Source organism: Phocoena phocoena, chromosome 3, assembly GCF_963924675.1.
Source record: "Phocoena phocoena chromosome 3, mPhoPho1.1, whole genome shotgun sequence".
Lineage (NCBI taxonomy): Eukaryota > Metazoa > Chordata > Mammalia > Artiodactyla > Phocoenidae > Phocoena > Phocoena phocoena.
Window position 1 is genome coordinate 133,965,775 of NC_089221.1, and position 54,354 is coordinate 134,020,128.

A 54,354-nucleotide genomic window follows, 5' to 3' on the forward strand; every position below is an offset into this window, starting at 1 on the left:
AACATTAAACGCAACAACATTCGCATTATAGGGGTCCCAAAAGGAGAAGAGAGAGAGAAAGGACTTGAGAAAATATTTGAAGAGATTATAGTCGAAGACTTCCCTAACATGGGAAAGGAAATAGCCACCCAAGTCCAGGAAGCACAGAGAGTCCCAAACAGGATAAACCCAAGGAAAAACATGCTGAGACACATAGTAATCAAATTGGCAAAAATTAAAGACAGAGAAAAATTATTGAAAGTAGCAAGGGAAAAAAGACAAATATCATACAAGGGAACTCCCATAAGGATAACAGCTGATTTCTCAGCAGAAACTCTACAAGCCAGAAGGGAGTTGCATGATATACTTAAAGTGATGAAAGGGAAGAACCTACAACCATGATTACTCTACCCGGCAAGGATCTCATTCAGATTCAATGGAGAAATCAAAAGCTTTACAGACAAGCAAAAGCTAAAAGAATCCAGCACCACCAAACCAACTCTACAGCAAATGCTAAAGGAACTTCTGTAAGTGGGAAATACAAGAGAAAAAAAGGACTTACAAAAACAAACCCAAAACAATTAAGAAAATGGTCATAGGAACATACATATTGATAATTACCTTAAACGTGAATGGATTACATGCTCCAACCAAAATGGATTACATGCTCCAACCAAAAGACACAGGCTTGTTGAATGGATACAAAAACAAGACCCATATATATGCTGTCTACAAGAGACCCATTTCAGACCTAGGGAAACATACAGACTGAAAGTGAGGGGATACAAAAAGATATTCCATGCATGGAAGTCAAAAGAAAGCTGGAGTAGCAATACTCATATCATATAAAATAGACATTAAAATAAAGAATGTTATAAGAGACAAGGAAGGACACTACATAATGATCAAGGGATAAATCCAGGAAGAAGATATAACAATTATAAATATATATGCACCCAACTTAGGAGCACCTCAATACATAAGGCAACTGCTAACAGCTATACAGGAGGAAATCAACAGTAGCACAATAATAGTGGGGGACTTTGACACCTCACTTACACCAATGGACAGATCATCCAAAATGAAAATAAATAAGGAAACAGAAGCTTTAAATGACACAATAGACCATATAGATTTAATTGATATTTATAGGACATTCCATCCAAGAACAGATTACACTTTCTTCTCAAATGTGCACGGAACATTCTCCAGGATAGATCACATCTTGGGTCACAAATCACCTTGGTAAATTTAAGAAAATTGAAATCATATCAAGCATCTTTTCTGACCACAATGCTATGAGATTAGAAATGAATTACAGGGAAAAAAGCATAGAAACACAAACACATGGAGGCTAAACAATACGTTACTAAATAACCAAGAGATCACTGAAGAAATCAAAGGGAAATCAAAAAATACCTAGAGACAAATGACAATGAAAACACGATGATCCAAAACCTATGGGATGCAGCAAAAGCAGTTCTACGAGGGATGTTTATAGCTGTACAAGCCTACCTCAAGAAACACGAAAAATCTCAAATAAACAATCTAACCTTATGCTTAAAGGAACTGGAGAAAGAAGAACAAACAAAACCCAAAGTTAGCAGAAGGAAAGAAATCATAAAGATCAGAGCAGAAATAAATGAAATAGAAACAAAGAAAACAATAGCAAAGATCAATAAAACTAAAAGCTGGTTCTTTGAGAAGATAAACAAAATTGATAAACCATTAGCCAGACTCATCAAGAAAAAGAGGGAGAGGACTCAAATCAATAAACTTAGACATGAAAAAGGAGAAGTTACAACAGACACCGCAGAAATACAAAGCATCCTAAGAGACTACTACAAGCAATACTATGACAATAAAATGGACAACCTGGAAGAAATGGACAAATTCTTAGAAAGGTATAACCTTCCAAGACTGAACCAGGAAGAAATAGAAAATATGAACAGACCAAGCACAAGTAATGAAGTTGAAAATGTGATTAAAAATCTTCCAACAAACAAAAGTCCAGGACCAGATGGCTTCACAGGTGAACTCTATCAATTTAGAGAAGAGCTAACAGCCATCCTTCTCAAACTCTTCCAAAAAATTGCAGAGGAAGGAACACTCCCAAACTCATTCTATGAGGCCACCATCACCCTGATACCAACACCAGACAAAGATACTACAAAAAAAGAAAAATACAGACCAATATCACTGATGAATATAGATAAAAAATCCTCAACAAAATACTAGCAAACAGAATCCAACAGCACATTAAAAGGATCATACACCAGGATCAAGTGGGATTTATCCCAGGGATGCAAGGATTCTTCAATATATGCAAATCAATCAATGTGATACACCATATTAACAAATTGAAGGATAAAAACCATATGATCATCTCAATAGATGCAGGAAAAGCTTTTGACAAAATTCAACACCAATTTATGATAAAAACTCTCCAGAAAGTGGGCATAGAGGGAACCTACCTCAACATAATAAAGGCCATATACAACAAAACCCACAGCAAACATCATTCTCAATGGTGAAAAACTGAAAGCATTTCCTCTAAGATCAGGAACAAGACAAGGATGTCCACTCTCACCACTATTATTCAACATAGTTTTGGAAGTCCTAGCTATGGCAATCAGAGAAGAAAAGGAAATAAAAGGAATACAAATTGGAAAAGAAGAAGTAAAACTGTCACTGTTTGCAGATGACATGATACTATACATACAGAATCCTAAAGATGCCACCAGAAAACTACTAGAGCTAATCAATGAGTTTGGTAAAGTTGCAGGATACAAAATTAATGCACAGAAATCTCTTGCATTCCTATACACTAATGATAGAAAATCTGAAAGAGAAATTAAGGAAACACTCCCATTTACCATTGCAAGAAAAAGAATAAAATACCTAGGAATAAACCTACCTAGGGAGACAAAAGACCTGTATGCAGAAAACTATATGACACTGATGAAAGAAATTAAAGATGATACCAACAAATGGAGAGATATACCACGTTCTTGGATTGAAAGAATCAACACTGCGAAAATGACTATACTACCCAAAGCAATCTACAGATTCAATGCAATCCCTATCAAATTACCAATGGCATTTTTTACTGAACTAGAACAAAAAATTTAAAATTTGTATGGTGACACAAAAGACCCCGAATAGCCAAAGCAGGGAAAAAAAACGGAGCTGGAGGAATCAGACTCCCTGAATTCAGACTATACTATGAAGCTACAGTAATCAAGACAATATGGTACTGGCACAAAAACAGAAACATAGGGCTTCCCTGGTGGCGCAGTGGTTGAGAGTCTGCCTGTCAACACAGGGGACACGGGTTTGTGACCCGGTCCGGGAGGATCTCACGTGCCGTGGAGAGGCTGGGCCCGTGGGCCATGGCCACTGGGCCTGCGCGTCTGGAGCCTGTGCTCCACAACGGGAGAGGCCACAGCAGTGAGAGGCTGGCATACTGCAAAAAAAAAAAAAGAAAAACAGAAACATAGATCAATGGAACAAGATAGAAAGCCCAGAGATAAACCCACGCACCTATGGTCAACTAATCTATGATAAAGGAGGCAAGGATATACAATGGAGAAAAGACAGTCTCCTCAATAAGTGGTACAGGGAAAACTGGACAGCTACATATAAAACAATGAAATTAGAACACTCCCTAACACCATACACAAAAATAAACTCAAAATGGATTAGAGACCTAAATGTAAGACTGGACACTATAAAACTCGTAGAGGAAAACACAGGAAGAACACTCTTTGACATAAATCACAGCAAGATCTTTTTTCATCCACCTCCTAGAGTAATGGAAATAAAAACAAAGATAAACAAATGGGACCTAATGAAACTTAAAAGCTTTTGCATAGCAAAGGGAACCATAAACAAGACAAAAAGACAACCTTCAGAATGGGAGAAAATATTTGCCAATGAATCAACAGACAAAGGATTAATCTCCAAAATATATAAACAGCTCATGCAGGTCAATATTAGAAAACCAAACAACCCAATCCAAAAATGAGCAGAAGACCTAAATAGACATTTCTCCAAAGAAGACATACAGATGGCCAAGAAGCACATGAAAAGCTGCTCAACATCACTAATTATTAGAGAAATGCAAATCAAAACTACGATGAGGTATCACCTCACACCAGTTAGAATGGGCATCATCAGAAAATCTAGAAACAATAAATGCTGGAGAGGGTGTGGAGGAAAGGGAATCCTCTTGCACTGTTGGTGGGAATGTAAATTGATACAGCCACTATGGAGAACAGTATGGAGGTTCCTTAAAAAACTAAAAATAGAATTACCATATGATCCAGCAATCCCACTACTGGGCATATACCCAGAGAAAACCATAATTCAAAAAGACAGATGCACCCCAATGTTCATTGCAGCACTATTTACAATAGCCAGGTCATGGAAGCAACCTAAATGCCCATCAACAGATGAATGGATAAAGAAGATGTGGTACATATATACAATGGAATATTACTTAGCCTTAAAAAGGAATGAAATTGGGTCATTTGTTGAGATGTGGATGGATCTAGAGACTCTCATACACAGTGAAGTAAGTCAGAAAGAGAAAAACAAATATTGTATATTAACATATATATGTGGAACCTAGGAAAATGGTACAGATGAACCGGTTTGCAGGGCAGAACTTGAGACACAGATGTAGAGAACAAACGTATGGACACCAAGGTGGGTAAGCGGCGGGGTGGTGGTGGTGGAGGTGTGATGAATTGGGCGATTGGGATTGACATGTATACACTTATGTGTATAAAATTGATGACTAATAAGAAAAAAATGCAAACCATATATGGGTTTTATACAATTTAAATAAAAACTCTTATTTGTAAAGGAAGATTATACAGCTTTTGAGGACATGGGTTGGAATACTTTTTAAATGTAATTAATCTAAAATAAGCAAGGCAGAGGAAGACAAATACTGCATAGAATCACTTATATGTGAAATATTAAAAAAAAAAAAAAAGTCGAAGGCTAGAAACAGAGCAGAAAAGTGGTTGCCAGGGTGGGGGTTAGGGGAAATAAGGAGAGGTTGGTAATAGGGTACAAAGTTTCAGTTATAAGATGAATAAGGTCTGAGCATCTAATGAAAAACATGGCAACTAGTGAAAACACTGTATTGTATAATTGAAATTTGCTGAAAGAGTAGAACTTAAATGTTCTTACCTCCCCCCCAAAAGGATAAATACGTGAAGTGATGGATGTGTTAATTAACAAGATGGGTGGAATCCTTTCACAATGTTCACATACATCAAATCACCACGATGTACATTTTAAATGTCTTGTAATTTTATGTCAATTGTACCTCAGTAAAGCTGAAATAATAGGTCTAAAAAAAATGCAGAGTTGTTAGAATGCATTTGAACTTAAGAGATCATTAACTTAATATAACTATATTTGATAATAATAATAATATATGTATAGTAGTATGATCCTCACAGTAACCACAAACCAAAAACCTATAATAGCTACACACTCAAAAAGGAAAAAGGAATCCAAACATAACACTAAAGATAGTCATCAGGGGCTTCCCTGGTGGCGCAGTGGTTGAGAGCCCACCTGCCGATGCAGGGGACACGGGTTCGTGCCCCGGTCTGGGAAGATCCCACATGCCGCAGAGCAGCTGGGCCCGTGAACCATGGCCACTGGGCCTGCGTGTCCGAAGCCTGTGCTCCACAATGGGAGAGGCCACAACAGTGAGAGGCCTGCGTACCACAAAAAAAAAAAAAAGATAGTCATCAAATCACAAGGGAAGAGAGCAAAAGAAGAAAAAAGGAACAAAAAATAACTACAAAAACAACCGCAAAACAATTAACAAAATGGCAATAAGTACATACCTATCAACAATTACTGCAAATGTAAATATACTAAATGTTGCATTCAAAAATCATAGAGTGGCTGAATGGATAAAGAAAGAAAACAAACAAGACCCATCTCTATGTGGCCTATAAGAGACTCACTTCAGATCTAAAGGCACACACGGACTGAAAATGAGAGGATGGAAAAAGGTATCCTGTGCAGATGGAAACAGAAAGAAAGTTGGGGTAGCAATACCTATATATCAGACAAAATAGAGTTCAAAACAGAGTTTTGTGATGATATAATAATTGTAAATATATATGCATCCAACATACGAGCACCTAAATACATAAAGCAAATATGGAAAAACATAAAGGGAGAAATTGACAGCAACATAATACCAGCAGGAGATTTTAACACCACACTGTTATCAATGGACAAATCATTCAAAGAGAAAATCAATAAGGAATCACAGACCTTAAATGATACATTAAACCAGATGGAATTAATAGATGTACATACAGATCATTCCATCAAAAGCAGCAGAATACACATCTTTTCAAGTGCACATGCAACAGTCTTCGGGATAGATCACATGTTAGACCACAAAACAAGTCTCAGTTAGCTTAAGACTGAAATCATACCAAGCATCTTTTCCAACCACAATATTATGAAATTAGAAATGAGCTACAAGAAAAAAAAACAAAAAGTACAAACAAACGTATGGAGGCTAAACAAAATGCTGCTAAACAACAAATTTGTCACTGTAGAAATCAAAGAGGAAATCAAGAAATACCTAAAGACAAATGAAAATGGAAAAAACGATCCAAAAAATCTATGGGATGCAGCAAAAGCAGTTCTAAGACAGAAGTTTATTGTGATACAAGTCTAGCTCTGGGAATAAGAAAAATTACAAATAAATTAGCCTTAAATCTAAAGGACTAAAAAAAGAAGAGCAAACAAAACCCAAAGTTGGTAAAGGGAGAGAAATAATAAAGATCAGAGCAGAAATAAAGACCAAAAAAAGAAAAAAATAGAAAAGATCAATGAAACTAAGAGCTGGTTCCTTGAAAGGATAAACAAAATTGATAAACCTTTAGCCAGCCAGACTCATCAAGAAAAAAAAAAAGGAGCCCAAATAAATAAAATAAGAAATGAAAGAGAAATTACAACCAGCACCATAGAAATAGGATCATAAGAGATTATTATAAACAATTGTATGCCAATAAAATGGGCAATCTAGAAGAATGGATAAATTCCTAGAAACACACAATCTCCCAAGACTGAATCAGGAAGAAATACAAAATATGAACACACCTATACCAGTAATGACATTGAATCAATAATTTTAAAAACTCGCAACAAACAACAGTCCAAGATCAGATCACTTCACAAATGAATTCTATCAAATATTTAAAGAAGAGTTAACACCTATCCTTCTCAAACTATTCCAAAAAATGGAAGAAGAAATGTTTCCAAACTTATTCTACAAGGCCAGCATCACCCTGATACCAAAATCAGATCTGCTATATCAACCACCTCCCCATCCTGACTTGATGGAGGAATAGGGCAGAGAGGGAGAGCTGCCTACCCTCCAGGGGAGCACTGTGCTCTTGACCAGTATTTGAACACCAACACTAATACATTTTACTAACTGGGAAGGTATGGTTTTGGACAAGATTCTTTAAGGAAATTGCTAACCAACAACAAAGGAGAACAAGAGAGAGCAGTTATTAGGGGAAAAAATGAAGTTATTATTTATTTACATACCCCAATGAATTGAGACATCTAAAAACCCAATTTCATAAATAAAAAAGGAACTTATTGGCTTAATCTCTCAACAAATATTTATTGATTGCTTCCCTTGTGCCAGACACTGTTCTAGGTAAGGGCGATACAGCTTTGAAAAATATTAAACAAGGTCCCTGCTTTCCTGGAACTTATAAGAGTCTAGGAGTAGCACTGGCTCCAGGCATTGTGATCAGTGTCATCAGAAAATTTTTTCTCCATCTTTCAGATTTTTTCCTTTTGTGCAGGCTTAATTTGGAGCAGGGATGGGCTCTTCCTGCTTGAAGCTTTGTGGCTACCAGTGTAGCAACTCTAATAGGAAGAGAGTCTCATTTTCCCAGTCATTGTAGCACAATGCTAGACTGTCTCATTGACGTGGCTTGGGCTAGGTGCATATCTCTGAACCTGATTAGACAGATCTCAGTTATTAGCGAGGCCGCCACAAGTGTTTGTGCAGGTTATTCACTGCAAAGAGAACAAGCAGGAGCTGAGGTCCAGTGCAGGGTACACCATGTTTTTGCCTCGTGCAGAACTATATCTGCTGGAGAGGGTGCATTTTTCTAATTCACACTGTGACACTACAGTGGTTTTAGTCAAGTGCTCACCATGGAGCAAAGGTGGGATAGGGTTATCCCCACATAAACCAAATGGTCTGAGGGTGGGAAAAGGACAGTGGGGTGCCTTTGGCAAAAGACAGTAAAAGGGATGTTGAGTAGGCAAAAAAACAGCTATCCACTTCATTCCTTTAAAACATAGAAAGGCAAGGTCATAGAGTAGAGAAAACTTGGACTTGGCATCAGAAGGACTGGGTTCTAATTCTGGTTGTGGAAGCCATGGGATATTGGGCATATCACTTAACCAACTCCCACAGAGTTTGTTTCCTTTCTTGAAAATAGAATTATTTTTCTGCCTCCCCCACACACTCATTGAAAGGGAAAATGAGATAATAAATGAGAGTATGGTTTGAAAATTGTAAGTTTCTTACACCTGGAAGGTATTATGATTATTTATTACATTTTTCCAGTCAGTATCTTGCCCAGTGCCCTTACACATTGAAGGTTCCCATTAGGTATTTATTAATTGCCTGATCCATGATATGGAAACTCACGTCACTCTGGGTCCTTTTCCAAAACTTTGTACAAGCAAAATGTTTTGGTGAAATATTCATTCAACATTAAAATTCAATGACACTAGGAATATGCAGAGCAAGCTATCTTTTGACCTCATCATTCAGATCTCAATTTAAGTATTACTTCCTCAGGGGAAACGTCATGGTTCATCCCCAGTCCCCCAATCAGGGCAGGGCCTCCAACCTGTTTCACAACACTTAACACAATTCTAGTTTAATGGTTACTTGTGAAATTCTTGTTTAATGCCTGTCTCCATCATTGGCCATGAACTCCATTGTGCAGGCACCATGGCTGTATTGTTTGATGTTGCATCCTGTTGTGCATGGTACATAGTAGGAAATTAAGAAACATTTGTTCAATGAATGAGTAAATTCATGAGATTAAGTGGAACAAGGTCAAGTGGACTAGGAAACATACATCTAATTTCCCCTTTCTGTTCTCCTAATTTTTAAAAAAATATTTACTTATTTATTTATTTAGCTGTGTCGGATCTTAGTTGCATGCGGGCTCAGTAGTTGCAGTACATGGGCTTAGTTACCCCGCCTGTGGCATGTGGGATCTTAGTTCCCTGACCAGGGATCGAACCCACGTCCCCTGCATTGGAAGGCAGATTCTTAACCACTGGACCACCAGGGAAGCCCCTCTCCTAATATTTTTTTCCAAGCCCTCCAGGGACCACGTCCTCATGACTTACAGAACTGCTGCTAAGTAGAGAAAGAATGGGTAGTTGACTAAGCATGTCCCTTTAAGGACACACAATCAATGACTATTCAGAAATAAAATCCATTCACTCTGACCTATGCAAGCTACATCTCAAAAATTCAGAATAAATGTATTACGGCAATTACAAGATGTATAATCATTAATTTACTCTAGAATAATAGTTCTAAATTTTATACCTGTGTATGTCCTAGTATGTCCTAATGCTTCTCTCTGCCTCAAAACTGTGACAGAACTAGGCAGTTCATTCCTGGAAGCATATGCATTACTCCCGGCCACAAATTTGATTACAGTGGTTCAGAGCAGGGAAGGAGACTTCAGAGACAAATTATTCCTTCTTACCCGCCTCCACCCTAAATTTCATTTACATAATGCAGTTCTTAGTATAAATGAAATGAGTCAGCATTGGGGAAGACAAACTGAAACGTGACTTCCATACCAAAGGCAACTTTTCTTTCTGTCAGTCTTAGTGAGTAAATGATCTTCTAAGTAATAGAATTTTTGAAAAATAGAGGTCAGCACGCAGTTAGGTCATAAATATCTATGTGCAGAATTTTTTTTAACTTTTAATTTTGGTAAAATACACATAACAAAAAATTTACCATTTTAACCATTTTTAAGTACAGTTCAGTGGTGTTAAGTATATTCACATTATTCTGCACCCATTCCCCAGGCCTCTTTTCATCTTACAAAATAGAAATTTTATACTCATCAACAACTCCCCTTCCCCCACTGCCCCCATCCCCTAGCAACCATCATTCTACTTTCTGTCTGTATGAATTTGACTTCTCTAAGCACCTCATCAAGTTTCCAGAAACATACAGTATTTGTCTTTTTGTGAAAAGTGTCCCCTCCCTCAAAGCCCCAGGGCAGGCCAGGCCTTTTACTTGAAAGGGCTTGGAGTGGGAGGTCCAGGGTCTGCTCTTTCACTCTGCTCCCACTCCAACAACCTGGAAGGAGGTGGGAGGCACATTCTGGTTCTGAGATTCTCTGCATCACTCCCCTCTTTTCAAGGCTTAATTCCAATTGAGGGCTGAACTAGGCTGTAGACAAGGCAGTGGCCTTCTACGTAATTGGCTGGGTGGTGGGAAGTCCTCTCTTCTTGGGTTGGCATAGTGCCTGGGGCCATGTTTTTAGCACCAGCCTGATCCTCCAAGGATCCCTTGAAGAGAAGCAGCCATAGCTCCCTTTGGCCCTTCGAGCTCTGTCTGTCTCCATATCGTCTCCAGGAGGGGTGACTTTACTTGCCCAGTGGCCCCAGAGGCAACTCCCGGCTCCTGCCCCCCACCAACCTCTGAGATCCTTCTTATGAGACTGATAATGATAATGATCTTTTCTAGGCCCCAAAGGCTGAGGGGGACTGCAGTGAGGTATCCCCATCCTTTCCTCAGCTACTGCACATCACTGGTCCTTCTCATCTACTGGGCTAGGTTGCTCCAGAAACCTCCAAGTGGTTTGATATGATTTCAGATCCACTTGTTTATGACTAAAGTGAAGTTGTTTTAATCCACTTGTTTATGGCAAAGGCAAAAAAAAGCTGTTTTTAGAAATAAAGTTGTTTCGGGCTTCCCTGGTGGCGCAGTGGTTTAGAATCCACCTGCCAATGCAGGGGACACGGGTTTGAGCCCTGGTCCGGGAAGATCCCACATGCTGTGGAGCAGCTAAACCTGTGGGTCACAACTACTGAGCCTACGGTCTAGAGACCATGAGCCACAACTACAGAGCCTGCGTGCCTAGAGCCTGTGCTCCGGAACAAGAGAAGCCACTGGAGTGGGAAGCCTGTGCACCGCAACAAAGAGTAGCCCTGGCTCGCCGCAATTAAAGAAAGCTCACGCGCAGCAACAAAGACCCAACGCAGCCATAAATAAATAAATAAATTTAAGAATCTTTCTTTTAAAAAAAAAAGTAAAGAAATAAAGTTGTTTTGCTATAAGAATGAAGTAAGTTGTGTCAGGATGTCATTATCTCATCTGTTGTCATCGATAAGCACCCAGCAGCTCAACTGCTGAGGGGCCCCACTGGGGGCTTATCAATAAAAACAGACTAAGAAGCAACTGTGGTGAGGAGTTTGTGAGGACTATCCGAGAGTTTTGAACTGGGCAAGGTGACTCTTTGCTGACCTAACAGCTCTCTGAAGACCCCTGGAGCATAAGCTTCTGCTGGTAAAAGTGACTCTTTTACCAGCACTGGCGAAAGCTGTGCAGGGACCCAGCAAAGATCATATTGCACCTCAACACCAGGCTTCATTCCCTAACAACATACTCTAGCAACAGGGGACTTTCCACTTTCGTTTAGCTGGCAGCTGGACATCAACTTGTGGTTGGCTAAGCCAAGTCTCCTGAGAACCAACCGCATAGGAAAGATACACCTCAACTGAATTTGGACTTTCTCTTATCTCCCCTTGCCTGGAACAATAATGTAAGCAATCTATCATCTGGAGTATGTTATTTCTTTACTGGCTTATTAAGAGACATATCCAGTATGCTATTGGCTTGTGAAATTATAATTCCCACAGTGAACCTATAGTAGATAAAATATTAGCAAAGACAGTCTCAGTCTCTGAGCATAATTTGGCCCAAAAGAAAACACATCTCTATCTCTATGTTCATCTCTGTCTCTATTTGTATATCTCTCCCTGAATAGATATGCAAGAAACTGGTAACAGTGATTGCTTAAAGTAGGGAGTTAGGAGTCAGTGAGAGGTTTACTTTTCACCATATATACTTTTATATTGTTTGAATGATATTTTTTGAGGGATATATATATATGAAGGTAATGAATTCAAAAGAGCTTTATAAATCATACAGCATCGTACAAATATGAGGGTTTTACTGTTACTAGTATCTACCAGCAGCAAGATCTCAAGCATGAGTCTTTGTGAAAAAGTTGAATGACTTAATTTAGTACTACGTATGTTAGAATGAGTTCTTTAAATTAATTTATTTAAGTCACTCTTTGAAATATTTAATGACGTTGGCAAATACTCGAGGTGAGTGGAAAAAATACAAAAATTGCACAGGTGTCTGATTCCAATTTTGTGTATTCCCTGTGTAAACATACATATATTAAAACAGACCGTAAGGAACCATCCACAGTGCTTTGACGGGGAGAGGGGAGGCATGAAGTGTTAATTTTCTTAACTATATTTTTCGATATATCCCACATTTTCTACAACAAATTAACAAATACTATTTGGAAAGAAAAAAATCACAAACCTTCAAACTTGGCCAGAAATGAATTTTTAAAAATTTCGTGAGAATGATTTGTTGCAGGACGGAAGGAGACAGGCGAGCAGCCATGAGTAGTGCTAAGGGAAGCATGGAACCCTCCTTCCGGCTCCGGAAGTCCATTAAGAACTACAAGGAGAGGCGAGAGAGATGTTGGCCTCCACTACGGCTAGAGCGACCCTGAGAAGACACAGGAACTTCCGGGGCGGAGTTCTCTGGTGTTTTCATTTCCGTGGGGGAATGTGGGCTGCTGGCACCGTGAAAGTTAGTGGTTGCTTGGCTGCCTTTTCCGTCACTTTGAGACGGTGCTTGAAATTGGGAGCGGCAATGGCAAAGAGCAAGTTCGAGTACGTGCGGGACTTCGAGGCTGACGACACTTGCCTTGCCCACTGCTGGGTGGTGGTGCGGCTGGACGGCAGGAATTTCCATCGGTGAGCGAGCTGGGCTCAGGGCTGCGTGGTTCGCCAGTGCTTCCAGAGAATGCGACGCATTTGTCGCAGCCCCGAGCTCATGGTTACCGGGGTAACTCGGCAGCCAGTGAGCGCGCGGCACTGAGCATCACTCTGCGTGCTGGCTACAACCGGCTTGAACGCGAGCTGGGTGGGGTAAATGAGACACGGTGCTCCCCTAGTGAGGAGCTGGCTTGGGGTGTCCGTTAGCAAGACTGTGGTGGAAAAAGTCACTCTCGGGCCCATTATTTCAGCTCTTCAACAAATTGACAAGCTATTTTGGTAGGTATCTTTGAGGGCTGACTGTTTTGCGGCCCTTTCTGGCCTTGCTGTTGGCACCACTGTAGAGTATGTTGTTTCATTGTAAGTAGCAGAACACATGGACTGGATTCAGGAGGGAAAAAGTCAGAAAAAAAGAAAAGTGTAGCAGGAAGATGGGAATTTAAGTCTTAAAAGTGTTATTTTAGTAATGATTATTGTAGTTAACATTTATTGAGCACTTCCAAGGAGCCAGGCATAGTTATATTTATCTCCCTCTCATCTTCAGGAGAATCCTATGAAGTAACTTTATCCCCATTTCACTGAAAAGGGAATGGAGGCTTAGTATTTATGTTACTTTTTCTCAGTTGGTTAGAGCAAGAAAAACTAGAGTTCTTAACGAAATGGATCAGGTTGTGGCTACTGGAATGTCTGGACTCACAGCATACTCATAGCACTCTTTGAATAGCCTCTTTGATCTGTGGTATTAATGACAAGCTCTCTTCTACCCATACCCTTTTCCCTCTTCTTTTTCCCTTATGAAGGTTTGCTGAGAAGCACAACTTTGCAAAACCCAATGACAGCCGTGCTCTCCATCTAATGACTAAATGTGCCCAAACCGTAATGGAAGAACTGGAGGATATTGTGATTGCATATGGGCAGAGTGATGAGTACAGCTTTGTGTTCAAGCGGAAAAGTAATTGGTTTAAAAGAAGAGCCAGGTAATTTTGTGGCCTAGCTCCTTCAGAATATTTCCTACCAGCATTTGGCTTCTGCTTATCTTAATCACAAACTTACAGACTGTAGTATTTGCAACTGCAGAATGTATGTATATAACAGGTTAGACTGTTGTACTTCCATCTGATACCTGAGCATTCTGTATACCTCTTTAAGTTTTTCTCTGTATTCGCATCACCTTAGCTTCTAGACTGATCGGGCATTGAACGTTAAGACTAGAAAGAGAAACTAAAGTTTTAGTTAAGGAGGATCTCAGTACAAATTAGACAGATCTGATATTTGATTTGGCAGTATATTGAAACTCTCACAGGAAACAGATCATGTAGTGAATTGGGATGTTTTTAAAACAATGGTTCCCCTCCTTCCAAGACTTGAAAAAAAACCTCTTGAACCATAAGTTCACGTCACATGCTATGGAAGAACATTTGACATTAGTAAATTACTTATAGGACTAGAAGGAGAGACAGGCTGCATTTTAAATATATAACTGAAATACTAAAATAGTTTTTCTTGACCCATCACTCTTGGCTTGCTAGACAGTTTGTGTTATCTCTCTGTTACACCCACAGACCCTGTCATGGTGTTGAATTAATATCATGTATTTTCTCTTTTCTTGCTCCACCCACTGTGCCTTTTGCAAGTAAGTTTATGACTCACGTGGTCTCCCAGTTCGCCTCCAGCTATGTGTTTTACTGGCGGGATTACTTTGAGGACCAGCCCCTTCTGTATCCCCCAGGCTTTGATGGAAGAGTCGTGGTGTATCCTAGCAACCAGACCTTAAAGGACTATCTCAGCTGGCGGCAAGCAGATTGTAAGTGAAACCAAATAAACAGATGTAGTTAAACTACTGATTCCTTATATTAGAGGTGATGATCTGATACATTTTTGGCCCATGTATTTTGTTTGGAATGCAGTATTGCAAGTTTTTAAAATTAGTTGAAAATACTTGAAAAATTGGAAGGTTTTATGTAAATACTACCTATTTCCAACTTTTTTTTTTTTTGGAAAAATCAGATCTGGCAGTACTAGGTCTATATTCCCACTTAGTATTGGTCAGAACCTGCGTAGTGACTACTGCCTTTATACACACAGACACACACACACATAAACACACACGCAGGCACACATTCATGCACATAGGAGCCAGTGTGCCTCAGCCTCTACCATTCCCTGTTGTTCCCTTGGGAACTCTGCTTTACACGCCTATGTTTGTGCTGGCTTCAGTGGGTATTCAAGTTGTGACCCTTCCTTACATGACCATGGTGAAATGTTTGTTAGACTTTTATTCATTTGGTATGTCTTGATTTTGCCAGGAGAACTGGAAGAGAGGTGGGAATAATGTAAATCAAATAACTTGGAAAGTATTCCGTAGCTTAATGCACAAGTTAACAGATTTGTGTAAAGCACAACTGAAATGACAGGATAAAACTGTTAGGAAATAAGTTTCTTCTGCTTGACCACTTCCCCGTGTTCCCTGTGTATGGCTTTGCGCAAGTAATTATATGTCTCTGCGGGAGAGAGGTGGGGTTCCAGTACTCTTTGAAGGGTGAATATTGAATAAAGATTCTATGTGCATACACAGTGCCAACTATGTTTTCTTTACAGGTCACATCAATAATCTTTATAATACAGTTTTCTGGGCACTTGTACAGCAGTCTGGATTAACACCAATCCAAGCCCAAGAGAGATTACAGGTATAAAGATCTTACTGCATTAATACTTAAGGGGGGACAGTTTACGCTCTCTCATGACATTTGGCCTTCTTTTTAAGCTCTTAAATTTTTACGGTTTTGTTTTGAAAAGATAGAAAGATCATACTAGTAGCAGGTCTGCTGCTTGCTTGCTTTGTGACTGTACATCAGTTGTTACTACTCCCTGAGCCTCAGTGTCCTCGGCTGGAAAATGGAATTAATGGCTCTACACTCCCACATGGTAGTGCTTAGCTGGAGCTGTGTATAGGCTGCCGCCTATAAAGGGCACATGCTCTTCTTTTTTTGTCAGCCCCACCTGGCTGCTTCATGATTGTCAATCCCTGCTGGGGACCTGGAGTTTCTTGGGGTTAGGACTCCTGTGTATCATTAAGAGTTTAGGCTCTGGGGGTCAAATAATTGTACTCAGAGGCTTTTGTTTAATTTTATCATCTCTGCCTTAGTTTTTAATAGGTAAAATGTACAAGATAGTAGTTCCTACCTCATAGGTTTCTGGTGAGAATTAAATGGCATGATGCATGTAAAACACATAAAGGGTAGTACAGGGCACACTGTAAGTACTTAATAAATACTGGCTCGTATCATTAGATGACCATGCTACTTGTAGGAAAACTCACCATGAAATGAGATGATGTGTTGTATTAGCTCCTAATACAATGCCTGGGACGTTAAAATGACGCAGTAAATGGTGGTCATTATTAACAATCATGATAAAGTTGCATATGTAGCAGTAATAGGAAGACTGGTAGATCTAGCCAGAGTTTGGAAGTATTGAGATCAGATTTTGATTCTTATACGAATAAGAGCACTTTTGGCCTCGGAAAATTTATATAATCTTTCTAAGCTTCAGAGCTCTCATCTCTAAAATGGAGATGGTTATGAGGGTCAAATAATACAAAAGCTATCTAGTACAGAATTGGTACTCTTACTATTAGTTCCTCTCACCCCATCACAGTAGTGACTTGTAAAGGCAGTTATTTGCTACAAAAGAGATTTTATGAATTTTGATATTTAAATAAGATTTGAACTGCTTTTAAGATGAAAATTCATTAACGCCTATATGACGTTTGATGAAATGCTTCCACTTCTTGATTTGTTGTGGAAGTTTAGGTAGAGAGTGGAATGGATAGGTGGGGTTAGGGGAGAGAAAAGACCTACAAAGCTTTTTATATGTGTTTTTATTTCTTCAGGGAACTCTTACAGCAGACAAGAATGAGATTTTATTTTCTGAATTCAACATCAACTACAATAACGAGCCACTGATGTATAGGAAGGGAACTGTGTTGATATGGCAGAAGGTAATGCTGTTATGTCTGAGGAAAAACGGAGGTCAGAAGGAAAGCCTGTGCCCATCCCAGGCTTTGTCTTGCCTGCTGCCTGTATGCTGTTGTGACTCCAGTCACTAGCACAAATTAGACCCTTTCCAAAATGAGATGCTATAGATTATTATTATGGATGCTCGTTTTGTCAGTTTGTCAGTGAGCATTGTGATCTGGACTCCCCCGTTCTGTAAGTAGAATCACAGAATTTTAGAATTATTACACTTTTCCATGTCATAAGCTCTCCCCAAATCTAATCAAACCCCTTTAAACAGGTAAGTGCGGATATGAGAATTTTTGCATTCAGAGAACATTTAAAAAAATAATTTCTCCCACACTGGATAATTCCATTAAATGGTCCATCCATCCCATGAGAACTGTAATATAAGGAACTGATGTTGCACGTGAGGGTTCTGTCCCTTGCAGAATGTTTGAGGGCTTCCCTAGACATTCATACTTAACTTAATATTCTGTCTGTGCATTCACCTGTATCCTTAATTCTACCAATATTTTTGCTCTGTTCCAGCTCCTGGGCATAATGAAGTCTCTAAATTTATTTCCTTCTGTCTAAAGTATTTTTTTCTGAAATGAATGTTTTCAAGTATTAAGGGGTATTAGGTATCCCACTGGCAGCTTCAGCTCTTTTATTAGTATTTTTAAAACATTTGTTTGGCACAGACTCGGATCCTTCTTAATGCAGGTGGGAGAGCAGAAATGTCTTTAATTTTATGGTTATTGCTAACAAGGAACATAGAATCCCTTCTTTGTTCCTAAGGTCTCCTTTCAAAATATAGCAACATAACTTTTTTAAAAAGTATTTTAGTTGTAAAGAAATTCATGTATGGTGAGAGATATACATATATCTCTGAGATATATATATATATATATATATATGCCTGAAAATACGTATTTGTCAGAAGTATATAAAGTAAAAAAGTAAACTTCCCCCACTTCTCCCTCTTCTCTCCCAAACCGACTCTCTAGTTAATGTGTCAATATTTTAACTTTACCTATAGGTGGATGAAGTCACGACAAAAGAAGTTAGGCTGCCAGCAGAAATGGAAGGAAGAAAGATGGTGGTGACCCGGACCAGGACTAAGGCGGTGCCCTTACACTGCGATGTCATTGGGGATGCTTTCTGGAAGGAACATCCAGAAATCCTACATGAAGACAGCTGACCCTTTGCTTTTCATTACTAGTGTGCTTGACCATGCAGGGTCCCCCAAGTCTCCTGGCCTTAGGTGGCCCTAGCATCTGTGCCATGCAGAACAGTGTCCTGGGAGTGACATGACTCTGGTTGGGAGGGGAACAGAGAAAGAAGGGATGAATGTGGGTGGTGTATCTTGTTCTGCTTTAAGTGGAACACCTATTTTTTGGTGTTGAAACATGGTTCCTTTGGTAGAAGTACAGTTTTTTAAAAATCATGGTACTATTTTTATAAAGCAAGAAGTATTTTATGCCTTGCAAAATGAATCATTTTTAGATTGTGGCGTAAGCTTTATAAAAACTTGTCAAGCTCTTTTCACCTATGATAGAAGATGAGCCCAAACTTTACTCTCACCCACTTATTCTTTTTTTTTTTTTTTTTTTTTTTGGCGTTACGCAGGCCTCTCACTGTTGCGGCCTCTCCCGTTGCGGAGCGCAGGCTCAGCGGCCATGGCTCACGGGCCCAGCCGCTCCGTGGCATGTGGGATCTTCCCGGACCGGGGCACGAACCCGTGTCCCCTGCATCGGCAGGCAGACTCTCAACCACTGCGCCACCAGGGAAGCCCCCTCACCCACTTATTCTTAACCACAGAATCCAGTGACCTTGGTCACCTTGCCCACCTATCTACTTGCATTCATCTTTGGCAGACCTGGAGTTAATATGGGTTGATGCCTGCCTGATGCCTCTGAATTCAGGAATTCCAGGGCAAACTCAGGGCTTTGTGCCAATCTCCAGATTGGCAACTTGAGCTGAACAAATGAGTTGTAGTTCGGATGTCCTTGTGTAAACATTCCCTAGATTTTGTGGAGTTGGCAACCTGATCATCATGATCATCTTGCCAGGGGCAATGATTACAAGGCCACTTAACCTCTTTCTAAGAAGAAAGAGAATTACCTGTTTATGTGGGAGAAAGAAAACAGCGAGAATGAATGAACGAGGAGGAAGAAACATTTACTCTCTGTCCTCTAGACACTTCAGTTTTGAAAGTCACCTTCCTGTGGACTTCCTGAAAAAGATTCTCAGGTAGCCTCTGGATAATCGGAACAGTGACATTTGAGTTGGAGAACAGAGGGACCAACCCTCATCTTGGGGTCACAGGTAGCAGGTGGCAGAGGAGTCCTAATAGTTTTGCCTGCCGACGGGCCAGTGGAATTGGGTGAGGAGCAGCAGGAACTGCGTGTCGCCAAGCCGTTGGCCTCTGAAGGGGGGAGGCAGTGGGGGTAAGGTGGTCGAGAACTCATGTCTCCTCTTGTCCTCATTTCATGTTGTAGAGGAAGAAGATTAATTTGGCTCTATAAAGAATTAACTAAGAGACAGCCCACATCCCAGTGCCTGGTCTTGCATTGTAGAATTTACAGCCAAGAAGAAAATATTTTTGAAAGGGCAGCGGCTGGTCTCATCCCTCACCAATTGACACCCCATCTGTCAATGCCTTTTTTTCCCTTCCTGTTCTCTTCGCTTTGTGGGAATAGGAGACATGGCTCATGTTTGGTAATTGATAAGATTTCTTTGAGAGAAAAAAATAAAGCTTTCAATTCCCTTGGCCTAATTTTTCATTTGTTTTTTTTCATACAAACGCAGTATGAGTCCAACTTTCATGTGTGTGTGTCTTTCCATAAGCCAGGCTCACATCCCTTCATCACAGTGGTGGTTCACAGACTTCTGAATGCAACAAATTTACTTGAAATACTCATTTAAAATGCCAGTTCTAAGATTTCCCCATGAAGATTTTGGGGTTCAAAGGCTTTTGGTGGATAATGGTCAATGTACCACACTTTGTGTAACAAGGCCCGGATATGATATACCTAGGCTAGTACACTGTGATAGGCCAAGTAAGGCAATAAGAATGTAGCTCTTGATTGGCAAATTTAACTTAATTGTAAGTAAATTATAGCATTTTATATCAAAACAAATATAAGGTATTAGTACAAATTTTTAAGACAACTACCCACGGAAGTTTTGTGTTCTCTGTGGGTGCTATGTGATACCACAAAGGCTATCACTTGATTTTGTTACAAGACGGGGATGTGCACTTGCTCGTTTAATTGCCAGCAGTTTGCAGGTTTGACGTTTGTGTTGGGGCAGGGGTTTTGAGCAAAGGAATGACCCGGGTTTACCTATTGAGTTATGTAGTGCTATCAGAAGCATTGTTGGTAGTTTTTATGTTATCTTTTTTATTTTGCATCATGTATTCTAAAGTATACTTCACAGCTGTATATTTTCATCCTGCTCTCTAAGAGAATAGTATTCTCTGCGGCTTCCTTTCCAGGTCTTAAGGAAACTTTAAAATATGCACAAAAGCAACTAGTATAGAATTAATACCAATTGATAGCAGTTTGGGAGAGTGGTGACAGTTAGGAAAGTGTTTTGTGTGGCCTGTAGGTGACTGGAAACACCTCGGCTCTGCTGGATGAGGGGGTAATATCTGGGCCTTTGGTGTAGCGTAGACGATTATTTTAATATCAAAAAACAAAAAATATTCCGCTGAACAGAGGCTCCGAAGTACAACCAGGTTTTGAAAATCTTGTTATCTTGTCCTCCAATCGCGGCATCTTCATTTCCTCCAGGTGCTAAGCAATGCTTACAAGATCAGTGATAGTGAATTTGCCTTAATACTAGCGTCTTTCTGGTGTATGCGTAAATTTCTTTTTGCAGAGGGTGTAGGAAATGCAGTACCAGGGTCCACCCATCATCCTTCAGTTTCATTGTACACTTAACCAATATTAGTTAACATTCACAGAGCATTTATTATGCGCTGTATATGCAGTATCTCTTCATTCTTTGGACAATTCTGTGAGGTAGGCAACCATTTCTACATCTCAGATGAGAATGTAAAGAGCCAGAGAAGCTAAATAGTTGGAGCCCACCTAGGCTAAACCCCAGTGGTACTCGGCATGAGAGCAAACTAGGGCATTCCTTGCCCTCTTTCCCACGGCTTCCCGCCAGCGCAAGCTAGGAGTAGAGCGCAGTTCCAGAGAGCAGAGAAACACCTGGGGAGCTTGTTAAGATGCCGGGCCCGGGCTCCACCCCCAGGGAATCCGCACCACTAGGAAACACCCAAAGTGATAATGATATAGATGGGGGAAACACTGCGTTAGAGCAAATTAACCTCTTCCCGGAACGCTGATGAGCTGCGAGGACCGGGCGGGTCGCAGCCGCTCGCCACACCCCCGGAGACGCAGAGCGCGGGCAGATGCTGCCCCCTGGCGGCCAGGCCGGCGCAGTGAGACCCGCGTCGCGGCTGCGCAGTGCCGCCCTCTGGCGGCCCCCTCTCCTTCCCATCGGCCTCAGCTTGCGGGCCTTTCAAACATGGAGGAGCGGGAGAGGGGGGCGAGGTCGGCTCGCGCCGGCAGCCCTGCGCGCCCGCCCAGCCCGCGGCTGGATGTCAGCTCTGACAGCTTCGACCCACTGCTGGCCCTGTACGCGCCTCGCCTGCCTCCCATCCCCTACCCCAACGCGCCCTGCTTCAACAACCTGGCCGAGTACGAGAGCTTCCTCAGGACCGGGTGCCGGGGCGGCGGGCGCGGACGGGCGCGGGGCGCGGCCGCGGGCTCTGGGGACCCCGCCACCGCCGCCGCCGGGCCCTTGGGCAGGACCCGCCGCCGCCCGGACATCCCCGCCCCGGACCCCGAGCGCATCCAGCGCCTCCGCCGCCTTATGGTAGCCAAGGAGGAAGGGGACGGGGCCGCCGGGGCGCGGCGGCGGGGTCCGGGTCGGAGCAGGAAGGCGCCGCGCAACGTGCTCACGAGAATGCCCTGTGAGTACGGCGGGCGGGGCTGGGGCCGGGTCAGCTGTCGAGAAGGCGGCGGCCCTGGAGGCGTTTGCGGGGTGATAGCGGCTTGGTGCGGGTCTGCGTGTATCGGGGGAGGGTCTTGGTGAAGGTTGAAGAGATAATCAGCGACTGTGGGGAGGGTCAGCTTGAGGAGTGAAGAAGGGTCTGTCTGAGCTGCGGGGGAAGAGTGGTAAGGCTGTGGAGGTAATAAATAGCCGTGGGGAGTGTCTGCTTGGATAACGGGAGTAAAGGTGATGGGGTCCACGGAACTGCCCACAGAGGTGATGAGGAGCCTGCAGAAAGGATCTGCAGGAGTGATGGGGGGTCCGGAGAGGTGGTGGGCCTGGAAACGGGACCTCACAGGTAGGGTTTGCAGAGGTGTTGAGGTCTTGGGACCACACACGGTGCGGGGAGGGAGGGCATAGCCAATATTAGGGGTGGGAGAGTGCTTGGTCATTGAGATTTGGGGATGTTGGGATGCAGTGTGAGGAAATCTGTTCAGGTAGCACAGGAGACATGATCCCACAACCCCTGCACATTAGGTGACAGCTCGTTCTCAGTGCTGTAAGCAGGAGAAGGGCTGCAGGGTGTTGATATACCTATGTTCACATTAGCAAATCACGAGTCCTGGAATGCAGCAGGCACAAAATGCCAGTGAAGCACAGACGCTATTTTACGGCCACTCTGCCAGGCTGAGTGCAGGACTGTGTCTGTCAGGCTCATACTACCATATGCACAGGTTATTTCATGTTCTGAAGGTGTAAATGGCACAAGGGAATTTCTTGCGGCCTCCTAACAGATCCTTAGAGTAAAGCTGTAAAAAGCAGAAGTTGCTAATGTGTGTTAGGTCTTGTATAAATGGAATAAAAACAGCCCAGGGTTATATCTTTGTCATCTGGCAAGCAGTTCTGACATCTGCCCCATGGACACAATGACCTACTTAGCCATTCAGAGCATCTGTATCCTGATAGCTAAATCTTGGCATTATTAAATCACTGCCTTTGGAATGGAGGGTTGTGCTAAGCAAAGGAATATTTTGTTTCATTTCTAGAAATGTGTTTGTTAAGAGAGAAACATCCTGAAAAGCTGAGTGCTGTTAGGGGTGCCTTTGTCGGATGATTTACTATGCCGGAGAATCCCTGCCTGAGCTAGGGTTTATTCCAGTTTGCTTGCTCAGTAGTGGCACAAAGATAGATTATGCATGTTCCTAAATTAAGAGCACTTTGGGGGACCTTATTTTTCCCATACTTTTTGCCACTATCAGATCTTTGAAATGCACTCCAAGTCTCAGATTGTAGCATTTATTTCCATTTTGCCAATCATTGCTTTGCTTCCAAGATTTTCAAGAGGAAAGAAATATTTCTATGTGGTGGGTGGTTTTGCCTTTACCTGTGGAGCACTTTGCTATATTATTGGTATGAAAATGGGGAGTTCCCATGATAAATATATGCCTGGAATCAAAGCCTCAGAATGTGCCCTCGGCACTGAAAATTTTAATCCCACCACTGGAAACACTTGGGTGTACATGGTAAAGATGAGTAGATAGCACAAAGAGTTGATGACCTTCAGAAAGCAAAAAAAGTACAGAAGCATGGGTGAGGATTAGATTTTATCAAGAAATAGTTCATGTATGAGGTCAGCTTTAGGTCTTGAAGTTAAGGAAGGGCATGGTTGAAGATAACAGCAGTAATTTTAAAATCAGACTATTGAGGTATAATTTACACATAGCAAAATTCACTCTTTTAAAGTGAGTTTTGACAAGTGTATGGTCGTGAAATCACCACCACAATCAAGATACAGAGCAAATCCGCACCAGAAAGTTTCCTCATGCCCCTTTGTAAGTCAGGTGGTAACTTTATTGTTGTTATTTATAGCTGCTATTATTGAGCCAGTATGTGCTATACACAGTGTTAAGACCTTTAGATGCATTGCATCTCATTTTACCCTTGGATACACTTTTATAGATGAGGAAACTGACACTCATTGAGTTCAACTTCTTGCCCAGCATCACGAAACTAGTCAGTTTGCCGCTCATCCTGGGTTGTCCCAGTCCAGGGGCTATATGCTTAACCATTATGCTAGTCTCAGGAGAGGAAGAATACATTCTAATGTTTCCTTCCTTGCTTTTTTTTTTTTGGTGGATGGAAGGTGCTGCTTATGTGGTTTGTGTCCAGATCAATGAGAACTGAATTTGGGTCCAGAAAGGGATTGGTAGCCAGGATGTTTTGAAGACCAAAGAGTTTTTCTTTGACTTTGTTATGAGAGAGAGTGGGAACCATGGTGTATGTTCTTAAGCAAAAGGCTTTGTAGGGCAAATGTTTCTAATTGCTGAGTTTCTAGTAGTAAAATGTGTTTGGGGAGGTAGAGTAGAGCACAGGCTCAGGGGCTTGACTGCTTAGGTTTGAATACTTGCTCCTCCACTTTCGAACTGTTTTACTTTAAGCAAGTTACTTAAACTCTTTGGGGCCTCAGTTTCCTCATAAGTGAAGTGAGGACAATAATAGAATCTAGTTGTGAAGTTTAAATTAGTTAACACATTTAAAGGTTTACAATTGTAATGTGGCCTAGCATGTAGGGAAATACTCAGTGAGTGTTAAATGTCACTGTTTTTATCGTTGTAGATTGTTGTTGTGGTTATTATTAGTTTTAGACTGTCATAATTAAAAGCCCTAGGTCAGAATGCATATAACCTGCCAGTATTGACTGTTGGCTCAGCTGTTTACTAGGTAAGTAACTTTGAGCAAATTAGTTAAACCTGTTTGAGTTGTGAGGCTTAAATAATGTGTATAAAGTTAAACTTACCATAGGGCCTGGCCCATACTGAGGGCTCAGTAATTGGTGATAATGTTGGTGACAGTGACGATGATGCTGTTGCTGGTGTGAAGGAGGGGAGCTAGGAGACGCTTGAAGTGAACCAGCCATCTGATGGGCCCTGGACTGTATTGTTAGTTGTGGAAAGAGAAAAGAAAGGGCAGGTCTTAATTATTGAGAATCTATTGTTTGGACTTAGTATTGGCTACAAGCAGGGAAAAATAAGAGTGGGGTTAAAAATGACCTGGATTTGGAAGTGTGTGGCCCAAGAGTAATGGCAATGGAGAGCGGGATTTGGAAGAATAACTTTTTCAAAGATAAGGCATATGTGTATGTGTATATATATGCGTGTGTGTGTCTGTGTGTGTATCTATCTATATATATCTAGAAGCCTGGCTCATATCCATTTGGAGTTTGTCACAGACACTGCTGCGAAGAGATTCAGACTGTGCCTTCTGATTCAGAATGTGAAGTTCATTTTTTCTTGGCGTTTTGCTCTGATAGGTGGTGCTAGTGTTGTATTTTTGATCACATAAGGAGAGAAATACTCCCTGGAATTACACCTTATTAAATCTTTGGAAGAAAAAAAATCAAAAGAAAAGTACACATGTGAGGGTGGAAAACCTGTTTGCCATTTAATTAGAATAAGAGACAGTTGTTAAGACACATGCCTGTTCTTCCTCTCTGATTTAGGGGTGCATGGGGAGAAGTGGTGCCCCTATTTTCTTTCACGTTAGAAAAAGGGTGGTCTTTCCACCCTTTGTGGAACATACACATGTATGGTGAGAAAGGGGAGTGAATGTGTATAGGTAAACGGAATAATCCAGGCATTGTGATCAGTTTCTAAGAAATTGAACTATAATGGCTTATTCCTTACATGACTCTAGAAGTTAACTAGTCTAACCTCATTTTATGAATGAGGAAATTTGGGCTTATAGAGAAAAAGTTGTTCGCCAAGTTCACACAACTAGGTATAATGACCTAACAGTTGTTTACAGTGCTTGATTTGACACTGTCTATAACACATATCCAGATGTATGTACATACGTCGTTATATGTCAGAGGCTCAAAGAATTTTAAAAGATGGCTAGAGGAGGGATAGGTGATGAAGATCAGACCAAGTTTCTCATGTTCCTTTCCAAGGCCACTGTTTCTGTCACTCTGCCTCCAACTGTGCCTTCTTGATGAACCCTCAATCTGAGGGTGCTAAGTCACTTAATCCAAGCATATCTTCTTGTGGTAATTTATCACTGCCATCATTTATAAGCCAATCCATGAGTGAGGGGTAAGGAGGTTAAGAGTAACCACCTTAGTTATCCAAGTTGAAGTGCAAGACTTTTGTTCTCTTTTATGCCACTAGAAACAAAACAGAGATTTTTTGTTTGTTTACTGTCAATGACAATAACTTCCAAAGAACTGTGCCTTGCAAACTTGGGGGGAAGAATGAGACTGTGTATGTGTGAGTGTGAATGTGACTGTGAGAGAGAGAGAGTGTGTGTGCACACGTGTGCTCACGCAGTTTTCTTTAGGGAGATTTTATGTAGTATAGCCAGCATATTTTGAAGGCTAAGTTAACATGAAATAATAAAAATAAAATTCACTTAGAAGAAAACATAGGAAGAACACTCTATGACATAAATCACAGCAAGATCCTTTCTGACCCACCTCCTAGAGTAATGGAAATAAAAACAAAAATAAACAAATGGGACCTAATGAAACTTCAAAGCTTTTGCACAGCAAAGGAAACCATAACCAAGACCAAAAGACAACCCTCAGAATGGGAGAAAACATTTGCAAATGAAGCAACTGACAAAGGATTAATCTCCAAAATTTACAAGCAGCTCATGCAGCTCAATAACAAAAAAACAAACAACCCCATCCAAAAATGGGCAGAAGACCTAAATAGACATTTCTCCAAAGAAGATATACAGAATGCCAACAAACACATGAAAGAATGCTCAACATCATTAATCATTAGAGAAATGCAAATCAAAACTACAATGAGATATCATCTCACACCAGTCAGAATGGCCATCATCAAAAAATCAAGAAACAATAAATGCTGGAGAGGGTGTGGAGAAAAGGGGACACTCTTGCACTGCTGGTGGGAATGTGAATTGGTTCAGCCACTGTGGAGAACAGTATGGAGGTTCCTTAAAAAACTACAAATAGAATTACCATATGACCCAGCAATCCCACTACTTGGCATATACCCTGAGAAAACCAAAATTCAAAGAGAGTCATGTACCAAAATGTTCATTGCAGCTCTATTTACAATAGCCAGGACATGGAAACAACCTAAGCGCCCATCATCGGATGAATGGATAAAGAAGATGTGGCACATATGCACAATGGAATATTACTCAGCCTTAAAAAGAAATGAAATTGAGCTATTTGTAATGAGATGGATAGACCTAGAATCTGTCATACAGAGTGAAGTAAGTCAGAAAGAAAAAGACAAATACCGTATGCTAACACATATATATGGAATTTAAGGGAAAAAAATGTCATGAAGAACCTAGGGGTAAGATAGGAATAAAGACGCAGACCTAGTGGAGAACGGACTTAAGGATATGGGGAGGGGGAAGGGTGAGTTTTGACAGGGCGAGAGAGAGTCATGGACATATACACACTAACAAACGTAGTAAGGTAGATAGCTGGGGGGAAGCAGCCGCAAGGCACAGGGATATTAGCTCGGTGCTTTGTGACAGCCTGGAAGGGTGGGATGGGGAGAGTGGGAGGGAGGGAGACGCAAGAGGGAAGACATATGGGAACATATGTATATGTATAGCTGATTCACTTTGTTGTAAAGCAGAAACTAACACACCATTGTAAAGCAATTATACCCCAATAAAGATGTTTAAAAAAATAAATAAATAAATAAATAAATAAATAAACTTGAGCATGAAGGAAAAAAAAAAAAAAAAAAATTCAGCCTTGCTCCCAAGCTCTGAAAATAAGAGTCCATCATAGTAAAAGCTGCAGTTTATAATCCCAGTATTCCTCCCATGAGTTGTCATACTGCTCTTTTTGTATGATGCTTATCAGCAGTGTCATAAGAGTCAGATGCTCAGCAGGTGCCTTTATACCAGCAAGGCTTGGAATACAACCAGGCCTCTTCCTCCTAGTGTAAAGATGATATACACTGAAACACTAGTGGCCCCAGAGAGCTCGTGCATGAAGTAGCTCAGACTTGAGAGGCCGAAAGGCCATTATTTCTTAGGCGATTGCATGTGTTTCAGGGCAAATGAGTTACATGGTTCATTTCCTTTAAACCTATGACGAGGGTTTTTGTTCTTTGGAAGGCTCAAGCTGGATATGTGGTTCATGAGCTTTATCCTGAAAAAGGTTGTCTTAACAGGGCATAGAACTGAGAAGAATCTAGCTGCTGATGCACACATTTAATGTAGTATTTCTTTTTTTCCCAAAAAAGTTTTAAAATGATGGTGCCTCTTAGAATCAGTGACATCATAGAAATAGGGTAGAGAGGTAGTGAAACATTTGGATGTTGGCCATACAGCTCGTTTATCCACGTTCCAGGGAATCTTGTTTCGATTCAGTGTGCATTGCCTACGCTAGCCATTTTGCCCACTGGGCCTTCCTGCTCCTGTGGTGTGGCTGACACTATACCGTGTTGCCTTGTGTTGCTGGAGATGGTTGGGTGGTCTTGGTTGTTAGTTCTGGGAATGAGAACAGGTGTTCATGCTGTGCTGACTGTTCTTCTTGTTTCAGTGCACGAAGGCAGCCCTCTGGGTGAACTCCATCGTTGTATCCGGGAGGGGGTGAAGGTGAATGTTCACATCCGCACTTTCAAGGGACTTCGGGGCGTCTGTACGGGCTTCCTTGTTGCATTCGACAAGTTCTGGAATATGGTAATTAAACCTTTCTCAAGGGGCTGGAGAACCTTCTAGGGATTAAAATTTTCATATATCTCAAGGACCTTATTCAGCAAAACCTCCAGAATAACTTCCCAGAGGAGGTAGAATCTTTGCACTCTCTTGGGCAATAACAAAAAAGTTCTTTTTATTGCTTTTCCCAAAGGCAGAGGCTTTCACCTGGAGTGATTTTGCCCATTCCTCCTTGCCAGGGACATTTGGCAATGTCATTTGTTTTGATTGTCACGACTGTGGGTTGGGGTACTACTGGCATCTAGTGGGAAGAGGCCAGGGCTGCTGCTGCTGCACATCCAGCAGTACATAAAACAACCCCCACCGCCCCGCCGCCCTGCCCAACAACAAAGAATTATCTGGTCTAAAATGTTATTAGTGCCAGGGTTGAGAAATCTAGCCTTAAGGAATAATTACTTATTTCATCTTTTAGTAATTTTATGTTGATTTCCTACCAACTATTTTTCATTCATTTAAAAATATTTGCTGACTTCCCACTTTGGCTGGGCACAGTGCTAGGTACAGAAATTTCAGAAAGGAACTTTTACTCTACGGCTTTCGGAAAGACAGATGTGGATAGAGGGGAAGCAGACATATTAATAAGCCGGACACTTTGCATAGTGTTTCCTTGTGAAGGAGTGTACCACGTGCCCTCAGTCTTCTAGAGGCTTACTGTCTATTTACTAAACATTTGTAGGAGAGAAGGGATATATTATAGCACAACTATGATATGAGGCAGTTAAAATAACTTTGATAATAATAATAGTTGCTAATACTTATTAAGCCCTTGCTATGTGCCAGATACTGTACTAAGGGCTTTATATATAATATCTCAATGAATGAGTTGTGGGTCTATCACTGTTTTATTTCACAAATGAAGAAATTGAGGCTAGCGATTTTGGAAGATTGGTCCCAGATCACACTGTTAGTAAGTGAAAGGACCATGACTTTATCCTTTCTGGCTTCGGAGACCATGTTTTAAGCTGTATGGAATCAGAAAACCTGGATTTGAATCCTAGCTTCACCATTTGGTAGCTGTGTGACTCTAGGCCAAGTAATTTCTCTGAGCCTCAGTTTTCTCATCTCTAAAGTGTAGGGAAAATATTTTATTATAATTTTACCTTTGAAGGAAAAGATTTAAAAGAATATATTTGATAACAGTGGTGGTAATCATAATACTGTCAGCTTATATTTGTAGGGTGATTCACACTTTTCAAAGTAATTTCTCATACCTGATCTGATTTGATCCTAATAGCTCTCCTGTGAGGTTGATCTCTCCACAACAAGAATTCACTAGCAATTCTGTGTGTTACCCTGGTTAATCTCTATTAATTGCTGTCATAAGACATACAGACTGAAAAGGGAAAAGCGGCAGTAGTGTTTCTTAACGTGTGGTCTGAGGCTGTCCTGCATCAGAATCATGGGGTTTTTGGTACAAGTAGAAAGTTCCTGGGCTTCATCCCAGGATGAAGAATCTCTAGGAGGATAGCCTTAGATTTGTATTTTAATAAACTTCCCAGATATTCATGCTCCCTGAAATTTATGAACCTCTACCCTGCGTTGGTAAAGGCACCTTACCATAGGGGAAACCCATCTTACATGGTCATAGCCGCTTGGAATTCCTATTCAGAGGGTGCCACGTATTACCATTTGTTTCTGCCCAAGAGCTGAGTCACCTGTTAAGGTTAGTTCTGCTATAATTAGATGTTATTCTGCCTTTTAAATTTTTTCCAGAAAGCTATAAAAATAATATTTGAATGCTACCTTATTTTCCCCACTTTGGTCTGTTTTTCTCTAGGCACTTACTGATGTGGATGAGACCTACCGAAAACCTGTTCTAGGCAAAGCATATGAACGGGATTCTTCATTGACTCTCACTAGGGTAGGCAGTTTCCCCTGACTTTCTGAGTACCCAGCATGCTTTCAAGCTTAGGAATTAAGATCACTGAGCCCAGGGACCAGGGTTTCCAAGTGGAAAAGCTCTATTGCTATCAACCAGGTGTGCCTGGACCACGGTTTTCATTAGTCTCTTCCCATGCATCCAGCGAATCAAAAATGAGTCTGTGCTTCTTACTTGCATATTGTTTGAACAAGTTACCTCTTATAAGGTTTAAAAGTCTTTCAGTTTTATACAATAGAAAAAGTGGGTGCCTTTTCTCTTGACATATTTATTGATTTATCTGAGTTACAGCTAGAAATAGAAAATTCGTTACTAACTTTTTTTTTTTTGCGGTACATGGGCCTCTCACTGCTGTGGCCTCTCCCGTTGTGGAGCACAGTCTCCAGACGCGCAGGCTCAGCGGCCATGGCTCACGGGCCCAGCCGCTCCGCGGCATGTGGGATCTTCCCGGACTGGGGCATGAAACCGTGTCCCCTGCATTGGCAGGTGGACTGTCAACCACTGTGCCACCAGGGAAGCCCACTAACTTTTTAAAAATTGCAAAGCAAGCAGTCCACAGAGCATGATAAAGGAATCTAGGCTTTCTTCTACATATTGAAAGAGGGATGTTGTAAGCTAAAGGGAAGGCTAATACTTGTCATTGCTTTCCTTACAGCTCTTTGATCGACTAAAACTGCAGGATTCCTCCAAGAAGGAAACAGATTCCAAGTCTGCAGTTGAAGACTCCACTCTGTCCAGATACTCCCAGACATCCACCTGGAAGGTGGCTTCAGTGTGGGGACGAGGAGACACTGACCGGGGTTCACGCAAGCGTTCCCGCTCCGTCCCTTCTTCCCTGCAGGCATCGGCAAGGGAGGAGTCCAGGTCAGAGCTGTCAGGGAGGACTACACAGACAGAAGGGTCGAGTGCGGGAGGTACCTTTTCCAGGGCCACCACCCTTTCCAGGGGCCAGCCCCGTAAGAAAAAGCGAAAGCCCAAAGTGGATTACCAGCAGGTATTCACTCGACACATAAATCAGATTTTCATTCGAGGCGAGAATGTCCTGCTGGTTCATCTTGCACAGTGACCAGCTCGGCCTCACTTGAGCTTTGGTTTTTAGAAATAAAATGCATGAATCGCTGCTATGCTATATCCTAGTATCCCAGTGAAGCTCTGAGTTGGAATGATTCCCTCTGGTCTGCCATGTGCAGAGCATAGAGCCAGGCTCGGGCCTTCTGGGAGATGAGGTCCCTGAAGGGGAAACAGGCCTTGAGAGGGTGGGTGGGTGTGTGCATTAATATCAAGGCAAAAGCTGTACAGAGGTACATGCATCTTATTTGGTATCGTGGTTTACTTCACTCAAGCCAAATACTAGATTTGAATTAGGGAGCATGGTATGAATTGAATTCACTCCACAGACACTATAGCACAGTGAAGGAAAAAAACACCTCAAAAAGAATGATCTCATTTCTAAAAGCTAGTGCCCTGAGTACTCATAAATTTGTTTCTAAGAGTAGCAGTATAAATCACCCTGAGCCCTGAACCCACATCTTGTAACTGACCTTTGAATTTTGCTCTACACCATTCTCTCTTGATCAAGAAATGTAATTTGTTATCTTTTAATATCTATAAGATATAAGAAGCCCACCAATTTATGTAAGAGTGAAATTTGGGTAGGTGGTACGCTCAAAGCATCTAGCAATGAATGCTGTGTTTTTATGCCTCTCCACTTTATGGAAAGAGATATGGGACCTCGTTGTTGGTCTTCCTCTTGCCAGAGATAGCTTCTGCAGATGGTGTACCAGATGGGACTGTAAGATGCTCTTGTCCTTCTCTTTCACTTCTGTGGCATGGTGCTAGTGCATGTACCCTGTGTATTGCCCCTCTGTATATAGTGTGACCTGTCCTGTGAGCTTTATGTCAGGAGACTGTGACCTTCATGTCTGGCTTCAAAGAGTTCTGCGTGGACTCAATAATACACACTCATCATGTGGCCGAGAGTACTCTTTCCAGGCAGGGCTGGCCCCTGTCTAGAGTATCTTTTAGTATCTTTTAGGATGGTTTCCATGAAACAGGGGTGGAGTTTTATTCCCTTGTTTCAGGCCAAAGAGGTTCTCACAAAGTACAGCGGTGGTGTCTGTAAGGGACACTTTACTCAGCCTGGCTTGAGTAACAGGAGCACTAGACCACCTGCTACTACTTCTACTTGAACCATATGCTTTTCCAATCACCAGTGCAAAATAGGCTATATCTTGACACAGACTGTTAGGCAATGTTGACCTTTTGTTTTGTTAGTTTATACATTATTTGGTTTTATTTTAGATAACTTAGGTTCAAAGTGAGAATGATAAATAGCTAACTAGTTAAAACGTTTGAAAAGAAAAACTTCCTCTGCTGTATTTGTCGTGTTACTTAAATAAGCCTTCTGAGAAGCTGGTGAATCAAGTTCCAGGAGCTGGGACTCTGGCTCATCATGTTGAGAGGAGAGCAGACTAACCCTTCCGTGCCTCAGTTTTTTCCCACCAGACACCTACCTCACAGGGGCACTGAGTAAAAGAATTTGGGGAAGGCATTTTAAAGTCTTTTAACACGTGTAAGTGCCATGAGTGATTTTCACTCACCCTGTTTCATAGCTTGGTAAAAGTTCAGTGTTTCATGAGCAAGGTAGGTGCTATATAATATCAGAGAGTAATCTCCATAGGTGTCACAGTTACGATCTTGTTATCAAAAAGCAGTGATATCGGGCTTCCCTGGTGGCGCAGTGGTTGAGAGTCTGCCTGCCAATGCAGGGGACACGGGTTCAAGCCCTGGTCTGGGAAGATCCCACGTGCCACGGAGCAGCTGGGCCCGTGAGCTACAAATACTGAGCTCTGTGCGTCTGGAGCCTGTGCTCCGCAGCAAGAGAGGCCGCGACAGTGAGAGGCCCACGCACCGCGATGAAGAGTGGCCCCCGCTTGCCACAACTAGAGAAAGCCCTCGCACAGAAACGAAGACCCAACACAGCCAAAAATAAATAAATAAATTTAAAAAAAAAAAAAAAAAAAAAAAAAAGCAGTGATATCTTCAGGAACTGTTTTCCATGTTCCGTTGCTTCCTCCTAAGGGACAATGGAAGTGTTCAGAAGAGTATCTTCAGTAAAGGAAGAGGGGCATTTCGTTGCTGCCCCCCCGTATCCCAGCCCCCACCCTCTTCTGGTCAGGATGAGAGGGAATTCCACTGCACTTTCTGAGGGGTTTATATGACAGCACCGAAGGAAGGATGCACACCTAAAAACAACGCATCCCCAAAGGGGCATCTGTGGAAGTTGTTTTGTTTTGTTTATTTGATTTTGTTTCAAAATGCATTTTAAATATACTCTTTAGAGCCAGATTAGGTGCACTAAACATTTAGAGAAGTTCTAGGTTACAAACGCTCGTGAACAATTATCTTTGGAATCTGCCAGTCTAAATCTCTTCTAAACAGTATGTCTAAAATCTCAGTTCCCCAATTAGTAGTTGTCTTGTTTAATCATCAGGCACCCCTGCCTCTACCTCTTTACCAGTCCTCCCTGTTTGGCAGTCGCCATCTGTCTGTCCTCTTGTCCCTCAGCTAGAAGCTGTAATGGTTACTAGGTTTTCCCAATAAAGTGGAAATTTGGAATCAAAAGGAATATAATCAATTTCCATTCATTGTAGTGCCTGATTAAATCTAACCTGATTTATTTTAAACACATGCTCGTTTTCTAGTTTGCATTTAATTTTCATGTATCCATATAAGGATTGATTTACAGCTTTTCTGCCCAAGTTACCAATTCCGGATCTGAAAATTATTTTAAAACTGTGTGTCGGGCTTCCCTGGTGGCGCAGTGGTTGAGAGTCTGCTTGCCGCTGCAGGGGACTCAGGTTCCTGCTCTGGTCTGGGAAGATCCCACATGCCACGGAGCCGCTGGGCCCGTGAGCCATGGCCGCTGAGCCTGCGTGTCCAGAGCCTGTGCTCCGCAACGGGAGAGGCCACAGCAGTGAGAGGCCCGCGTACCGCAAAAAAAAAAAAAAACAAAAAAAAAACTGTGTGTCATCTGTCTTATGTGCCCATATACCCCCATTTATTTGCTTGGTTTGGACAGTGATTCTGGAATGAGTATTATCTAGTAAATGTGCTGTTGTGTACAAAGCATGATAACCATATTTTTAGAGAAGTAATTTTTTTAAATTATTGCTTTTTATTATGGGAGAAATTGTTCAAAAGGAATGAAAAATATGTCCTAAAAATGTATATGCTGCTCAAAAATGTGGTCATCTAGGACATTTAAATAAGTTGCTATGGAAATAGCTGAAGTCTTCCTCAGAAGGCAAGAAAAGAAAAGGGGAAAGGAACAGCCAGAATGGTAGATTTCTGGAGGCCCCCCATCAACTCGTCGAGGGGGTCCTAAGCAGCCAAAATACAGCAAAACTGGCTTCTGGTATTCTCTAGGGATTTGGGCTTGAGACACTAGTACTTATTTTTGAACATTCAACTTTGATTCTTCAAAGTAATCTCTAGACATGGCAGTGTGTTTTCAGGGCAGTTCACAGGGCAGACCTGTACACTTGTTGAGGTCTTCTCAGGAGTATACAGCTTTGTTAGGAAGTAACAAGGGATCAAGAAATGGAAGGTGTGGCTGCACCCCCAGAACGATTTCATGAGCCATTCTTTGTACACAGAGATGGTTCTACTGCTTCACCACTAGGAGAGACTGTACTTTAGGTTGTTTGTGCTAGTATTTGAGAAGTATTTCTGCTTCCTCTGAGAGACCATTTACAACAAGTGGGCTGTTTGTCCGATGGTTAGCTGGAGTTATCAGTGTCTAAGGCAGGTGGCCTTGGACTAGTTGGTTCCTTGCTCTCCGTGCATGGCGCATGTCAAGTCAGAAAGCCTAGAAACCATTAGCGTTAAAGTCTAGGTGCATAGAATCCTTGCTAGAGTCGTTAGCGAATGAAGAAGGGCTTTACCTATCCTCATGGTGAAATAGTCCAGGAGTACTTTTAGAGATTGTCAGGCCATGAGCTATGAGCTGCCCTTCATCCTCAGAAGGCTTACAGAAACCTAGGTGTACTGCTTCTATCCCTTGAGAAAAAATGGAAACCTAACTTGATGTAGAGTGGCTATTTGTATTTCTGTTTGTACTGTTTCCATAGCAGCTGACATGGGCAAAACCATGAAATAGAATCTGTTCTGTAAATTACTTCTTTAAGTTTCTCTTAATTTTGCCTTTAGGAAAAAATTAAAATTATTCAAAGACAGCTAGCTGTCACTGGTGCTGCCCCAAAGCTTTCTAAGCCTTTGTGTATTTTTTATGAAAGAAATGGTTGCTGAGGGATGGTAAAGATTCACCTAAGAGTATCATGGTATAAATATAATGGTTTCCAGATGTTTTAATTTTCCTTTTCCTGTGCCAGATATAGAATGCAGTCGACCCCTTTTCAGTAGCTTCTGTTCATCAGCCTGTGCTCTTCTGGGCAGTAACTCCCAGAAGGCTTTTCTTAGTGATTGTAAGGAAAGAAAATCCCATCTAGGCCTGTGTGGCAACGGTGAGTGGTCTGTCACGACTTTCTGGCAAATTGAGTTGATGGATTTAAGATAAGCCTTTGGGGTTCCTGTCACAGTTTTCTGGGCTCTGAGGAAGGGTTGGGCCTCCTTTACTGTCAGTGTTTCGAGTATTTTTCAAATGTTTGTAAGTTCTCTTGCACTCCTCTAATAAAAATGAAAGCTCTCTGTCAAGAAATGGCTTTGGATGGTTTGGAGATCTGGGGGAGGGGGTGTGTGTGGAAGAAGTACACCTGAGACCTTCAGTTGGTCTTATTTATTTAGAATAAAGAGTAGTTTGATAAGCTACCAGAGTTAGTGCTTCTTTAAAAACATTCTCTGAAGAGATAGGAACTGTCCCTCAGGAAAGCCGTAAAAGCTGTTCCAAATACACTGCAATTGATTTTGATTTTTAGTCCTTCCGAGCAAATGTCTGATGTTATGTCTGATGTTATGTTTTTAGAGCTGTCGGTGGGTGGGGGGAAGTGTTTTTAAAAAATTTAGGGGTGATTGAAACAATGATTGTCTGGCTGAATTATGTGTGAGCTAAGTTCTAGGGCAGCAGTCCAGTTCTTTTTCTGTTGTCCTGACAGCAAAGCAGATAGTAAGCAGTGTCTTGAAAAGTGATTTGCTTATTTCATACTGACATCTAAAGGCATTAGCCTTCTGTTTGGCAACCCTGGGGATACCCCTCTGCACCGTGACTTATTAATGTTTTTTAGACAAGGCTAAACCTGGATGACTCTCTGTATTTATAGTTTCACTGTTCATATACCAGCTGCTAAAAGAAAAAACATGACTTTTATTCTTGTCTTGAAATTACTCCTCATTGTTAAATTCACCTAAACCCTTCCTCCCAGGAAGGGTTTAGATGGGTTGCTGCTAGTAACGTCAGCTTGCAGTGTTCTTCTGCTTTAGGTATTTGTCATATGGGAGTCTGGAAACTGTAATAAATATGATTAATACAATATACTGGCTGCTTTGTGTCTGCTGATTGGAGAGGGGTGGATGCAGAGAAGGAGGCAGAGGAGTCTGTTACCAAGGGAAGACACTGATCTAGAAAGCTGAAACATCTCAGGCTTTCTGCAGTCTCATTGTTGTAACCTTGTGCCTTCTCTTTACCAGAGCTCACACACCTACATCACTATCCTTGAGCTTGCTTTGTTGTTCCAAGTTTATTTGAAGTTCACGCTTAGAAAAGGAAATTGGCCCATGTTGTGAATTATCTCCTCTAAGCCCCAAGCAGTGGTAATTGCTCTGTGAATTTATTTTACCTAATAGCTCACTGGCATTAATCCACTCTCTTCACAACCTGCTGAGATCACCATTGACTCTGCTCACCTCGGAGGATTTTACCGCGTCTGACTCGTTGATCCTCATATGCTTCCAGGAATATCTGAATTTGCCACCAGCTCCTCTGTGCATGTACAGGAAATTGATCTGCAGAGATTTGCCACATTGATTACTTGATCTCCTCTGTGTGCTTCTAGCGCTGAGTCACCTGAGTAAGGTGGAGAAGCAAAAATGACGTTGATTCTTAGAGGGGGAAACCTCAAGTTAATTGTCAAGACCCAATTCCCTACTTTCAAAGAACACATTAAGTTGGGCACAGCTGACATCAGGAAGTTTCTAACCACCACGGTGGAGGAAAGGGAGGCAAGACCCAGGTGCTCCAGTTCTGGCCCTTGCTTGTTTGTTTTTTATCTCAAAGGCTTGTGATTAAATGAAAATGTCCTCATTAGTCAAAATAAAGTCAGAAGAGTGCGCTAGCTTGACATATAAAATGTACAGTGATGGTTAAACATTGGCAGGGAGTGAAGGCCAGTGGAATGAGATTCATCTTCTGTCACTTCTTTCCCTATGCTTCCTGGGTAGGGTGGCAGGGAAAAAACAAGTTCCTTTTTGCCCATCCCCATTCTCTCGTTGGATATAAGTGAAGCGCATTTCAGTCTGCTCAGTTACCACTAGGTGGCAGTGGTTTAAAGAGAACTGTTTAACTAGAGTCCCAGGGGGGATCTGAGTCGCCAGATCTCCAGGCACTGCTACAATTTATTGTTAAATGCTCACCAGTCTGGACTGAGATAATCAAGAAAAACAAACTATACTCAACCCAAGTGGCAATATAAACATCTCTTACCACTACTGAATTTACATAATGTGAAGTTAAGGAAGCCTGACCGATGGCAATCAGCCAGCCAACGTGCCCACGGAAGAGTGATGAAGAGAGAGATGGCCCCCTGTCCACTATGTTAGGGAGTCTGTTGCTGTTCTCACATTGTGGGCTCCTCATTTCTTCTCAGAATACTGTCCACTCCGCCTGGCCTCTTCCCACTGGGTAGGAGATTACTCCAGGAAAACTGTCTTGATACCCTTATTTCTTAGCCGCTGTCTTGCTTTTGGAAACAATTCAGTTTCCTCCAGTGTTGATGCCTGAGAGCCCATTTATGAGAGAGGTTGCAGTTCTCTCACAATTCTGTGACCAGAATTAAGCCTCCACTCCAAGGCTGCAAGCAAGAAAAATTTCTAATAGACACAGAAAAGTATGTTGTTTTAGGCTGGACACTGGGGGCAGGAGGGGTGGGTGGGCAGTGCTGGTAAGTCTTCTAAGCGCTTCACATCAAGGCCTTCAAAAGACCTTCCCCTCTCTATGTCAAGGAATAATTTCCCAGCAGCCTGTGGTGAAGAGGAATACAGTATGTGAAATAACTAGACACTGGTCTTCAAATGAACAACTAAAAACAAGATGATATTAAGGAGTTTTATTTCATGCCTTTTCGGACCATGACAACTTGCATCACATTTCACTCAGTTGCGCTCCGTGAGGGGGCAGAGGACAGAGCATGCGATAAGAAGTACTGTCATTCTTGAGCATTAGAGCCCTGTGTGCCAAGTGTATTACACACATTGCCTTGTTCAGATACAGCCACTGTGAGGGGAAGATTTTATCCCCAGTATATATGTGAGGGAACTGAAACAGGTTAAATAACTTATCAACATCTCTCCTGCTAATAAATGTCAAATTTGGGACTCTGTCTCTATCTATCTGACTCTTAGGTTGATTGTTAGCCAGTTGCACCTTAAAAATATCAAATTTCTCAGGCATTGAGTAGGAAGCTTTGAGGACAAGCTGAGTCATCCCCTTAGACTAATCAGAAAACAGAGGGCTGAGTTAAACTAGGGCTTTTGTTTTGTGCCAAGTGTCTCTAGTTCCTTTTGCCCTGATCTTCGGCTGGAAGTGGACACTCACATGGGCCTTCATGGCTCCCAGAAAGGACTGTGGCAGTGGGCAGCCCCAGGGCAGTGGGCCAGCTGTGGCTCTGGTAAGAGTGGCTGCCAAGTGAGGGCCACTTGGTATTTCATTTCACCTACCAGTTAGTTTGGCCCTGGAAGGGGTATCGATCCAATAGTCTTGTTAAAAAAGCAGGTGGAGTGGCTAGTGGGCTTTCCCAGGTCTTCAGGATGCATATAGAAAGCCTGCCATCCCTTTCTTTCCAGTGTTCCCCAACACCTGGGAAGAATGCTTTCCCTAGGCCTTGCCTTCTTAATCTTATTATTCATCTTATTAAAAAAAAAAACTCTTCTAAAGGCTACACTGTGGATGTGCTTAAGCAACAGAAAAATAAAGATTACCTGAAGACCTACAGTCTTTCCCCTGAGACCTAAAAGGGGGCACAAGCAGAAAGGTTTGGCAAGCTGTCTGTCTGGTAATATTTCCCTTCTACTTGGTGACGTGTTAATTTCCACAATATGGCAATCCTAGGAGGAGTGCCTATCTTAGATGCTTACTAGTGACTTCTGAGCCTCGGTTTCCTGATCTCTAAAATAGGGATAATACCACCTACCGTATAGGGTTGGTGACAGGAAGTGCTCAGCCCAGACAGCAAGCACTTACTGTCATTTATGCTATGATAAACTTGCTGTGTGATGCTCAGCTGCTTTCTTCACTTCCCTGTGCTTGCATTTCATGTCCTGAGGCCAGGCCTTTTTCTAACACACAGATGTTTGAAAGATTGTTCCCAGGCTTCCTGAGTTCTCCGTGCCACCTCAGTTGGTTCTCCCTAGGTTAAAACTTCAGCATGTCATCAACTTCTTCACTGCTGGGAGAGCTGCGTGCTCCCCCAGGAATGACATTAGGCTCCACGGGACATTCATTAGTTGGGGTTACGAGAGGACCACAGGGCACTGGAATGGTAATTTCCTACATGGGACCCCAGTGACCCAGAGCAAGCTAGCTCAGCTGGTCTGAGCATGTGGCTAATGAGGGAAGGGTCATGGTTTCACTCCTGTGTGGGCCAATTAGTGTCACGTGGACAAGCACGCTCCTGGGGCATCAGGCAGCAGCTTTACGTGTGTATGGCACTGGTCTCCAGGATGAATGTGTGGCCATCATCGCTATCAGAAATGCAACCCAAAGCCTACATCTTCCTTCTTATTATTACCTAGCCCATGGTTTCCAAGACTTGGGTCATTTGCAGAGCATCTCCATGATTTTTGCCTTATCCCAAATAGACCACTGCATTTTTATTTATTTGATATGTTTTATACATTGACTCACTTTTTAGCTAACACTTAAAAAGAATCTATGCATCACTACCATCAGTGCAAAATAGGGAAATTTGCCTTAAATTGAAAGTATACGTGAAAATAAATAGGCAACTATTGAAATTAAAATGTTTATCTTCAGACTATAGGCAAAGACCTCCTGAGCCACAAGTGGTCAGTGTCCTCCTGTGTGTTATGAAATGCATGGATATAAGCTGCATGTGTTACATAATACACACTATGTTCTGTAATAAAATGGTCACGTCAGCAAAAACAATATTCTAAAGCAGTTGCTTCCATAGGAGAAGTTGGAATCAGTGACTAGGGAGTTTCACACTTGAAGTGATGAAATTATTCTTGCAGGAATTTCAACACCAAAGGTCTTTCTAATAGCCATAAACGTGTAGCTATAAAACCTATAGTCTGAACAAATCTGGGGTTTAATTTACATCCAGCTCTTTCTCAGAAGTCATGGCTTTTGTTCACACTCTCCATCGGCACTGTCTTTAACACTGTGCTTCTTACACATCCTTATCATTATCGCCCATTTTATGATAAACAAAGCACAAACATGCAAAGCAGATGTGTTGACCACACATCTTTGTTCCCCTCCAGTCATGAGCCAATGCACACTAATCTCCCCAGTTGGCCAGTTCCTTATGGAGATCAAGATATAACCGTTAGTGGTGTTGGTAATAAAAATGTATTCCTTAATTAATTGAACATGTTACATCCAATCCACTTACGAAAATGTGCACTGGAGGACAAATACACATAAAAAGACACACACAGAGACACACACGGGCCTCTTCAGGTTAGAGAGAGAGCCTGGCCACTTCCATTATTTGAGGCTTGCAATACATGAAAATAGTGAAGAAATGTCAAAGAGTCATAAATGTGGTGTATTTGTAAAATTCAGGCTGAATGACGTACAGCTTCCAGTCCTCACTGTGTACCTGTGAGTGGGTGCATAGCCTCATTTGGAGGTAGAGCCACAGTCTGTATGTGAGGTATTTGTGAATGTGAAGTCCAAAGAGTCCTCTCTCCCTGCTTCCAGGTCCAGAGATGAGCCCCAACCATGAAAATTGTCTTATATAGGGATCTGGATTCAAATATACCATAAGGCAGAGTGTAACATTTTAGCGGTATGGAAACACGAAGTTGTCAGGGCCGTAGAAGTGTCAGCAGGTGAATAGCTTTTCCTTTACTTTTCACGTCTCCCTTACCTTGTGGGTTCTTGCTGCACAAGAACAGCCCACAAGAATAACTCCTGTTATTTCAGTGCTGCTTGGGTTATCCCAGTTTTGTAGCTTTCTCATCCTTGGAAAGCCATGAATTAGTAACAAAAGGGCCAGACCATTTTATAAGTGCCAGAAGACTTACTCAGATTAGAAAATCAAAATGTTAAGAAGTGGGAATGCAGTTGTATCAGCTTTCTTCCCTTGTGTGTGGACCTGATGACTACTTTAACCACAAGAAATACTTTGAACGACTGTGTGCGCGTGCACACACACACTTTAAATATGACTCAAAAATTGTAAAAAATTCGGAAGGGTGTCAGAAGAATTTTACTTTTATTTATATCACTTGTGTGAACAAAATTTATTGGTAGTGATGACTATCAAGAATTTGAAGAGACCATGATTAGTAAGTCTTGATTGGATTAAAAGTCTTCAGGAATTGCTATTTCAAGCATAAAATCTGATATTAAAAAACTATATTCATAAAAAACAAATTTTTCATTAAAAATTAGATTATTTTTTAGAAAATTTACACAAATTTAGTATTTAATATCGTCCCTAAATTTTGAATTTTATTTTCTTATAATTATATAATAAAGAGTAGTGAAGGCTTTTGTGAAGCCCCATGTAGATGCCCGAGTCCCCTCGCATTTACCCCAGTGTGTGCTTTAATATTATACTTTTCTATGTGTGCTATGAAATGAAAAATGTTAGGAGCAGCAGTCTAGCCGGCAGCTTTCCCAAGGAGTCTGAAGCAAGTCGTCTGCTTTTGCTCACTGGTGGCTATAGAGGATATTGGGATTTGACTTGATAAATCAAGGCATGACTGAAACAGGATTCAACCATGGTGATAACTAATAGTACTTCATAAAGTTGTTGAAATGGTTACATGAGATGCTGCATGTAAAGTGCTCGGAATAATGCCTGGAACATAGGAAATACTCAGTGAATGGCAGTTACCATTACCTGGTACCTTGGGTAACTAGTAAGTTGACAAATTCTGTTGATTCTATGTCCACAATGCCTCAGCTCTGTTCCTTTTTTTTTTTTTTTTTGATAAATTTACTTGTTTATTTAGTTATTGGCTGCGTTGGGTCTTTGTTGCTGTGCGTGGGCTTTCTCTAGTTGCAGTGAGTGAGGGCTACTCCTTGTTGCGGTGCACGGGCTTGTCATTGTGTTGGCTTCTCTTTGTTGCAGAGCAAAGGCTCTAGGCACCCGGGCTGCAGTAGTGGTGGCACGTGGGCTCAGTAGTTGTGGCTCACGGGCTCTAGAGCACAGGCTCAGTAGTTGTGGTACATGGGCTTAGCTGCTCCGTGGCATGTGGGATCTTCCCAGACTAGGTCGAACCTGTGTCCCCTGCATTGGCAGGTGGATTCTTAACCACTGTGCCACCAGGGAAGCCCCTCAACTCCATTCTTGACTTTACTTTCCATTCCTCTTGTTCCACCCTACCATGCTTAGCATTTTATCACTGCTCACCTGACAGTTATATTCGCCTCTTAATTTGTCTTTCAGCTTCCAGTATCTTCATTTTTGACTCCTCTGGTTCAGTTAAGATGCTTTAGGCAGCACGTAACAGAATATTCAACTTAAATTTATTCTTTCATATTTTAAGACATCCAAAGTTTCTAGAGTTGGTTCAGCAATTCAACAATATTAGGCCTCAGGCTTAGGGAGTATGTTTGTGTATGTGTGTGTGTGGCTTTGTTTGTTCATTTGTTTTGTCTTCCCCCTCATGGTGTCAGTATGGCTGCTATAGCTCCAAGTAGCACCACCACTCATGCTAACATCCAAAAGCATAGAGGAAAGGAGTGTTCTCCTTGTATATTTCCTTTTCCATTCTTCAGAAAGCCTCTTTGAGTTCCTCAGAACACATCTACCTTAAACCAAAGGGCAATGGGATTACAACAGTTGGTTTGGACTTCTCATCATTTATCCCTGGGCCTTGGCCTACTTTCCCTGAGCATAGTACTAGTTTTATACCCAAATAGAACTGGGATTCTGATAGCCAGGAAAGAGTGATGGCTGTTGGGTAAACAACCAGCATTTCCAGCCAGTCCTTCCTACATACCACTGGCAGGTTCATCAGGGATTTCCTGCTTGAACAAGAGCTCACAGCCTGCTGGGTGAAGTCCCAGCCCCTTCACCTGGAATTAAGTGTTTGATCCGTAATCTAGCTGATGAGGTCAGATTTCACCAGCAAAATCCTGTACTTTTCCTTCATAGCTCCTTATTACCTTTTGTAATTATACATGAATTTAGGGAAGTTTATGACTAGTGTCTCTGCCCAACTAACTCCAGAATATAAACGCCATTAGGACCATGTCTGTTTTGCTCACCATTATACTCAACACCTAACAATTCTTGGACAATTCATTCTTGAGTGAATGAATGTCTATACCTGTCAAAAGGGAGCAAGCAGCAATTTCAACAGTTAGATATTTAATCTGGCAGAAACAGGTTTCTATGCAGCTATCAACAGAAGTTGAAAGAATTTGGTACCTCAGCATCACCAACATTTTGTTAAAGGAATAATTGCCAAGCCCCATGTGCACGTGGGACCATTAGTAATTCTGTAGCTATGCAAATTAAAATAGTGATGTATGATTTATAGCTTTAATAACATTCTGAAGACTCTTAAATTTTAATCACCTGCAACATCCTTTTTAATATTCAATTACTTTATTAACTAATTAGGTCACTTGCTGAAAAAGCACATAAGGCTGGTGCTATTTTAATATCAGCTGAGCCTCACAAAATACCTTTGAAATGGTGCAAATGGTTATTTATTTTAAACAGATCATTAAGATGCTATAATTAATAAACCAATTACTAAAAAAAGGCCAGATAGTGATAGATGCACAAGTACAATAGCAGTGTCCAATGGATTAGTCATTTTTATACACATACATCAAGGGGCAAAACTCAAATGAAAACCCACTGTAAAAAGTGCTTTCCTAAATAATTAATTTGTGCAATGACTGATAACGCTATCACAGCAAACCTGACTTGAGGCTTGTTCATTACGAAAACCTGTACTGTGTACTTTCATTTCATCTAATGACACTCACGATGGAAAACCCACAGCACACTAAGCTTGGTGTTCCTTGATTACTTATGAGGGGCTTAATTTGCAGACCAAGCTGGGCACTTCATGACTTATCAGTGTGTCAGAGTGAGCCGAGCCTCCCGGAGGAGAATCAGGGGGAGATACACGCAGGGTTGGCAGCATCCCTGCTTATTGATTTCTCAGCACCGTGTTAAGGTCTTCAAAGCAAACAGTGTGAACAAAGAAAGCTGAGGCCAAGGCTGTGGGGATTTTTCACCCAATATTCTCAAAGGAGACTGTGGATCGTAGCACTAAGCCTGCTTTTTTTTTTTTTTTTTTTTTTTGCGGTACGCGGGCCTCTCACTGTTGTGGCCTCTCCCGTCGCGGAGCACAGGCCCCGGCCGCGCAGTGAGCCTGCTTTTGAGGGCACAGAGATGTTGGGACTATGGCTGAGGATGGGTAGGATGCAGCTCTGAGGCTTGGGGACAAATTTTATTTCTAGGATCAGGGTGAGGCAAGAGAAACCAGATTCTTTTGCTGGCCTGGGAAAGAATGTGGTCAAATCCTAGAGGCCAGGTAATTTTTCTGGCTAACAGCAGTATAATAATAAAACCATAATAACCACCATGTATTGAGTCCTTACAATCTACTTCCTAGAAACTGTTGGTTGCCCATGTCATCTGTTGGATATTTCAGGGTATTTGTTGAGTCAACATTTATTAACTGAGCGCCTCCTGGGACCAGGCACTGTTCTGGGCACTGGAGATCTTGGAATGAACTGGACAGGCAAATCCCCTGCTCTCATGGTGTTTACATTCTATTAGGGAAGAGAAATAAAAATCATACATCACGAGGAAACAAAATATAAACAACCACTTTAGACAATGCAAAGTGCTAGGGAAAAAAAGTCAACCAGGAGAATGGGAGAGTGTGATGACGCGGGTGACTGGGGCAGCTCTTTGTGACTGAGTCGTCAGGGGAGGCCTCTCTGAGGAAAGTAACATGGCAAATGGACAGGGGAGTCTTGAACAACTCAGAGTTTCCACCCCCTCAGCCACCCCATTTCACCAGTTGTTCGGTTCTTTTCTGCTTTGTGTCCTGTTCATGTTAGAGCAGGAGGATGGCGAAGGCAACCAGGGAGGCAGGGTGGGAGTGAGAGTGGAAGGTGAGAGAGACTGAAAGAAAATGGAGATGGCATCATTACGCCGCCATCATTAGCATTACTGTTCTTTTGCAAGTGCGGGCTCTTTTTTGCAATCAGACCCCAATATGAACTTGTTTGCATTTTGTTGTTAGTGTGTGTACGTGAGAAACTGCAGAGAGAGCTATTTCTCTTCCCTTATGTCTTCCTGCCACTGTCATCCTCTGCAAGTGGTTACAGCTATGTTTTATGTATTTCCAGTCTGTTTTAGCACCTTCATGATGTGTTGATGAAACTTTAAAATATTCATAAATTTCCACATTGTCCCATGGATTCTAAGTTCTTTGGGAAAAGCGACCTAGCCCAAACAATAAATCTGATGTGTGTTCTCCTCAAGTACGTGGAAAAAGTATCATCCTGCCTGGGTCCTTAAGAGAAAACCTCAGAAAGGACCCCCATGATCTCTGTCAATTGTAAACTAAACAGTGTTCCAGTAAAGTGGAACCTTAGCTCGTGAACCACTGGGCCTTTTTTTTTTTTTTTAACACCCATGAAGAGCAGTATATACCCAACTCCAAACACCAGCTGAATTATCTCTGAGAGGTGTGTTGAAACATAATATTTTAATGAGACAAGAAAAGGTTAAATATAAGCAGACCCCTATATTAATGAATAATTACTTTGGTGGGTGAAGTTCTGTCGGAGTCAAATGAATCTTTGTTCTTTCCGTCTTTACCAACCCAAGATGGATGCTAATCATGAATGTAAGTGAAAGGAGCGTACTAGTGATACTCTAGTATTAAGGAAGAGAGGCGCTGTGAGTTTTGCAGTGAACTTGGACAATAAAAAACCAGTTCTGTGTATCTTTCATGTCCTCGAAGGAGACTAGAAGCCATTTTCCAAGTCTTCATGAAAGTCTATATTTTTCATTCTCATGGTTTTCTCTACCTACAACATGGTTCAAAATAAATTATTCAATTTTTGTTCCATTAATCACTAGTATTGTAACAGCATTATAATCTGTAAATTGTCATTGCAAATGTCTATTTCTGCCATATTGAGTATTAAATAGATCTCTTCTAAGAAAATGAATTACTATAAGCCATTTTTATAGAAAAATTAATTCTGAGTTATAGATGAATACTAAGAAGATTTGGGAACCCAGTCCATTTATGGCTTGGGTCTTCTTTCCTTTTTGAAATTTGGAACTGGAACAAGATGGTTGGGTTTTGAGATCTCCAAAGGACTGTAAAAAACAGCATATGATCCTTCACATGTGAGGGTGACCTCTTGGACACACATCTTTTATTCAAGGGTGGCTTCTTCAGGGTCTTCTGCCCTCTCTCACTTCACCCTTCCTCAGGGATAGATAGGGGTAGAGAGAACAAGCCTGCCTAGAGAAAACAGGTCGCAAATACACCAGTAGTGCAAGTCCTAGATCTAATCAACCCCTTTCTCACATCTGGTAGTAATCATACCTTTTTGGTTGAATGTCCTATTTGTAAAATGATGTTTAGTGTCCCACTCCCAAATGTGTACACTTATAAAATAGACATCTGCTCTTTTGTCAGTCCGTGTATTAATCATTAGCAAATTTATTTTTCTGTATTTTATTTTATTTATTTATTTATTTTTGCGGTACGCGGGCCTCTCACTGCTGTGGCCTCTCCTGTTGCGGAGCACAGGCTCCGGACGTGCAGGCTCAGCGGCCATGGCTCACGGGCCCAGCCGCTCCGCGGCATGTGGGATCCTCCCGGACCGGGGCACGAACCCACATCCCCTGCATCGGCAGGCAGACTCTCAACAACTGCGCCATCAGGGAAGCCCTGTATTTTATTTTATTTTTTTTTATTTTATTATTATTTTTTTTTTGCGGTACGCGGGCCTCTCACTGTTGTGGCCTCTCCCGTTGCGGAGCACAGGCTCCGGACACGCAGGCTCAGCAGCCATGGCTCACGGGCCCAGCCGCTCCACGGAATGTGGGATCCTCCTGGACCGGGGCACGAACCCGTGTCCCCTGCATTGGCAGGCGGACTCTCAACCACTGCGCCACCAGGGAAGCCCGCCCTGTATTTTAGATTAAAAAAATACAAAAAGATATTCCAGCCTTGTCATGCCTTGCGGATCCTCTGGCATTCACCCAGGGCCTGTGTGAACCTACCTTTGAAGATCACTGCACTGAACAATTGATGTAACTTGTGGTAAATAACCAAGGGTTCTTGAAGAAATGTGCCTTATGTTGATGGGGAACAGATCTACTGCTAGGAGCACCTTAAGAAAATTCGGGGCATTTCTTGAATAAGAATCTGGATGGAAAGTGCATTAAACAGAACATTTTGGCCTTTGACCTTCCCTGGAGTTACTTTTGGGATCACTGGTTAAAGCTTTCAGAGATGTGCAGTTATTTCATATGCCAGTGTTTCCCCAAGTTCTGCCCTGCTCATATTACCATCACAATTTTTACCTTGTCAAAGTACCATGGTATTATTATTTTAGAAATACTTGTCTTTAAATTTTCTTATTTTCACTTAATATATTCAAAAAGATTTTTTATATCACTGCCATAAATGGAATGCCAACCTTACTTGCCATAAATAGGAAGAAATTTTTTTAAAAAACTAAGTGTGTAATTATTAAATGTTTTAAAACCACAATGAGATGTCCCCTCACACCTATCAGAGTGGCTATTATCAAAAAGACATGAGATAACAAGTGTTGTCGAGGGTATGGAGGAAAGGGAACCCTTGTGCACTGTTGGCGGGAATATAAATTTGTGAAGCCACTGTGGAGAACAGTATGGAGGTTCCTCAGAAAATTAAGAATAGAACTACTGTATGATCCAGCAATTCTGCTTCTGGTATATATCCAAAGGAAATGAAAATAAGATGTTAAAGAGAGAGCTGCACTCCCATGTTCACTGCAATATTATTCATAATAGCCAAGATATGAAAACAACCTAAGTGTCTATCAATGGATAAAGAAGATGTGGAATATATATACAATGGAATATTATTCAGCCACAAGAAAGAAGGAAATCCTGCCATTTTGAAAGCATGCATGGAGCTTGAGGACATTATGCTAAGTGAAGTGAGTCAGACAGAGGAAGACAAAACTGCATGGTATCACTTATATGTGGAATAAAAAGTCAAACTCATAAAAACGAAGAGTAGAAAAGTGACTGACAGGTGCAAGAAACAGGGAGAGATTGGTAAAAGAGTATAAACTTTCGCCTGTATGGAGAATAAGGTCTGAGGATCTGATGTAAAACATGGTGTCTGTAGTTGATAACATTGTATTGTAAAATTGAAGTTGCTAAGAGAGTAGAACTTAAATGGTCTCACCAAAAAAAAAAAAAGTTAAATATGTGAGGTGATGGATGTGTTAATGAACTAGATGGGGGAGAATCCTTTCACAATGTATATGTGTATCAAATCACCATAATGAACACTTTATATAACTTACAATTTTGTCAGTTATACCTCAGTAAAGCTGGGGGGAAAAGGCTTTAAAAATGCCCCCCGCAAAAAAAAAAAATCTTCCGTGTGCTACCCCAAATAACCAAACCAACTCAAACAAGCAAAAAACCCAAAGCACCACATGTTGGGAAAGATTGCCTTAAGCTATTTAAAAACTAACAATGTATCTGCTAGACCTTCTTTAAAGGGTTTTGCTGGCTATCTTGACACGTGTAATCAAGCAACAGATTATATCCTCAGCTCCATGACGTGCTTTCCTCTTCCATTTGGAGGCTGTAAAATTTAGTTCTCAGGCTCCTCCTAGCTCTGCCATTGATTGACATGCTGTGTGATGCAGGACCTTGCTTCCCCCAGCCATTCACTGATCTGAATCACTGAGAAGTCAATATTCTCAGCTCTGTCAATGCCAATGGTTCTCCTCCCATATCATAGATTTCTGTTTAAAAAAATGATCTCATTTGGTGTTAGCAGTGCTAAATATTTGAGAATTCACTTGTATATTCTCTGGAAATATTTAGTCCCAGGTTTTCTCCTAGCTCTATTAAGAACGTTATGGGACCTCAGTTTCTCCTTCTGGAAAAGGAAGTTAACGCACTTACTAGTCAGCCTAGGGTAACTGAAGCATCATGGGCAGAAGAGTCCCTTTTTTAAAAAAAAATGTTATTTTATTTATTTATTTATTTTTGGCTGCATTGGGTCTTCGTTGCTGCGTGCGGGCTTTCTCTAGTTGCGGTGAGCAGGGGCTACTCTTTGTTGCGGTGCACAGGCTTCTCATTGCAGTGGCTTCTCTTGTTGCAGAGCACGGGCTCTAGGCGCGCAGGCTTCAGTAGCTGTGGCACACAGGCTCAGTAGTTGTGGCACACGGGCTTAGTTGCTCCGTGGCATGTGGGATCTTCCTGGACCAGGGCTCGAACCCGTGTACCCTGCATTGGCAGGCGGATTCTTAACCACTGCGTCACCAGGGAAGCCCCCACTTTTTTTTTTTGAAAAGAAAAAAGTACGCTGCCTGGTGAAGGAAGAACCAATCTATGTAACACCCAAACACCCAGACAGGCATGAATTCTGGCAGCCCAGCCATCACATTTCCTCAGGGCTGTGTCCCGAGTGCCGTGGCAGGCCAAGTCAACAGGGCCTGTACACTCCACACATTCAGTATTGTGGAGGAAAGACGATGGATAGCGACAAGTCAAGGCAGCATGTGGGAAACATACTCAAGCGCAGCTAGAAGGGGCCATACTCCACACCTTCAGCAGCCTGGTTAGCAGCGTGAGCTTGGGAGTTAGAGCTGGTGCAACTGCGGGGGCTGCCAGAACTGTGAGCCATTTTCTCCAGCCCTGCTGAGCCCCAGTTTGCTCCTAATCTGGAAAATAAGGCGTACACAGTGGATTTGCATGTTACTTCAGTAGCACTTGAAAGAGTATAGGCTCTTTCAAGGCCCTTTCTTCTTCATGCATGTTTGGCCTGGAAGGGATTATGGGAGACCCAAGTCTGCTGTTTCCTCTGCTGGGTTCAATTTCCACCTGACTCTCATGTGAACTTCGAGTGTGTCCTAGTGTTTAAAGACTCAGGGCCGGGAATTCCCAGATGGTCCAGTGGTTAGAACTCCACGCTTCCACTGCCAGGGCCTGGTTTCAATCCATGGTCAGGATTATGCTCCACTTACATATGTTTATTATATGCTGTATATAACGCTATATGTTTATGCATATATAGTTATGTAGGTTTATGTACACAAAACCATGTACAATTTAAGGGATTTTCAAGGGCAATTCTGACCCTACCCAACATCTACCATATTCCTGCTTCTACAGTCAGACCTCCACAGGAGCTGTAACTTCATTGTAAGACCAGCTGACAGGACATCATGAGAATTCAATAGGAGAATGTATATAAACTTTTTAGCATAGTGCCTGACATATAGCTAATACTAAAGGTTAATAGAACCATGATTATAATGTTATTATTGTTTTCCATCCAGAGAGGGAAATATCAGCTGTAAGTGCCTACTGGTTATTATTAATATAATTATCTAAGGAAAGAGAGACAGAAATCACTTCCCCTGGGGTTACTCAGTCTTCTCAGAGAAGTATGGGTATTTCAACTGATAGACACTGAGTCCAGGTGAAGGCCTCCAGGGTCCTGGTTCAGGAGTGGCCTGGAGCAGCAATGGGGAGGAGAACAGGCACTGAGTGTGCCAGGACTGGGGAGCAGTTTCCTTTGGTTGGCACATGAGAGCAGAGCCAGTGGATAAAATCTGGAAAAGTACCCTGGGGTTAGATGGCCTTGAATATCTAGACTTGATTCAGTTGGGAGTGGGGAGCCACTGATGATTTATGAGCGGGGAGAGATGCACAGGATATCTGAAGTGAAGGTTAGTGAAGTTAGAAAGTGAATGTTAGAAACATGGGAACCAGTTAGGAAGCTGTTACAAGGTGTTTGTGAGAAGTCTTTCTGAGCTCAAACGAGAGATGGCAGAAGGAATGGAAAAGATATTAGTTGATTCAGAGCGATTATAATCCTGTATATTTCCTGAGCAGATCTTGGATTTTTTATTGTTCTTTTTTGCTATAAATAGTTATATATTCTCATAGTTTCAACCAATAACAAATTTTTAAAAATCCTTTTAAAGTATAAATATGTAATTTTGAAAGCTGCAATAGGAATTTAAATAATGAATTAACATTACTGAAGAATTTTACCAACCCCAGCACCGATGGCTGAATCCTGAGAATGCAAGTGGGAAGCCCATGGAAAAATCCCCAATGTGGGGACCATACTTGCCATATAACAATAAGAATATAACATATAACCTTGGCAGAGAAAAATACCATCATCTCAGATTACACTCCTAACTGAAACCAAATGAACATATTATCTGCTCCCAAATAATTTTGTAACGTGGTGAGGTAAAGGAGGAATAAAAGAATAATAAAAGGAAGTTGCCTTGCAAATATGTTACAAGGGGTGAATGAATATTATTATTTACATTGTCTAAGTCATTTATTTGTTAGTGTTTAAGATATGCAGGTGTACGTACAAGATGCAGCACAATTTTTAAAGAAATTTTTTCTTTAAAAACAGAAATTTAATTTTTGTGAAACTTGTATTGAAAATGCTACAGGTATGATTGCATCTGCCTAATAGTGTCAACCTGAGTATGGCCTTGGAATTCCTTCAAATAAATGTCTCCCCTCCCATTCAGAGTTAGAGAATATTATTGCATATCCAAATATATGATTTCCTACTAGTTTGTGGTATAGAATATTGTCATAGTGAAATGAACAGTACAGCCTGTCCTTCCCTACAAAACTACTTCCATCCAGCACTGAGCCAGTCCACCATTTGAAATTTTTAGTGTTTGGCTTTCCAACTGTAATGTGAGCATATTAAATGGGGTGGTAGTTGTGGTGTCAATTTTTATAGAGTTTTGGGGGGAAATAGATCTTACATTCCTACAAAAAATGTTATAATTTCTGTGTAGGAATTCAAGGTGATGTTTTATTTAACAAAGGAGTCACTCATACAACTGAGAGATTACAGACTTTTACATTTGTATTTGATGTATGGGTTCTTTCAAAGACAACAAAATTCTCAGCTTATAACAGAATACCACATTTGTAATAAATCATTTTCCTGTTGCGGGCAATGGGGGTGTCTTAATTCCCATTTTTAAACTTATTCCCATGGTGTGCATTTTCATTTATTTTCCAGCCATGAAATGAGAAAAAAAATCAAAGTAAAAAGAATAAAGCCTAAGGTTGTATTGGGCTTTTTCCTTGAAAAGACCAAGGGGAGAAAATGGAACCTGATTAAGGGCCGCATATCAAGGTAAGATGAACAGAAATCCAAAATAAGCCAAATGACACTTCCTAAAACATAGAATTATTACATGATCCAGCAATTTCATTTCTGAGTGTATACCTAAAAGAATTGAAAGCAGAGATTCAAACAGGTATTTGTGCACCCATGTTCATGTTCACAATAACCAGTAAGTGGAAACAGTGTACATTTAATTAACAGACTAAAGGATAAACCAAATGTGGTATGTACACACTATAGAATATTATTCAGCCTTAAAAGAAATGAAATTCTGACATACTCTAAACCTTGGATGAGCTTTCAGATATTCTAAGTGAAATAAGCCAGACGCAAAAGGACAAATGGGATACGAATCCATTTTTATCAGGTCTTTAGAGTGGTCAAATTCAGGCAGAAAGTAGAGTGGTGGTTTCCAGAGGCTGAGGTAGGGGCGAGTGGGGAGTTAGTGTTTAATGGGTACACAGTTTTGGTTGGGGGAGATGAAAACGTTCTAGAGATGGATGGTGGTAATGGTTGCATAACAATGTGAATGTATCTACCAGAACTGGACGCTTTAAAACAGGGGTCCCCAACCCCCAGGCCGCAAACGGGTACCAATCCACAGCCTGTTATGAACCGGGCCGCACAGCAGGAGGTGAGCAGCGGGCGAGTGAGCAAAGCTTCATCTGCCGCTCCCCGCCGCTCCCCATCACTCCCCATCGCTCGCATTACTGCCTGAACCATCCCCCCACCCCCATCCATGAAAACAGTGTCTTCCATGAAACCGGTCCCTGGTGCAAAAAAGGTTGGGGACCAATGCTTTAAAATGATGAAAATAGTAATTTTTATGTTATTTTA

At 41.5% G+C, this 54,354-nt stretch overlaps 2 protein-coding genes across 3 annotated transcripts; both read left to right on the forward strand.

Annotated features, from left to right (window-relative positions):
- The first annotated feature begins 12,919 nt into the window (after positions 1 to 12,919).
- THG1L (tRNA-histidine guanylyltransferase 1 like) lies at positions 12,920 to 18,330 on the forward strand. 2 transcript variants are annotated; one of them, XM_065874901.1, is made up of 6 exons: positions 12,920 to 13,110; positions 13,932 to 14,108; positions 14,766 to 14,935; positions 15,730 to 15,818; positions 17,024 to 17,131; positions 18,169 to 18,330. In XM_065874901.1, the coding sequence occupies exons 1-6, from the start codon at positions 12,920 to 12,922 to the stop codon at positions 18,328 to 18,330; spliced, it is 897 nt and encodes a 298-aa protein (XP_065730973.1). The 2 variants fall into 2 exon arrangements, with proteins under 2 accessions (XP_065730973.1, XP_065730974.1); XM_065874902.1 differs by lacking the exon at positions 12,920 to 13,110 and having other exon boundaries at positions 14,042 to 14,108; positions 14,861 to 14,935.
- Positions 18,331 to 21,668: 3,338 nt separating this feature from the next.
- Positions 21,669 to 31,795, forward strand: LSM11 (LSM11, U7 small nuclear RNA associated). Its single transcript, XM_065875517.1, has 4 exons — positions 21,669 to 22,116; positions 28,675 to 28,814; positions 30,628 to 30,711; positions 31,385 to 31,795. Exons 1-4 carry the CDS (start codon positions 21,669 to 21,671, stop codon positions 31,793 to 31,795), a joined length of 1,083 nt encoding a protein of 360 aa, XP_065731589.1.
- The last annotated feature ends 22,559 nt before the right edge of the window (positions 31,796 to 54,354 follow it).

What these genes read in the sequence shown, in the direction of transcription:
- THG1L (XM_065874901.1), top strand. Translation starts at nt 12,920, where the DNA reads ATGTGGGCTGCTGGCACCGTGAAAGTTAGTGGTTGCTTGGCTGCCTTT. An exon ending in TGGTTTAAAAGAAGAGCCAG is followed by an intron (nt 14,109 to 14,765) that starts GTAATTTTGTGG and finishes GCCTTTTGCAAG; the next exon opens with TAAGTTTATGACTCACGTGG. An exon ending in CAGCTGGCGGCAAGCAGATT is followed by an intron (nt 14,936 to 15,729) that starts GTAAGTGAAACC and finishes TTTTCTTTACAG; the next exon opens with GTCACATCAATAATCTTTAT.
- LSM11 (XM_065875517.1), top strand. Translation starts at nt 21,669, where the DNA reads ATGGAGGAGCGGGAGAGGGGGGCGAGGTCGGCTCGCGCCGGCAGCCCT. An exon ending in CGTGCTCACGAGAATGCCCT is followed by an intron (nt 22,117 to 28,674) that starts GTGAGTACGGCG and finishes TTCTTGTTTCAG; the next exon opens with TGCACGAAGGCAGCCCTCTG. An exon ending in TCGACAAGTTCTGGAATATG is followed by an intron (nt 28,815 to 30,627) that starts GTAATTAAACCT and finishes GTTTTTCTCTAG; the next exon opens with GCACTTACTGATGTGGATGA.